This window comes from Impatiens glandulifera, chromosome 6 (genome assembly GCF_907164915.1).
Source record: "Impatiens glandulifera chromosome 6, dImpGla2.1, whole genome shotgun sequence".
NCBI lineage: Eukaryota > Viridiplantae > Streptophyta > Magnoliopsida > Ericales > Balsaminaceae > Impatiens > Impatiens glandulifera.
The window spans coordinates 50,605,280-50,677,368 of record NC_061867.1 but is presented as its reverse complement, the minus strand read 5'-3'; the positions used below and the strand labels follow the sequence as shown (position 1 = coordinate 50,677,368).

General features: G+C 30.0%; 7 protein-coding genes across 13 annotated transcripts in view; 3 read left to right on the top strand and 4 right to left on the bottom strand.

The window, feature by feature from the left end:
- Positions 1 to 3,730, bottom strand: part of LOC124943791 (putative recombination initiation defects 3) — a 5,274-nt gene extending 1,544 nt beyond the window's left edge. Inside the window, exons 1-7 of the mRNA XM_047484263.1 lie at positions 3,633 to 3,730; positions 3,383 to 3,563; positions 2,379 to 2,526; positions 2,062 to 2,196; positions 1,584 to 1,636; positions 1,187 to 1,431; positions 984 to 1,016 (exon numbers count right to left, since the gene is read on the bottom strand). Of these exons, the coding sequence (XP_047340219.1) occupies positions 984 to 1,016; positions 1,187 to 1,431; positions 1,584 to 1,636; positions 2,062 to 2,196; positions 2,379 to 2,526; positions 3,383 to 3,563; positions 3,633 to 3,730 (893 nt within the window). The remainder of the gene's footprint in view (positions 1 to 983; positions 1,017 to 1,186; positions 1,432 to 1,583; positions 1,637 to 2,061; positions 2,197 to 2,378; positions 2,527 to 3,382; positions 3,564 to 3,632) is intronic.
- A 1,339-nt stretch (positions 3,731 to 5,069) lies between these two features.
- Positions 5,070 to 12,320, top strand: LOC124941387 (signal peptide peptidase-like 2). The gene is made up of 15 exons (XM_047481697.1): positions 5,070 to 5,149; positions 5,180 to 5,374; positions 6,090 to 6,248; positions 6,362 to 6,473; positions 6,549 to 6,665; positions 7,083 to 7,234; positions 7,349 to 7,531; positions 8,639 to 8,673; positions 8,960 to 9,122; positions 10,002 to 10,055; positions 10,196 to 10,288; positions 10,388 to 10,530; positions 10,876 to 10,946; positions 11,840 to 11,923; positions 12,005 to 12,320. The coding sequence occupies exons 2-15, from the start codon at positions 5,234 to 5,236 to the stop codon at positions 12,112 to 12,114; spliced, it is 1,617 nt and encodes a 538-aa protein (XP_047337653.1). The 5' UTR covers positions 5,070 to 5,149; positions 5,180 to 5,233; the 3' UTR covers positions 12,115 to 12,320.
- An 8,985-nt stretch (positions 12,321 to 21,305) lies between these two features.
- Positions 21,306 to 25,827, top strand: LOC124941440 (probable glycerol-3-phosphate acyltransferase 8). Its single transcript, XM_047481768.1, has 2 exons — positions 21,306 to 21,994; positions 24,824 to 25,827. Exons 1-2 carry the CDS (start codon positions 21,347 to 21,349, stop codon positions 25,694 to 25,696), a joined length of 1,521 nt encoding a protein of 506 aa, XP_047337724.1. The 5' UTR covers positions 21,306 to 21,346; the 3' UTR covers positions 25,697 to 25,827.
- A 2,248-nt stretch (positions 25,828 to 28,075) lies between these two features.
- On the bottom strand, positions 28,076 to 30,559 carry LOC124941987 (cytochrome P450 86A8-like). The gene has a single exon (XM_047482389.1). It carries the CDS (start codon positions 30,278 to 30,280, stop codon positions 28,628 to 28,630), a length of 1,653 nt encoding a protein of 550 aa, XP_047338345.1. The 5' UTR covers positions 30,281 to 30,559; the 3' UTR covers positions 28,076 to 28,627.
- Positions 30,560 to 39,637: 9,078 nt separating this feature from the next.
- LOC124941206 (ATP-dependent helicase BRM-like) lies at positions 39,638 to 50,547 on the top strand. The gene is made up of 14 exons (XM_047481493.1): positions 39,638 to 40,168; positions 41,628 to 42,785; positions 43,045 to 44,370; positions 44,477 to 44,589; positions 44,966 to 45,053; positions 45,138 to 45,224; positions 45,430 to 45,522; positions 45,605 to 45,688; positions 45,799 to 46,002; positions 46,288 to 46,530; positions 46,635 to 48,110; positions 48,191 to 48,736; positions 49,266 to 49,517; positions 49,807 to 50,547. Exons 1-14 carry the CDS (start codon positions 40,001 to 40,003, stop codon positions 50,389 to 50,391), a joined length of 6,423 nt encoding a protein of 2,140 aa, XP_047337449.1. The 5' UTR covers positions 39,638 to 40,000; the 3' UTR covers positions 50,392 to 50,547.
- Positions 50,548 to 53,645: 3,098 nt separating this feature from the next.
- LOC124942880 (ubiquitin-conjugating enzyme E2 5-like) lies at positions 53,646 to 57,828 on the bottom strand. Its single transcript, XM_047483451.1, has 6 exons — positions 57,702 to 57,828; positions 57,517 to 57,596; positions 56,658 to 56,772; positions 55,662 to 55,714; positions 55,449 to 55,577; positions 53,646 to 54,010 (listed from the first exon to the last, which is right to left on the bottom strand). Exons 1-6 carry the CDS (start codon positions 57,743 to 57,745, stop codon positions 53,877 to 53,879), a joined length of 555 nt encoding a protein of 184 aa, XP_047339407.1. The 5' UTR covers positions 57,746 to 57,828; the 3' UTR covers positions 53,646 to 53,876.
- Positions 57,829 to 70,564: 12,736 nt separating this feature from the next.
- LOC124942386 (CSC1-like protein At3g54510) overlaps positions 70,565 to 72,089 on the bottom strand; it is a 9,881-nt gene continuing 8,356 nt past the window's right edge. For all 7 annotated transcript variants that reach the window (XM_047482881.1, XM_047482883.1, XM_047482884.1 and 4 more), the window contains 2 exons: positions 71,914 to 72,089; positions 70,565 to 70,856 (listed from right to left, as the gene is read on the bottom strand). The exon at positions 71,914 to 72,089 is cut by the window's right edge and continues 58 nt beyond it. In XM_047482881.1, coding sequence (XP_047338837.1) covers positions 70,692 to 70,856; positions 71,914 to 72,089 — 341 coding nt within the window. In that variant the 3' untranslated portion in view covers positions 70,565 to 70,691. The remainder of the gene's footprint in view (positions 70,857 to 71,913) is intronic.

Sequence of the window (72,089 nt, the reverse complement as noted above, 5' to 3'; positions counted from 1 at the left end):
GTGTACAATTCAATTATAATTATAATAATAATCCCAATTTTATAAGAATTGTAATTCAATTACATCAATTCTTATATATATGAAGAAATTATAGAATTGCAATTCCTAAGTGAAAAGGATGGAATTGGAACTTAAAAAAAACATAGTATATTCAATTAATTGAAATCATAGATTCAATTTAAATTCCTTATTTTAAGCCATTAAAAAAACAAAGGATCCATACATTAACTATTCCACTCAAACCAACCATACTATGGCTATGTTTCGATGAGTATAATTAGAATTAAAATGAAACTAGAATTATAATTCCACTGTATTACAATTCAATTCTTATATTTGAAATAATCATATAATTGCAATTTCGAAGTAAAAAATTGGCGAAGTTGAAATTTACAAAATCATATAAATTTCAATTTCATTGGCATTATCATCATAAAAACAATAGATTTGGAACTGAACCCCTAATTCGATCCTAACCAAACATGGCCTAATAGAAACCATAACACATTGAAACAATGAGAAACATTATCTAAGTTATCTTAAAAAAAGAGACTTATCCATGTTTTCAGCCTAATGATAGTACTTTGAGAACCACCGAAACAGTTAGCATAATGGTGAATCTTTTCAACATTGATGTTTTGACAAAGACAATGATCACTCCATAAACCATTTTAGCAGCTGCTGTGCAGAATACTAATAGTTTTTTAGAATAATATTTCAATAGTGGACGAAGTCATAAACTCATAACTGAATGATATTGCTAGAAACAAAAACGTAAAAGAGGATGCCATGCAATACCCGTGCATTTCTACGTGTGAACAGATTTTTTACAAATATATGGAAAGGAAATTAAATGAGGTTTCTTATTATGGATCAGTAAATGCTAGTCTACAACTTAGTTTGTAACGAAAAACTGTAAGGCAAATTGTCACCAAGAAGTATATAAAGAAACCAGAGGTATAATGGAATCAACAGATCATTACTTGTTTATAAGTTGCTTTGATTGCAGAGCTGCACTGTAATGGCCATCCTACAAATTTGAAAAACTTGTTTAATTGGAGGAGTCCCTGAAGAAGTGAAAGAAAAAAGTTTACCTTAGGCAAAGGGAGACCTGGTGTTCGACATTTCTGGGCATGCTTGGCCATATTGCCAGCTGTTTCCTGGATGCAATGTAATATGAAAAGACTAGTGAATGAAACTTGACATTTGACAACTCATTATATATACACTACTTACTCGTATTTCTTTAGTTAAGGTCATAGAGATTTCAGATTTGAGTTTCTGTAAGCATGAATAGATCTTGTCTGGCAAAGATGATAACTGTGAAGAAACCTCTTGTAACTTCTCTTTGCTTGTGTCCTGGCCAAGTTGAATAGTTATAGATTTCAGACCAGCATCAAGGTTACTCTTGATATCCTCTAGTCCCTTGTTCTATCCAAAACAAATAAAGTTATGTCAGGATGTAAATTTCCATCTTCAAACAAGAATCAATCTGCCCTAAGGTTAATAACAAGGAAAAAAAGGTATTTTCTCAACAAACAAACAAAAAATAAATAAAGAAAAAAGAAGGCATGTTCCATTACCATTAGCTGCAGTGAGGTATCATGAGTGATTAACTTCTGCCTGATGCTTTCCACTGAACAGGATTAAGAAGGTGGATTTAGCAAACCAACCTTTATTCACTGATCAAGTTATATAATTTATAACACATGTTTTCTATGAAAAGGTCTCTCTCTTTTACTATTGATATCATGTGTACAGTTAATAGTAAGATACATTATAAATGGTATAAGGGTAGTATGGTAATTAGTAGTAGTAAGGGTTGTATGGTAATTAGTTGTTGAATGGTAAATACTATAGTACAAGGGTAGTATGGTATAATTAGTAGCTTATTAATTTACTCTAACCTACTAAGCTAACTACCGTTATACCCCTATGCTACAACTAATTACCATACTACCCTTATACTACTACTAATATGTCCTACTACTACCATTACATTATGATACATTTTAACTCTTCTTTCATCTCCTACTTTATCTGAATAATGTTTTTGCATACCTTCCATCAACACTTCCTTTGTTCCCCTGTTTACTTGCATAACATCACTTTGAACTGAATCCAATATTTTTCCAAACCTGTTTAGTGTAGCTTCCATCATACCTATCCTGTGTTCATGTTCTTCGTTTACCTGACCTACTCATTATAAATAATAATAAAATATATCAGCAGGCTCCAGTAAACAGGGGAACAAATAATTCTGAAACAAAATTGATTGCCTTCAATCGAAACAATACATAAATATTTCCATAATGTTGAAAATGTATAAATGCAATAGCTGAATATGAGTAATTTAATCTAAAACTATGTACACTCACATCTATGATCTGAAAGAGAAGCATTATTCCATTTGCCCATGGTGGAGGATCTCAATATTGGTAACTGACTCTCTTCTCTAGAGTAGCTGACTGGTGGCAAACAAGAAATCTTCTTCACAGGATTCTCCTTTTCTTGAGAACCTAATTGCTGTGAGAATCACATAACCTCTTATCTATTTCCACAGAAAAACTCCCAACATATAAAAAGAGAACAACAATTTCCATATCTATGTCTAGTTATTCTTCATAAAGAGGCAATATGATCTGACTCTTTTTGTTTTCTGATAAAGGGCACATTTTCAGACAACTATGAAGAAGAACAAGAACTGTCGAATGAAAAAAGTGCTAGTGCTGTTATACAATCACTTGCAGAAAACTTGGAAAATCATGGAATGCAATCAAAACCTACTGCTATACGTTCTAGGCTTCTAGCACATCATGCAAAGAACACCAGTAACTATCTACAACACAAAATGATGATAAAGAGGCAATATGATCCGGCTCTTTTTATCTTCTTCTGTTAAAGGGCACATTTTCAGGCAACTATGAAGAAGAACAAGAACTGTTGAATGAAAAAGTGCCAGTGCTGGTATACATCACTTGCAGAAAACTTGGAAAATCATGGAATGCGATCAAACTCCTACTGCTATACGTTCTAGGCTTCTAGCACATCATGCAAAGAACACCAGTAACTATCTACAACACACAAAATGATATGATAGCATGGATTCTTTGTTTTCTAAGCAAACTATTTGAATTTTGAAAGTTCCAGTAATTATATTGATAGCTTTCAAATGTATACAACAGTCATTATTTTATTATTCATGGTCATTCGTATCTACAGTACAGACTATACAGTAGGCGGATTCAGCGGAATCTGGTTGAATTTATTAAGAAGTGGCATTATTTGTTCAATAGTTGTCAATATAAGGTCAAAACAACTAACAAACACAGTGATTCACATCTGGATCTGATTTTCTGTAGCTAATAGACAATAAGAGAACCTGATCGTTTGTAACAATCTCATCCAATGAGTTCTGAGAGAGCTGAGAAAATATGCCATGCTGAGACGAAGAAATGCCATACTGTGACGAAGAAATTCCATGAGAAAATGACTGTTGCGAGGACTGCGAACGAAATTGAGATGCATGATTCTTGCCAAAAGCCAATGAATCACTTTCAATGCTCGATCTCCTTCATTAATTGTGATAACAAAAGTTAACTGACAGAAGTTAGATCATAATATATATATACAAACATGCATTCGCTCTCTCTGATGTAAGATACCTTGCACGTGGAGGTAGAACGGAAATTGAACTTAGATCGCAGGCCTTATTCATCTTCATCTTCATCCTTGATCGGAATTCTAAAATAAGAACGGAATTCAACTGGTTGAAACTCTAATGTCGATCGATTGATGAAGAAGAAGCAAGAACTGGATCACTGATTATGGAGGATTGCTTATTGCATAAGTTTCGTCTTTGGTTCGGCAGCGGAAACCGTATATACTGTTTTCATTCGTCAGATGGCATGAGTTGTTGAAAAAGGCGGGAATTAGTTTACTTATATGTATATATATATATATATATATATATATATATACATATATATATACAAAAATTTCAAAATGTGTTATTTTGGACATAAATAGGATGAGTATATTTTTTTTGGCTAAAAATCTAACTAAGAAATGTCAAAATACTATCAATATATATATATTTTTTATACTACTTTATTTGTTATTTTAACTATTAAAAAAACAATTGAGACTAAACCCAACAATGGTTTAAAAAAAATGTACGTCATCTATTAGATTTTTTTTCTTTTTAATATTTGGAGGTTACATATCATAAATTAATTAATAAATAATATAAAATAAAACTTATAAAAATAATATAGACAATTGATGATTTAAGAATAATTTACAAATTAAAATTTTCAACAGAGAACAAGTATGCAATTTGTGAATGTAATCCCATGAAGAAACTTATTTGAGTTCCTAAATATTGATGGTAGTAGAGTGAACGAAAAATCTCTACTAAATATTTCAAATGCAAATTGAAATTATAAGTATATAACAAATAATAATTGACCTTTATGTAAATGATCATTAAGAAATAATATTTTTTAACTTATCTACAAGATAATCTATGTTATCTATCTATTTGAAAATAGCTAGTTCCATATATGGAGATGAAATTGAGTTTAAATCGTATTTATTTTAATTTACTCAAAATTGAAAAATTTAAATGAAATAATGTTCTACAATTTTTTTTAATTAATAACATTAGTTTAGTTATACTCATCTTATGTATTATAAAACATGGTAAATATTGTATTTACTCATTTATAATAATTTATGTTATTGTTTATTAGTTAAACAAAGTTTTATCTTAATAGTTTAAAAATTTTAATTTATAAATTTTATCTAGGTAATATTTATAAATAGTTTTTTTTATATATAAGTTATTAAGATATTTGATTACTTATCTTGTAAAATTCGGTAAGGAGTAAATTAGACTTTGCACGACTAATTTGAATTTATTTAGTTCTAATAAAACAGTATGATGTTTTTATTATATTCTATCTATACTTCAAGGGTTTCTTTTCTTATTTCCCGCTTAATCGCAACCGTTGAATCTCGTTCAACATCATCCCTTTCTTAATTGGTATAATCACCTGCATCCATCATTGATACATTTTTCTTCTTGCCATCTTCGCTCTTTCTGCACGTTCTTCTTCAGAGATACAGAGAGAGAAAGAGAGACGAAGAAGACGAAGAAGACGAAGACGAAGAAGACGAAGACGAAGACGAAGAAAGACGAAACTTGAAAGAGAAATTGGTAGCTCAGTTGATGGAGTCAACTTCCTTCGTTCTTTTTCTTCTCCTTCTTCTAACTACTGTATTCTACTCTTCACCTGTCTTTGCCGGAGATATAGTCCATCAAGACGATGTTGCTCCTAAGAAGCCAGGCTGCGATAACGACTTTGTTCTGGTAACGATTCCTATCTATCTCACCTTTCCTCTTCTCATTTTTCAGCTCAGTTTTGCAATATTCACATCTACTTAGCATCTATATGTTCATGGATTCTCGAACGTATGATCTCTATTCATTCGTTTTTAAGGAGAATATGTAATTTGACTTGGTCAAAGAAGAAATTAGTCGTTGATGTTTATATGATCTTGAGTTCGACTTTGTTTGACTTCGATTTAGGATTTGATTTCGAGCTTATGGAATAATAGATTAATTTCAGCTTAATTTCTTTGTTCTTATGATATGCATAAAATTGCACATGATTTAATTATTGAAAAACGGTTTTTTCCTAAATCAGTTTGCAATAAATGAATGATTTCTGAAGGCAAAGATAAGGATCTGAAAGTTTGTTCAGGGGATTGATTGACCTTATGTTGATTGAGGTGGCTTTGATTCGGTAGTAGTAGTTAGCTTGATCTGGATGTGAGATTAATTGGAATGGCGATAATAATGTTAACGAATTCTTCGCAAACTATGTGAGGTTACGTTTTTTGTAGTACAAGCATTAAGTTTAAAGGAAATAAGACTATCGGAGTTACCTTGGCATTCCCATCTAACTATTTTTTTTCAGTACTTCATTATGCTTTTATGTTTCGGATTGTGTTATATAGTGTATTTTTAGTTCCAAATTAAGAAATGCACAAGGTGGGATTTCTGACATTCTTATATTTGATAGGTGAAAGTTCAAACATATATTAATGGCATAGAGGATCTTGAGTTTGTGGGTGTTGGTGCTCGATTTGGCCCAATACTAGAGTCGAAAGAGAAGAATGCTAACCACACTAAACTTACCATGGCAGATCCTCCAGATTGTTGTAGTGAATTCAAACATCGGGTTTGTTTCTATTAAAATACTATATCTTTCTTTGTTTTCCAATAGATTGAAAGACATTTGATATATCGGTGCTTTGGTGAGTTTATAAAGTGGAATCTCTTTCTTTCTGTTAGCTCATGGGAGAGGTGATTTTGGTTCATCGGGGTAACTGTAGTTTCACAACTAAGGCAAATTTTGCAGATGCTGCTGGTGCTTCGGCTATCATCATCATAAACAATCAAACAGGTATTTTAATTTACCTCGGTTCAGCCACTGCTTATGTGTTTCCCAGTCTTATCCTTGTTCTTTTTCTCGCTGCAGAACTTTTCAAGATGGTATGTGAAGCCAATGAGACTGATGTGAGTATTAGCATACCTACTATCATGCTTCCACAAGATGCTGGTGCTGTTCTGGAAAAGAATGTAAACAACTCCATTGGTATGGCCTACATTGAATTGTATTGTAATGAGAGAAGAAAATGAAGGGAAGGGAAGGGAAGGGATGGGGATTGAAAATGTATATCACAATCTGTTTTTTAAAATGAAAAGAGTTTGGCAAGTACAATAAAAAACAAAAAATAAAGGTTACTCAACATGGCAAGTATTGCAAACAGAAAAAAAACTTAAGCCTAATAGATCAAGAAAACATAAAAGATAAGAAATACACGAACAATCAAGTCTAGTATTTGCAAAATCAGCTCAAGGGATTAAATGGAGGCGTTTAGTCTCGAGTCAGTATTTATCCACCAATTAACTTGATTGTTGGTGTAAATCATAATCTGTTGGATTATTTTTTTATTGAGAACGTTCTCTTTCAATCTCAAACTATGTTTGCTTACTAACTTCATATCCTTAGTTTCTGTCCAGCTGTACTCTCCAGGACGGCCTCCAGTTGACATTGCTGAAGTATTTCTTTGGCTTATGGCTGTTGGTATAATATTATGTGCATCTTATTGGTCTGCATGGAGTGCCAGAGAAGCAGCTACTGAGCAAGATAAGCTCCTAAAGGTTTTTTTTCTTAGCATTATCCTACAAAGTCCTCGGAACTGCTAGCAAGTTTCCAAATTCTCAATCTTTTTCCTTCTCTTGACGAATGTCATCTTTTTGGTCTGAATTTTCTAGGATGCATCTGAAGACTATTTAGACACTGAGAACACTGGTTTTGGTGGATCAGTCGACATCAGCACCACATCAGCTGTTTTGTTTGTTGTGATTGCTTCATGTTTCTTGATTCTGCTGTATGAGTTTATGTCAATTTGGTTCATTGATATTCTGGTGGGTTTGTTTTGCATTGGTGGGATAGAGGTGAGTCCTACATTGTGATTACAGATTTTGCCATGATCGGCTTATAGTTATAGATAGATGTGTGTGTACTCTTTATCAGTAGAAGTGAAATATCACATGCTTAATTACTTAATTGTTCCATTCAATTACCTTTTTCCAAGTGTGCTTGTTCCCCATTGCTCCTTACTATGGAAATTGTAAAGAGATGAGTCTAATGTGTAGAAAGTATTAGAAAGTATGCTCCTCGCCTACCTGTCACAATAATAGATGAGATAATATCTATTTTGCTCCCTGAACTTTCAAGTAAGTCTTATTTTCCCCCTTAAAGTAAGACTGTTCGATATTGCTCCCTTAATTTGCAAAAAAAAGTGTAAGTTTGCTCCCTGAGTAAAAACATAACACTGTCAAGTTAGTGCGACATGGCTACTGACTTGGACTAGTTTTTTTCTTCTTCTAAAATTCCACAGGCTTAAAAGAACTAAAAAATAAACATTTAAAAAAGGAAAAATGTATTCTTATTTTTGTAAGCCACTGTGGAAATAAAATAATAAAAAACGCTCCAAGTCAGCAGCCACATGGCACTGATTCGACAGGGAGCAATATATAGACTTTTTTTTGCAAGTTAAGGAGCAATCGTGTAGGGAGCGAAGTTAGACTTAAAAGTACAGGTAGAAAATAGTCATTATCTCATAATAGATCCTTTTCCATACATGCTATTTTTTAGGTCAAGAGACAGATAAATACACACATTTCTTGCTCTACTTGGGTCAGTTTTAGCTACTCTGATGGTTGAGGACCAATAAATGAGTTATTTATATCAATCTTATGGCTAGATCCAATCTTATGTTAAAATTGTCAACTGAAAACAGGTCAAGAACCCAACAATAAACTGAAACTTTAATTGCTTTTAAATGTGTTACATACTAATATTGATTCCATTTGATTAGGATGCAAGGACATGGACATCTTACACTTAAGGGTTCTATGTACTTACTTTGGTCTCCTAGGATTAGTTCAATGAACCTTGATTAAGCTTCTTTACCATCAAAATATATACTTGTACCAAACAAACTTATGATGTGTTTTATATCAACCTTTAAAATTAACAGATTTGTATTGTGTTTGCAGGGCCTTCAAACTTGTTTAGTAGCTTTGCTGTCAAGGTATTTGTTTTTATCAAGTCATATGATTGCAATTCCATGATTCAGAACATAATAGTTAGTGTGTTCTCATCATAAGTTAAAAATGGGTTAATATTTCTGATGATCACAACCTTCATCGATGTGTGATTATGGATTATACTTACTGCCTGTGTGTTTTCAATGGGAAAATTTCTAAAGAGAACCCAATCCTCTTACTTCTGAAACTGTAACATTGGTTCACTTGAGAATTGATGTGTGATTATAGATTTCACTTATTTTATTGACACATTAAACCAATTGAATGCAGTTTCGGACAGTTCGAACATGCTTCTGGATCTTTTGTGAAAGTACCTTTCTTTGGAGCAGTCTCACATTTGACGCTTGGTATATCTCCATTTTGCATAGCTTTTGCTGTGGTCTGGGCTGTTTTTCGCCATCACTCATTTGCGTGGATTGGACAAGATATCCTTGTAAGAAAAAAAATTCATCTACAACTCTCAACAATATTTTGTTTCTCATTAGGTTGAATGAAATTTTTGACTAACCCTACTTATTAGGAATTGAATGAAATATTTTGACTAACACTACTTATTAGGAATTGAATGAAATTTTGCACATTCTCTAAACCTTCTTATATTATGATGTGCATAATAATGAAGACGCGTAGGTTGAATGAATTATTTTTTTCTTTAAGAAGGGAAGAAAGAATGTAGTACATGTGTGACAAATTGAAAGTTTAAGATGATTCAATTTTTACCATCTTTGTATACTATTGGCTCATTAATACATGATGTAATGACATATTATTGTCTTCATATGGAAACCCTTTTGTATCTGAATCTGGATAAAAACCGCTAATAAACTTTTAGATAAAATTCTAGACCATTTGGTATGAAAGTTGTAACTACTCGATACACCAGAAATCGCACAAGCTACAAACCACAATGCTATCGACAACTCCTTTTTTAGGCGTATCTGAATCTGGACCGGGCTAAATTTAGATACACCAGTTACCAAACAAATTCTCATCCAATCTACGCTCAAATGAGAAAACCGGATGAAATGGTGTTTCCAAATGAAGCATTAAGTTGAATAAGAGCATTTAAAGTATATTAACATGAGGGGGTTATCTCTTTCTCCTTAGGGTTGTCTAACTGTAAGATCTATCCCTTCTCTAGCTATCATATGGGAAATGTGGACTATCTGCTGTATGATATTCATATATTAAGCACACTTTCTGAGATTGATTCTACCTTGGCTTTCTTGGAACCTTATTTGGACAATTAGTTATCAAATACATTTGTGTCATGTCAATGACGAAATTTCTTTTCCAAACCTTTTTAACTCAGGGGATTGCTCTGATAATCACAGTTCTCCAGATCGTACGAGTCCCTAATCTAAAGGTAATGTCTCAAATTAGCATTTCTTTTGGTTGTTCCAATATTGCAAAGTTAGAGAAGTAATGCTCCGAGATATTGTTTTTTCTAATTAATGTTTATGTTCCTGATTATTGTTGAGATGGTATTTGTCTCCATGTAATTAGGTCGGAACAGTTCTTCTCAGTTGTGCTTTCATATATGACATATTTTGGGTCTTTGCCTCCAAATGGTGGTTCGATGAGAGCGTGATGATAGTGGTTAGTACTTAGTAGTACCATGATCTTTTTAATATTGAGCTTTGTTGAGTTTGAAAACCATGTACCTGCGTGATGTTAATCTAGTTGTTTCCTATACAGGTTGCTCGTGGAGATAAGAGTGGAGAAGATGGTATTCCGATGTTGCTCAAAATCCCAAGGATGTTTGATCCTTGGGGTGGCTATAGCATCATTGGATTTGGGGACATTATTTTGCCTGGACTACTAATAACATTCTCACTAAGGTTCTCAATCCTGTCAGACTGAGTTTTATTTTCTGGGAAAATGGCGCACTATTTTATTAAAATTCAAAAATAGAGTTTACAACTTGAACTTGAAATGGAGAGCAAAACAGACTTTGCCTCCAACACAAACAAAAACAAAATTAAAAAATCAAACGAAAGCTTGAACACAACATAAAACAAACATGGTCTGAGTTAACTGTTACTTTCCTGATCTGCTCATGCATCATATACTAATATTTTTTTATTCATTTGTCCCGTCCTGCTTGAATTGCTGTTAGCTAATTCATATGCTTTAAGGGACAAATGAGATTTGAAATAATAGTTTAGTTGATTTTTTTGCTGCAGGTATGATTGGTTATCAAAGAAGAATCTCAGAACCGGATACTTTATCTGGGCAATTGTTGCATATGGATTAGGTAAGATATATATATATATATATACATGTGGCCAATCTATCTGATGGATATTACTAAGAAGATTTTGGATACTTCTTTCATAAGTGCTTTATTTTTATTTTTTGGAAAGACCAATTGACCTTAGGGAATATAAATAACCGTGCACATTTTATTCCAGCTTCCACTCTAAATGTTGTAGCATGTCACAATTTCCATAGTTTCTCTTCTTTCAAACACTCTTGCATTCCTTTTGTCCATATCTTACATAATTCTTTTAGCTCCCACAATGCCATTCTTTAATAATGTGATACAGTACTAATTAGAACAAGAGCAAAACCTAGATAGATCAACAATTATACCTTGATTATACCGTGGAATGTGTCATAGAAGAACTAGAGTATGGGATGAGGAAGAATAAGAGTAGATGATCCTACAATTGCAGATGGGATAGGGTTAGAATTTTGTAGGTGATGATAAATTGAATTGTTGTATGCGATGAGATAGAGAGAACCTGCAATAGATTTCAATTCTCAAATAATTGCATAACTTCCTTTTCCCGCCTTCGTCAACCTTTTATATATCCTCCAACCACTTTATTGATGAGCCACTAACTACTAACGGAATGAACATTGCCACGTCAGCTTATGCTAGGGCAGTTAACCCTAACCCTAGTTATTCCCTTGTAACATACTGCTCTACTCTTGGCCATCATACATTTTATTATTATCTAGCATAAAGATAGATAGAATATGCAATCAATAAGGAGATTGATCATTAAATTGTACCAATAACGTTTTCAAATTTTCATCACAATTCCTTTGGTTTATATCAATTTGATGAATTCGATAAAGTTTTGTCCATTCCCTGTAGACTTTTTAATTCCATCTTATATTTGCATGCACTTCTTTCTACAGGACTCCTGGTCACATATATAGCTCTCAACATGATGGATGGACACGGTCAACCAGCCCTTCTCTACATTGTGCCCTTCACATTAGGTAATCTTGCAAAAGAAATTGCGAAAAAAGAAGAATCATTACTCAAGTTTCTTCTGTTTCTGTATTTGCTCTAATCTTCAGGCACTTTCTTAACACTGGGAAGAAAGAGAGGGGATCTCAAGGATCTATGGAGTAGAGGAGAACCAGAAAGGCCTTGCCCACACAAGATATTTGAAGAATCCTCTGAATGACAAGGAATTAATCAGCTGTAAAGAATCACACGACATTGCCCATCAGTCATATTGGTAAAATAATAGTTTGTGAGTAGAAACCATCTTTTGTTGTATATTTTTGTATTCCACAAGAAAGAAGATCGGGGTTTACCCCCTTTAGTCTCGTGATTATATTGAGTTACTATTATATGTTATTAATGTAAAACACTATAGATTGTTACCCTATCCATAGTGATTGACATATTATAGCATTTGAATTGGAAGTAGCTTCAGAAGTTGTTTTGTTGCAGCAGTTGCGCGTTATGTGCTACCGCGAAGGGCTTAATCCTCTTCCTTCCCATGGCGTGAGGTTTGAAATTCTAACACTTTGTTCAAATGCTGAGATTATATTACTCATAGTATTGCTAACAAGAAAATATTTAATAATGGAACAAATGATGTTTCATTTGTTTCTTCATCAATGTCCAATTGTCAAATAATTTTGGGATTTGGTATTAATAGCCTTCTGTTTTAGTTGAGTTATTGCTTTGCTTATTCTAGGGTTTTATGAAACATAAGGAATAAGATGATGTTTTTAGGAGTATAAATGACTTGTCATTTTTAAAGAGCAATTTTCTTAAGTGTTTACATTTCCAACAATAAGATGTTTGTTAACACCTTGGTGTGGAATATGGACTTGATTGAGAGATTTAAACAATGATTTTGTTAATATCATTTTTCTGAATCATATTCTTATAGGCACAATCCTTTTTTTTTTTAGTGAAATTGAACTTATTTGAAATAATAAGAACTTTTAAGTTCAAATTTATGTTATGCTCCTTGCTGAATATATATTAATAATATTCTATTTTTATTTGGGAGGGGCTTTTCTCACCCTATGATATTTTCATCCCTAGCTCTACTCTTCACTCACCTCCAAAATTACTTATTTATCTCTATCACTTTTATATATTTACTTTTTTATTTTATTTAATTATTAAGTTTTTTTTATCATTAAATATAATTAATTAATTAATTTTTAATATATATATTTTTATTTTTTATTTAATTAAAAATACAAAATATTATTATTTTTATATTATAATTGTTTAAAATATATTAAATATTGAAATGTGTCCTAATTTAATAAAATATAAATATTTAATATTTTATTATATTAATTATATATATATTTTTTAAAATATTTATAAAAATAATAGTTTAATAATTTAATTTTTTTATAAATAAAATTATCTATCAAATAAATAAGATAAAAATAAAGTATTTAAAATATTATATATTAATAATTAGTCAAATTAAGATTAGTATAATTTTAATTTGACTAATTATTAATATATAATATTTTAAATACTTTATCTTATTTTTTGATAGATAATTTTATTTATAAAAAAAATTAACTATTATTTTTATAAATATTTTAATATGTATATATAATTAATATAATAAAATATTTATATTTTATTAAATTAGGACACACTTCAATATTTAATATAGTAAAAAAAATATATTAATAATTAATTAATTATATTTAATGATAAAAAAACTTAATAAGTAAATAAGTAAAATAAATCAAATAAGAAATAGGAATAAATAAGTAATTTTGGAAATAAACAAGGTGGGAATATTATAGGGTGAGAAAAACAGTTTGCTTTTTATTTATAAAGATTAAATGTATATTTTTAAATAAAGTATATTTTAGTTAATTAATTGAATGATTTAATTAAATAATATTCTATGATTGGATATAAAAAAAATATTTAATATATCAATTTTATACACAAAGTCGTGTATATAAACTTAACAAATAAACCAATCATGGTCTCTGTATTTTTAATCCATATATCCCACATTTCCTAAATTTTTGAAAGAGAATTTCTTATCAAGATGTTTAATCTACAATTCCATTTAAATTATTTCCAACAATTAAGATATCGTTGATATAAACAAGAAATGCAATAAAAAATTTTGTTTTAAACATAAATAGGCAATTATAATGAACTGAGTCAACAGACTTATTATTTTTAAATGTAAAGTTTGTCACTATTGTGTTGTGAATTGGTGTTCTTTTCTGCTCTTTTTGTATATTAGGAATTTAAGTATAATAAAAATATTTTGAGACTCAATTTTGACAAATTGGTTTATAAGAGAAGTTTGATTCATTTGTAAAATTAACATGGGTATATTCTGTATTTTTGAATTAAAAAATTATTCTAAATCAAATTTAGAATCTTCCATATCAAGATCAATATTATCATTTCTAACCTGGGAATTTTTTATTTTTCCATATATATTTTTTAACTCGTGATATAAAAAGATTTATTAATAAAAAATAATGTCACTTAACACTATAATAGTTTGTTTTTCTAAATAAAAAAATCCTGTACTATGACACCTTATTTTTATATAACATTAACATTCAAAAATTAAAAAATTATTTATGCAACTTATGATAAGGATTATCCCAATTTAAAATTGAAAATGATCAAAATATTTATGATATTTTCGCTTGATAAAGAATTGATCGAACCACTTGTAAAAGATGTTGCGTTCAACCACTCTATTTTGTGTAAACGCAATATATTTTTTTATGTAAAAATTCATTTTTTTAAGAAATTTTGACTTTCATTATTTGCAAATTTATTCTCATTATCAGTTTTAATTATTTAAATATGTAAGTTAAATTGTGTTTTATCCCTAACATGAAAATCAATAAAAAAAATTGAATGAATCTAATATGATTAATTAATTTGAAAGTTTTCTTTGTAAATACCCAAAACCTTCCTATGAACTAATTGAAAATAGTGCGGAGTTTTAAAAGTGATACATATAAATGGCAATTTTTTGAGTTTTGAAATGGGACAAACATCACAAAGAAGATTTTCTTCTTTATTGAAATCATATGTATATATGTTTAAGTGCAATAGGAGAAAGATATCCTAGTGTTCTATGTAAAAACATGAAATCAATACAAACATTTAATGTATTATTTGCTAACTTAGATTTGATCTCAACATTATCTAGTAGGTAAAGATTTTGAGACATTTCTATAGTCCAAACATTGTTGATGTCCCTAAAATCCTACAATATACACCTAGTTGAAAAGAATTAACATCTCACATTACTACTCTATAGCTAATTTAGAAACTAATATGAGATTATATGTCAAATAAGAAACATGCATGATATTAAAAAATAGTTTTAATTTTTCGTTAAGTTTTTTGTTTCCAATATGATTTACATATTTAATTGTCCTATCACGTAAACACAAAGATATATTATTGATTTTTTCTAATTTTAATTATGATAATGAGCATTGAGACTAAATGTACCAATACAATTTTGATTAGATGGTTTCGAAAATTGAATACCTTTATATTAGCAATTTTTTTTTTCTTCATTAAGGATATGTTCATTTTTTAAAAAGGGTCTCGCGAGTGCTAGAGAGATTTACTGTATTTTTATTTTTTGGATCTCGATTGCCTTTACACTAATTTGGGTTGTCGATTATTTTAAAACATCTTTATTAAGATTTGAGAATGCTCCTATGGTTTACAGAAGGCGCAATATAAAGAAGATTTTTTTGTTGCTACACCTCCTAGATGATTGTCTTCCTCTGTTATTTTTCTCAATTGTTTGTCCATTTTGTTGCTCTAGATTATCCCTCGTTAACATAGTAAAATTGTTGCTTTGATTAGTTAACGTAGCATTGCATAAGCACGATTGATTATCATATCTGGATCCATTAAAATGTGTTCTCTTGCGTTATCATAATACTTCTTCAGTCATATTACGAACTAAATAAGCTTATTTGATAAATCTACTTGAACAACCAACATCGTCGTCTTGCATCCATATGAAATCGTATAGATGAAAACATTTTATGATTCAAAATAGAAAATGTTTAGAAAACACGATTTCCCCCTTTACTCCATCGGGGATATTTTATTAATCTGATAAACAGTAAAAATTACAAATTAGTCATTTTACTATTCTAAGTATTTACAATCTAGTATTTAAGTAATTATAACATCTAGCTAATGTATCAAACACTATGCAAATATCAATATGTCAATACATTATATTCTTAGAGTTGGGATTGATAATTAAATCACTCATGCTCAATCCATTCATCTTAATGATTATACAATTAAGGGAACACACTCAATCCATTCATCTCCCAATAAAAACTCAAATTAGTCCTTTTGTTTTTTTTTGAAGAAAAGTTAAATAGTAGGGACAGCTAACAAGAGTCTATATAATATAGAGATGAATGAACTAAGAAACAAGTTTATTAGGGTTCTATTGAAATAGATAAATAGAATCGAATCGCAAAAATTATTTACCTACAAAATTACATTGATGAAGCAATTGTTTCCTGAATTTTGTAAGCTTTTCAGAAGATCTATCTCTAATAGACCACCAATTTGAAGTGTTGAACTTCGTAACATTTTTCGTCGTTAAAAGCTAAAATTAGACCAACGATCGATACTGACTAAGCCGACAAATCCATAAGCGTGAATCCACCTTGCTTGGCGGCACACAGTCAAACTCTCATTATGAAATGATTTGAACTTTGGGATTAGGGATATAGATGAGATGTTTAGGTCTCTTTGAATACTTTCATGGTAATCAAACCAGAAATATTTGGTCATGTACTACATATTTAGAAGTATATATATGTCGAGATTAAGTATAAAATCTCATTGTTTAGTTGCAAAACATAAGTCTACATATTGAGAAGTCGGAGCTATGTGAATTAATAGACTATGAAGATTCAGTGAGAATTATGTCAACTATGAGAACAAAGAAGATACTAAACATTGTCAATATTAAGTATATTAACATACTTATAAATATCCAAAAATAAAATTTTGTAAATGGACTAACATTTCTTCAAGTTTATCTATAATAAGGAAAGACAACAATGATGGTAATGACGGTAGAGAGTCACAATGATACAAGAGAAAGGAGGTCGTCGTGGTTTGGGAGGCCACGATAATGGCAAAAATAGGAAGTTGGGGAGGCCGCGGTGACGATTAAGATTGAAGTTGTGGGTGAAGGGGTAAAATTAAGTCTGTAAATATTAAACGGTAAAATTTGGCTATAAAAAAATATATGTATAAATATACGTGAATATGACATGACATTGACATTTCGACCAAATTATGACCTAGTCGGATATTCATGTAATTTTGAATAAATTTGACATTTTTTATAAAGTTTGTATAAATAGATAGGATATTACTATTTAATAAAAAAATGAAAGTATTTGCCTTCAATTTTATGCATAAAAATGACATTTTTCCAAAATATTATTTTGTTTCATATTGATGTGGTTAATAATCCCTATCACAAATGGTGTTATGACTTGTAACAAAATTGTTTATGTTTATTTATAAATATATTTATTTGAGATCTTTATTAGTTGTTGATATTAGGCAGATCCGTTTATCTAACAACTTCTCTCCTCTTTATCTTCTAATAGAATGTCTCTCTTCTAGGCTCTGTTTGGTTTTCACAACAGTTTTTTTGGGTGCTATATGAGTATTTATTTTGAGTAATATTTATACCTCATTTGGAAACTAGGATTTATTCCAAAATTCTTCTCTTTTAAACACAAACTCAAACATAAATAAATTGATTTTTTTTTTATTTTTTTAAAAAATTGATATAGTTTCATAACAAATAAATCATTTATATATATATATATATATATTGATTTTCTCCTCGTGAATATTTGTCTTTGACGTCTTATTTTATATTATTTATAAATAGTGTTAGACCAATTTTTAGTAACCTTTCAATAAAAATTATTTTATAAAATTCAATAAAATTTAGACAAATTACATAAAATTTATAAATAATAATAGTTATATTGTTTTATAGTGACTATTAAAAAAGTGTCACGATGAAACAACATTTAAGATTAAGATCAAAACAGTCTAGTCTTGTTGTAAAAAAACAAACTTTCTTCTAAATAATTTTAAAAATTAAAGACAATATGAATTTAGAGAAACTAATACGACAACTCAATGTTATAATTTCCACTTTAAGGATTAACAAAATAGAAAGCATATATTATAGAAAGTCAAAAATATATAATTTAAATTCAAACCAAACTAGACTTTGTTTCCATTTGATTGGTTTAGGTTTTAATGTTTTCCAATTCCCAAAAGAGGGTGAAAGTCTTTGTTTTGATATGGGACAGTTAGATTTACATTTTAGTTGACTTTCAAAAATTCATTTGAATAATAGATTTAGCTTACCATCTTCCTATCTGCTTTTAATAAATTTCTCAACTACAAAATACACCCAATATTTAATACATAGTGGAGTGTTTCAATTTATATAACTTTTTCAGAATTTGTCATGTAATATTTATTATTTGAAATGTGTTTCAATATCATTGGATGAATTTTTTACTTTTATTTTAATCTACCAAGAATTAATATATTTTGCTCTCTTTAGATTTGAGAAATTTTAATTCTTATTTATTTGTTTAGGATATTATTACATGGATTATGTTTTATTGATGTATACTTTTTTATTTTTATAAGTAAGAAAAAAAAAAATTTAATTAGTAACTTAAGTGATAAGAGTCGTACTTAAGAAACCAAATATTCGCGTTTATTTGTGAGAAAACTAACATGAATATAGCCCATTTACATCAGGGTATCTTAATCAAAATCGAAACTAAATTTAACCATTTTTTTTGTCAACTTAAGAGATTAAAATGTCAAGAGTTCGATATAATCTGAAAGCGCTTTGAGTTGAAGGAGAGGTATGACTGTGAGGTGTCATGTTAGTTTTCTTTCGTTAAAAAAAATATAAAAATATAAAACTTTTAATTTTAAGTAAACTGTTTTCAAAAATATTAACACAATTTTTATAAATAAAAAAATCAAATTTCTCAAATAATAACATCATTCCTCTTCAATTTAGAGTACAAAGTAAAATGTCCAACTCTTTATAGTATCCTCGTAATGTAACAAAATATTAAAAAATCGTATCTTCTTCACGTTGTTAACAATGAAGATATGATTTTTAATAATCTCATTAATAAACTATTTATTTCTTTGCCAACATCAAACACCATTTTGAGAAAAGTACTTCTCAAACTGAAATATCTCACACTTCGAGAATTAATTTCATAATCTTCAATTCACATTTTAATTTTTTCATCTAATAAAATTAAACAATTTTTATATTAAACATTTCAAATTTTCAAATTTTAAAGTTGATCACAAAGTTACATAAAAATTTACAATAAGAAGAAAATTTTCAAGAAAACAACAAACAAATTAAAGCAACCCAAAATTTCAATTATATTTTTATTTCAAAATATGATATTTATGGTTTTTTATATTGTTAGGCCAAATATTTATTGGTCAAAGATTACTCAAGTGTGTTCATTAATGGTTGACCTAAATTAGTTTGGGATGGCAGTTACAATTTATTTTGAAAAAAACAACTTTTTTCAAATCAACCAAACAATATTTTTTATTTAATAGGACAGATATCCATACAACTCAAACATAAAAATACAATAACATCATTTTAACTCACATATTCTTATAATTTAATCAATATATTTATCTTTCATATTATTTTACTATTTTATATATTAAACTAACTTTGTTAATCTTATTTACACTTTTTTTTAAATGGTTGACTCAACAACTTTTTTACATTAATATGTTATTTTATTTTAATTCACTAGGATATTTAAAGTGATAAAAATCTTACCTAAAATATTAAAGTTTGGGTTCTATTCACATTCAAAACGGCTTAACTAGTTATACTTTAAAAAATATTACTTTATAAAAGATTATCACAAAAAAATTATTTAAACATTACAAAAGAAAAATAATAGATCGAGACAAACTCTTTTTCAGATTTAAGTCATGAACACATGTAATATTAAATTTGAAATGAAATCACACAAAATTTAGAAGAAAAAGAATTTATCTTTTTTTTTTTATTATTTTATTATTATTTTTTTGTTATTTGATTATTTTTTTTATTACTTTATTTCTTTAGATATCAAATAGATTATTTAAAATTATAAGTTAGTCTCTCTTAAAAACTAATACTTGAATATTATAATGTATAAAATAGTTCAATGTTTTGGTACTCTAATATTTTTATATTTTACTCAAGTAATTTTATTAAATAATTTTTTGTATAATTTTTTTTAAAATTTTTTATTTACTATGTAAATTATTATTCCACAAGTTAAATACAGATTATGTACTTATAATATTTATGCAAATTGGAGTAAAAATCAAAGGAATGACAAATAAATATATTATTTTATAAACTAACTAATTAAATATTATAGTAAATATTAAATAATTTATACATTATAATATTCAAGTATTAGTCCCTAAAAAAATCAAATAACTTTAAAATAATATATGTTGATATAGTAAGAAGTAAAATAGTAGAAAAAATAAAAATAAAATAATTAAATAATAAAAGAAGATAAACGACTTAACTAATTAATTAAATGAAATAAATAAAAAAATAAAACAAAGATAAATAGATTAATTAATTAATGAAAAAAAGAAGGATAGAAAAAAAATGAATATTAAATAAATAAATTTTTTAAAAAAAATTAACCATAATTACTATTAGAGATTAGATGGGAAAATTTTAATAGTACATACAATTTATATAAATTTTTATTAGTTCATAGTCTAACTAGTTATATAAATACTTACATTTTATATGAATTTTTTTTCCAAAATTTATTCATATATCCATTTATATATATGAGGAATAAATAAATTAATACTCATTTAATTAAAGAAAACAGTTGGATATTAAAAAAATATTTTTTAAGATTTTTTAATTCAATTTAAAGTAGAAATATGTGAATGTCATAAATATTATTATGTCATTTTGTAGATAGATATCATGTGACTTTTTCAAAGAAAAGTCATGGTATTTTTTTCATTTTCAAATATTTATTATTATTTTATTTTGTATTAAACAAAATTATTTTATTTTGTATTAAATAAAATTATTATTTTTAAATTTAAATTAAAAAAAAATCAAAATTTTAAGGTATGAGTAATTTACTAAAAGGTAACTTTTCCAACACAAAATCAAAACCGTGAAAACTACCCAGGGCTAATTTCGTCATTTTCAATTTCCATTTCTGCATTTAAAGCAACGCTTTCCCTCCCAACCCCCCAGCCAAAACGAACACACAGTTATAGAGAGAGAAACAAAGATAGAGAGAGAAATGTCGCCGGAGAAGACAACCGACGGTACCGGAAAACCGAAGTTTCCGTCGATCATAACCTGCGATCTCGCCGCCGAAAAGAATCGTCAATCAATCGCAGCTGATCTCGATGGAACGTTACTGATATCCAGATCATCATTCCCTTACTTTATGCTAGTAGCAATCGAAGCCGGAAGTCTTTTCCGTGGTCTCATTTTACTCCTTTCATTTCCAATAATCGCCATAGCTTACGTCTTCATTTCTGAAGCTCTAGCGATTCAGATGCTGATCTACATCTCCTACGCTGGACTCCGTGTCCGTGACATCGAACTCGTCTCCCGCGCAGTCCTCCCGCGATTTTACGCAGCGGACGTTCGTGCGGAGAGTTTTCAGGTGTTCAGTAAATGCAATCGGAAGGTTGTAGTTACTGCGAATCCGACGATAATGGTGGATGCTTTCGTGAAGGAATATCTAGGTGGAGATAAGGTTCTAGGAACTGAAATCGAAGTGAATCCGAAGACGAGGAGAGCAACTGGATTCGTGAAGAAGCCGGGAGTTCTAGTTGGAAAATTGAAGAAGATTGCAATTCAGAAGGAGTTTGGTGACGATTCACCTGATATAGGGATCGGCGATCGTGAATCTGATCATGATTACATGTCCATTTGCAAGGTACGTACGAAGAACTTTTCAGATCTTGTATTAGCGGTTTTACGTATTATACTCTGTTTTTGCTTCTTGACTATGTGGTTAGCTTTTAATGATATTGATTAGTATAGATCTGAATCCACTGATCTAGGTTATAGTATAGATGAAGTATCAACTGAATCCGGTCCATAATACATCAAAACATACTAATTTTAGAAGTGAATCTGTGCAGAGATTATCGTGTTCAGGAACTATTGCTCTGTTTTTGCTTCTTGATTATGTGGTGAGCTTGTTGTAGGTCTAATTAGGTTAATTTAAGCCTTTTCACTGATATTGAATTAGTATAGATCTGAATCCCCTTATCTAGGCTATAGTATTGATGAAGTATCTATACTCGAGATTAGGTTATATATTGTTGCTGTGCTTAGACGATTCTTATCTAGAGATTAAGTTATATATTGTTGTTGTGCTTAAACGATTCTTATCTAGGCTACAGTATACTCGAGATTAGGTTATATATTGTTGTTGTGCTTAAACGATTCTTATCTAGGCTACAGTATACTCGAGATTAGGTTATATATTGTTGTTGTGCTTAAACGATTCTTATCTAGGCTACAGTGAAATATCAACTGAACTCACTGATCTATACTCGAGACATGCTTTGTTCTTTGTGTGCTTAAACGATATATATATATAGATGAAGTATCAACTGAACCCACTTATCTATACTCGAGACATATTTTGTTCTTTGTGTGCTTAAACGATATATATGAAGTATCAACTAAATCAACCATAATACATAAACATACTAATTTCAGAAGTGAATCTGTGTAGAGATTATTGATCGAGTCAAGGAACTATTGCATTTGGATCTTTTTAAAGAACTAATTTCCTAATATGAAAGCATTCTCCAAAATAGGATAATGTTTGAGAATGGTTGTTATTTGTTAGACTCCATTAAACATTCTCAATTAGTAGTGAATTACTATATTTTGCTTTGTGGTCCCATGAATTATTTTTTATGAAAGTAATTTGGAAATGAAAATTTAGATATTACTAATTTGTTTGATTTAGATCTTAGGTTAGTCATTTATAAATTAAAATCATATTAAAGTGATAGAGATATCAATTATTCATCAAATTTTTTTGTTAGGATAAATTAGCCTTTGGGTTTGATTGATTTTGGATATTTTAGGAAGTTTATGTATTTTTTTCAAAAAAAAATTGTTTGATAAAAATACAGGGTAATTAAAATAATGATAAAGAAATATTTTTAAAATATTTAAAAACATTAAAGTATAAAACATATAAACGAATTTATAGAATACTTTGGAGGATAAACAATAAATTTGAAAAGGGTCATTTGAAAACATTTTGAGAAATTATTAATACTTTTTTAAAATATTGTATAGCCCAATTCTATTTTAAAATGTAAAATCATTTGAATTTATGTCTAGAGAAGACATTAATTGTTTTTTGGGTCCAATTTGTTTTTCAAATAAGCTAAAGGTTGAACTCATTTAAATGATTATACTAACATTTTTTTTAAATGTATTAACTATTTCTAAACTAAATATTTAAAAGATCTAGAATTTTGAAGTTGTTTTTAATGATGTTAAACTTGTATATTAATATAGTTATGGATAGTAGATATGACTTTTAATAATAAATATTAAAATGCATTCATCATTACTTATAACTTCAAGTCTCATTCACATAGATATAATCACTTATTTTCTTTAATAAGATAGACTTGTTACATATTAAAACATGTCAATCTCTTTAAAATGGTTAATTAAAATTGATTAATTTCTTAAAATGAATAAAAACTACTTAATTTAAAATGTCACAATATAATTTATCTGTCTCTTTCTCATAAATTTGGTATGGGTAGTTGAACGAAATATTATTACAACATAACAAACTTTTGTGGCTTTTTATTTTTGTGGGGTCTAATAGCATTAATAATTCCCAACCGTCATCATAATAGAGTTGGCTCCAGGCATGTTTAAAACCACTGGATAGGACTTTTTTTTTTTGTAGTTCTTAAAAATTACTTTTGTACTCTATAATATTCTAGGCTGTGCTATTAATTAATTAAGTCCATTTTCACATTTAATTTCTTAGTCATGGTTGGTAGTTGAAGACAGCTAAGACAACCATTTAATTTTTTCTTTTTTTCCTAATTGTTTAATAAATAAAAAATAATTTATTTGAGTTATTTAAATATAGGTTGATTTGTTTGGATTACATCAAACAAGTACTATCTCATTTTAGTAAAGTACAATTCTTTGGCCTACATAAGGACAAAGCATTCATTTTGATAAAGTAATTGTAAACAAAACATGAATTATGAAGAAATGATAAAAGGAGCTATAATTATTTCCTAAATTTTCATAATTGGATAAAAGGGGGGAAATATGAGTATACATACTAACTTCATGTACCCTATTTTTGGTAACCTTTATGTACCTACTACTTAGTCTATGATGTAGGTTTAAGCAAAATCATTATAAAGTTTTTCAATATCATTACATTATTAATATTGTTTTTTTTTTATCAAAAACCCATTAAATTAAGTAATTGAATTATAGATAATGCATTGTGTTTCTTAAATCTTTCATTAAATAAAATCATAATATGTTCAATACAAAAAAATATAGAGAGTATCACAAATCACAATCACATTTAATAAAAGCTAGTACATTAATAAATGGTATATATTAAAGTGTTTGTGATATGTGTTATTTATATCAATCAATTATTTTGTACCATATATAAGTAGGCTAGTTTATTTATTTTTTAGATAGTGTCTGTTTGATTTGGTTAATAAAATATATATATATAATACAGGAAGCATACATGGTGCACCCAGATAAATCAGCACGTCCAATCCCAGCCAGTGAACTAAAGACCCGAATCATATTTCATGACGGTCGTTTAGTCCAAAGACCAACCCCACTAAACGCACTCTTAACCTTCATCTGGCTCCCATTCGGTTTCATCCTATCCCTAATCCGCGTTTACGGCAATCTCCCCCTCCCAGAACGCATAGTGCGTTACACATATCGTCTCCTCGGCATCAATTTAATAATCAAAGGAAACCCACCACCCCCACCTTCCCCCGGGACACCAGGAAACCTCTATGTCTGCAACCATCGATCACCACTCGACCCAATTATAATAGCTATAGGTTTAAAACGCAAAGTCTCATGCGTTACCTACAGCGTAAGTAAACTCTCTCGTTTCATGTCACCAATCCCGGCCGTAGCTTTAACGCGTGACCGCGAGAAAGACGCGGCCATGATTAAATCTATTCTGGAAAAGGGAGATTTAGTTGTGTGTCCAGAAGGTACGACTTGTAGAGAGCCGTACCTTCTTCGATTCAGCGCTTTGTTTGCTGAATTGAGCGATAGGATTGTGCCGGTTGCGATGAATTACAAGGAGAATATGTTTCATGGGACTTGTGCTAGGGGAGTTAAGTTTTGGGATCCTTATTTCTATTTTATGAATCCTAGACCGACTTATGAGATAACTTTTTTGGATAAGTTGCCGGCGGAGATGACTTGTAATGGGGGTGGGAAATCGGCGTTTGATGTGGCGAATCATGTTCAGAAGGTTTTGGGTGGGGTTTTGGGATTTGAATGTACTCAATTGACTAGGAAAGATAAGTATATGTTGTTGGGTGGGAATGATGGGAAGTTGGAATCTATGTATTCTAAATAAATAAGATTATTATTAGCTATTAATTGTAAGGCTATAAAAGCCCTAGTATTGTTCTTTTTTATTGGGTGTAATGTTTATGAACTATGTTATTTGTATGGTATTACTTGCCTTGATCTATAAAACCAGGTCATTTTGGGTTGGTTTATTTTCAATTGATCTTGGTTTTATGGCTTTTTTTATGAAAAAATTGTTTAATAAATTAGTGGGTTATTTGGAGATTATTTTGGGATGAATGATTAATAATGTCTTTTTTTTACGTAAAATTAAAATTTAGATAAGTCTTGTGGTAAGTAAGTGGGATAGAACTTCATTTGTTACAACTAGGGTGTAAATAGTTTGATTAGTTGAGTTTATACACTGAAATGTTCAACTAAATTGGTTTGAGAAGTTGATTTTGATTTCTTGATCAGTTAAAAGATCGGTTATGTAGATTTATTCAATTTCATTCATTTGTCAACAATTATTATTCAAATTTGCTTTTGAAAAAAATTAAATAACAAAGAAATTTTTAGATATCAACTATAGGGTGTAACTAAATTATAATTGGTTAGTCTGATGGACATTCACTACACTGAACAAATAAACTGTTTGTCTTCGGTTTAACAGTTTCATAAATGGTTAGTTGTTCAATTTGATTGGTTTGATTTAGGTTATTCAATCTATTATTTTTGTTCTATATTAGATGGATTTTACCTATCCAAAATTATAGTGGTAATCAAAACTATAATTTAAAATATATTTATGATGATTTCATCTTTAAAATTGGGTAAAACCATAAATAAGCCCTAAACATATTTGACAAATTTGAAATGAACTCTTAGTGTATTGACTTCTTTATATTTACATATTTACATAATCATTAAACTAGAAACTATTTTAATATTTTGATCATTTTAACCCACAATTTATAACTAAAATTTAATTATGTACTTATATAACCATGTATGACTATTTTTAGACCTTTTCATTAAAATTATGTTATTATTTTTATGAATATAATTAATCATAGAGTTTTTTGTGTGTATGTTTAATGTGAATATAATAAACATTTAAATATCATGCCTACTTCATCTTCGATAAACTACAACTTGAAAAAAAATCATAATATTCTATTAGGTGTGCTCATGTTTCATTTCGGCATAATGCTATTATCATTCTTATATATGATTAAGTTTTTTTTTTAATGAGAGAACATATTTGAAACAGTTTTGGCAGAAGTATTAAAGTATCTCTATTTCATTTTACTCTATATTTATTAAAGTGTATCTTCATTGTTTACAACATTGTATTTTTTATATAAATTCATAGTAATTTTGAGACAAGATCTACCTTCAAATATCAAAGTGAACTTTGATAAGAGTTGATCTTCTATGCTCAATATAAAAAAGAATTAAGTATCAAATTGAACCTCCTTCAAAGATTGAGGGATTTCTTTAGAAAGTACCCAATATTCTGTGTTTTCTATCACCTATGACTATCCATTTTCAAAAGATGAAGTTAAATCCTTAGTATTAAAAATAAAATTAAGTTACTATTCCAAAAAAATAAATATTTGATTTTAGAGGACTAAATATTAATTAGTTATAATGTTAAAATTAACCAAAAATAGCCAAATTGTGGGGCAGTTCAAGATCTCCGTTTGGTCTCATACTAGAAAGCATATGCATTGTATTGTCAACTTCTACGGTAAAAATCAAGAGCATATGCATTGGAGTATACGGTAAATTTTACCATTTTTTTTATATAGAGAAGTAAATAATGAATTAAATTGAATATAAAATAAAATTAGAGATTTATATCACTTTTTTTTTTCTTTTTTGCCTGATCCATACCATAGATCTGGCCATGATCCTAGCCAAATTTTTTTATTTGTTATTTTAACATTTTTTTGTATGCTTATATAAAACTATAATCTTATGAGTTACATTTAAAATGCAATATTGTAAACTTTTGAGGAATAACACAAGGTCCCATCAAAGTTTGGCCTAACTTCAAAATCATTGGAAGATTATAATCAAATGAACATTTACCTAACTATGAACAATTACAATGATTTGTGAGAAATCAACATATAGGTCATTAGTGGGAATGAGACTTGAAAATTTTATAGAGTAATATGTTTTTTTTGCTTTATATAAAAAGCAACAAAAAGATGTGGACGTGGATATTTTCGGCCTTTCGGAGGTCCTGAATTTGAACATGTTAGACGGCAATTTTTGCGTCTGATTAGGTGTGTTTGCGAGCTATATACTTAACCTGTAAGGATTAGTCGCGTTTCATATGAGAAGCGGAACCAGCGTTCTAAAAAAACTAATTTTTTTTAATAAAATTACTAAAATACACTTATCTTTGATGAAAACTCCATAAGCCAAAAATGTGTACAAGATGAAAACTCTATAAGCCAAAAAGGTGTACAAGAAAATAAATACAAGTACACAAACAAAATCACCTTGATCCAAACCACCATTTTCTGCAATCTTGGAAATTTGTGCAAAATTTCCCAGATCCATCAGAAGAACCCCAAAGAGGAACAAAACAACAAACAAACAAAAGAACACAGATCTATGAAACATTCCAAGTTGATTCTATTGCCTACTTCCATTTCTCTCAATCAAAATCAATCATTTCATTTCCAAATACTCAAATAATATATATAACCCTCATTAATTATTTTATATAGGATCAATCTTAAATAATGAAATATAACAAATAAAAACAATTAAAAATCTCCAAATAAAAAATAATAACTTCTCCCCTCTTCCCACTGTGGATATTATAGCATGCATGTGGGAGAGTTTCAATGAAATGAAAGCACCCCAACAAACACTCCAATAAAGAAAGCCAACCTGTAATATGTCCCCATATTTTGAATAACAATAATAATGGTAAATCTTATAATTTAACCATTCCAACAACCTCATCAAACTCTCTTTAATTCTCCTCAACAACCTTCTCACCTTCGCCGGCGCCGGCCACGGCCAACCTCTCTTCCATTATCCGATCCAAAACCGATCCCAATTCCCTCTTATGAACATTCACTTTAAGCCCGTGTTTCATAAACAACGTTAACGACATCTTTTGTTCAATCCTATGCCCATTTGCCACCGTTAAACTATGTCTCAACAAAAGTGAAGCCGCAATTGATTTCATTTGTAAATAAGCCAAATCCTTCCCCAAACAAATCCTAGGACCCGCATTGAACGCCACAAACTTATATGAACTATGCATAGTGAATCTCTTCCCGTCTGATGATAACCACCTCTCCGGCTTAAACTCGAGACAATCCTCGCCCCACGTTGACTTCATTCTCCCCGCCGAATATATCGAATAAGTAACCGACGAACCGGCTGGAATAAATGTTCCGTCCGGTAATACATCGTCGGATACAGCATGCTTAGAATCTTCAGGAACTGATGGGTATAATCGAAGAGTTTCGGAAAGCGCAGCTTTAAGATAGATTAATCTATCGAGTTCCTCGAACGTGAGTGGCTCGTTTACCCACGTTTTTAAATCATCCCCGCCGCGAGTATCCATCAAAGTTGAGCATATTTCGCGAAGAATCTTTTCTTCGACAGTTGGGTTTTGGATTAACGACCAAAAGAACCAACAAAGCGCCACTGACGACGTGTCGCGTCCAGCTAGGATGAAATTGAGGACCACGTGTTGTAGAATTGAATCCGAATCTGAATCCGAATTGCAATCCTTGTTCTTCATGAACCTCGAGAGTAAATCGTCGTGACGATCTTCATCTTCAACTTCAGTTTTAGTATAATGACTAGTCTCCAAAAGCTCTTGCTTACGTGTATTAATGATATTCGACATGTAACGGTCTACATGTTCTAGACTCCTTGTCAAACTAACTTCCAAACCGAGCCTCAACCGTTTCTTCGCCTTCCAAATGATTTCCGGCAATATAAACCGTTGAAGTGAAGCCTCCGTCGCGCGATCGAATGCTGAAGCGAATACATTATCCGGGAGATCAATCGCCAGCGTTTCCGGATCCTTCCCAAATGCCAACCCACAAATGTTATCGAAAGTTAACCGAAGTAGCAAATCTTGAAGATCTACCGTTCTTTTCTCATACTGAGCCATTTCTAGTATAGGACAAAACCTCATCTTAATAGCTCGAGTCACCCATCTCGCCATGGCTTGACGAAGTGTCCTTGTCGTGAACTCATGAGCAGCGGTTTTCCTCTGAAACCTCCAAGTATCTCCATCTGAGTTAAAGATTCCTTGACCAAGCAAGTCATGAAAGACAGATTGCCAAGTGGGTCCTTTCGGGTAATTCTCGAACCTCGATTTGAGTATATGTTCGAGATTCTTGGGATCACATGTAACTGTCACGAGACCCTGTTTCCTAGCCAGGAAAGGTATGGCACAGATACATGTTTGGTATGTACCACCGCAGGCTCGAAGGTTGTCAGCAATCCATTCATGCATGCGGTCTCCATTCTCGATCAAACCAGGTAAACTCCCAACTATAGGCCAGACTCGTGGACCTTTCAATGGTTTTGAAATGAAGGTAAACCATAATAGATAGACTGTTACTCCTGTGAATAACAGTAATGCCACTGATAAATCCATTTCTCCAAAATGAAAAAGAAAGATTGAAAAGCTTGAAACTTTTGAAGAAGAAATTATGTGAGAAGTGGGTTATGATGCATGATGAAGATGAAGTGTATAGTGAATTGAAGGATGGACATGAGAGAGGTTTTATAGGTGAAAAGAAGATGAAGAGCAATTACTGAGGCCAGTCTGTTACACATTGAGTCTCACCATCTATCTAACCACCAGATGCATAGCCATTAATGCACTTTGATCGGACCAAAGTTTTCAAATAAATACCATAACTGAAACAAGCCAAAAACTACAAAGGATTTTCATTTACCATAATCTCCAAATAATCTACTAATAAAGATATATACTCAACTAATTCTGCTCATAAAAAGAAGAAAAGAGCATTTAAGTCAGTAGACTTAGTTTAGAGGAAAGCAGTAAATGAGATTAGTTGGTCTAGATTCTTGAAGATTGTGAAGTTTTTTGTTTCTTCTTAAACTGATGAATTATTGTTTTATAATTATGCAGTATAGAGTTAGCTTACCTTATTACTTTCATCTGGTTAGAGTTGGGTGAGCAACCTCCCAACAATTTAATGCATCTTCTTGTATTACGTGATTGTATTTTTTACCAAAAATTAATAATGGATTCCTTTTAGTACTTTTCCTACTTAAATACTCATTAGGGTCTTGCCTAAAAGTCTACTAAAAAAAACTCATTTTCTATATCAATTTTTGGTTAACCTAAAAAATTAAAAGGAGTTAACTAAGAAGTGATGGTGAGAAGTCATTTAAGCCAATTTCAGGAAGCAAGATGAAGATGAGGTTTTTCATAAAGAATAATTTACAATATTAAATTATAGATTGAAAATGTTAGTTCAAAACAAACAAAACTATCATTTTTGTATATATATATTTAGCTTTACTTGGAGCTTGTTTGATGTTGGGTTATTCAGATTTTTTGAAAAAATATACCAATGAAAAAGTAAGTTATTTGGGTTTTTAATTGTAATGTATATTTAAATTTTATAAAAATAAAGTAAGGGTATTTTAATATTTTGGTTTATATATTGAGTGAATGGATAGTTGAAAAAGAAAATATGATTGTGATATTAAGGACTTTGGTATAAAAAAAACAACAACTTTGATCAAGCTGACATCAATCATGATATTTTTTTGTTAAATAATCTAGAATAGGACACCCTAAAAGAAAATTAAAAAATCTAATCTTACAAGGTTTGAACCTGAGACTATAATAAATATTATTATAGAATTTAATCAACTAGACAATATTTCATTTGTTATATGTTTTCAATATAACAAAAAATAATAACAAATATTGTTTTTGGCCTAGGGCTAGTTTGGGGGGGTATTGTCAAGATTTTTTCTAACTAATTCAAGATCCTATTTTCTTTGACAAGGTAATCTTGTGAACTTTCAAAGTTAAGTTAATGCTAAAATGAGAGAAAAAATAACTATTAAATGTGAGATTCATAACCAGTTATTTTGACTTTTGACCCTCTTGAATGCACATATTTACTGGGACAAAAGTCAACTCTACTGAGACATAGAGAGTCTTACCTGAATCGAAATTCGGGCTAGAAATTCAACTCACCGCGTTGTTGTGTAGGGACTGAATCCTGAAAGATTTAAGGCAGCAAGAATTAAACCCAAAAATTCAATGGCATAAATTAACCCAACTAATCTTCCAGATCTATTATTAAAGCCCTAACACGTGGCATTGGACAGATCCTCTCAACCCAGTTGGCCAAAGCTAGCTGTCACCATGACTGTTATAAATGACTAGTTCCTCCATTTCCATTTCCATGTAAGCTCATTCTCAATGAACTGTAATTAATCTATATGATAATAGAAATTTGTTAGATTTTCAATTAAAACTGGCAAAAATCTAAATAGTCTTAAAATGAAATGAACTCACTGAGTTTGAACACAATGTGTCAATATTTGAAAACAGAATCGGGTATAATCGAAATATGTGGTTTCAAGGATCAAGAACTTAATGTTGGTTTAATAAATCTAAACCTGGAGGCTTCAGAAAGATGATCATAACCATCAACATGTGGAAACAGCATGTGATGCCCAGAGAAGGGATGTTTTTATTTGTCTATGTACAGAAAGCTAAAAGAACAGTCCCAGTTCTGGAAAAAGGAAAAGAAAAATCAGAAATTTAAAAATGTTCACTGCAGAAGTACTCATAAGGAAACAGAAAAGGTATGGGTTCTAACCCATTCTGTCTCTACTATAGAAAGTCTGACCTCCATATATGGAAATTCAAGCTATTTCAGATAGGACTGTAGAATGATGAATTTCACTCAGCATATTTGCATTGTCTTACTAGAGAAATATGAAGTAGTGATGCCCATGCAAATTAAAGAAGAAGATAAAACAGCCATTCACTTACCACTTACCAGATTATCAAGCTGGTGAATTGTTTTGGGCTCAATGGATTGGATTTGACCCTCTTTCAGGAAGAAATCATACAAGAAACCGCTAATAAAGTGTTTTAAAATGGGACCATAGTTCTAGCTAGGAGATTTTCTCATTTGGATCGTTTGGATCCGGATTGGAGTATTTCCAAATGGCCATTTGTTAGTATCCAAACCTCACTCTTTGTACAAGCCACCAACCAATATTCACCTTTATCAAAAGTGCAAAAGGAACAAATAATGCAAGCAGAAGCATGTAATTTCGAATACACATCTTGAAACATGGACCAAATCTTAATACATTGTAGACAAACTGGCATAACTATGCTTAGAAAGTAATACTAGTTAGGCTAGCTACATTGGACTTCAAGCAAATGCAAGAAAATCATAGACCATGAAGATAAATTCATCTTTTATCCAAATTCTGCATTTCATTCAGAACATAGTTCCATGAATTCAAAGCTACTTACAAATAGAATATTAGGATTAAGTGATAGTTCCTAAATGGCATATCTTATGTCGCTGTACACCTGTATCTAGTTGAACCTTCTAGGGCAAAAGTTCCCTCCTTTGGTAATGAATTTTGCACTGCATGGACTGAATATTTGCAAGAGAACAATCAGACATGAGCTCATGGCTATCAACTGCCATATCTTCATTTTCTCGGGTCTCCTTCATCGATACAATCGACATATACAGATGTTGTTATACATTGGAATATTGTTAAAAGGCTCTCCAATGGCAAAGTTCCAGGTCCTTTCATTAGTGTCTCCTGTCATAGATTTCCTTTTTCTCTATTGATTTCTCGGAACTCCTAATATAAAGGATATTGGTGTTATTAGTAAATACCACATCAATAGTCAACAAGAAATATAACACTACGTAGCGTTGAATTGTTCTTACTTTAGCAACATTTATGCACAAACAATCAATTCTAGCAGCCTAAAACATTTTGAGGTAAGGATCATAACATTACACAGATCTTTAATAAAATCATCATTCAACATTGAATTGGTCAGACCATCATGATTGGAGACAATTTTTTACTTCTTTTTCCAACAAAATCATACAATAATACTTCAGAAAATAGGAACTTAAACTTACTTCTCTTTCGATTTCGGTTATTGGAGCGTCCAATTGAATCAAAAAGTGACACATCATCAAGTATCCCTGGATAACTTCTTTTTTTTGGGGGGGGAACGATAAAATCCCCAAAAGGGAAAAAACTGACATGAGTAATTTGTATCAAACTAGACAAACCCTAGACTTGATTTTAAAGAGAAAACGGAATAAAACAACTACAAGTTCATGACATCAAACACAACGGATTACAAACAAATTATTGCAGAAAGATATTAAATAATTGCAGAAACAGACATAGGGAAATCTATCTTGTCTAATGATTGCTGTTGATTTTATCCTCAGGAGCATTTTCAGACTGAAAACCTAAATACATCATTAAGAGAATGAGGAAAAAGCAGTAGACATTTCATCAATCCTCCTAGTAACTCTACAAAATGACTTCAAAATCAACCTGTTTAATGAAAACAGTAAAGTATATATAGAGACTCCATCAACAGGACAATGTGAAGGAAAATATCATAAAGTGACTAATTTCTTGACTGCACATGAACATTTGACGAAGATTTCACCGTAATTAGGAAATTGAACTGAGATAGATTAAGTGTAGCCTGTATATAATGATTGAAGAAAAAAAAAACAACATACTAGAATCGATTTCATTCATGAACTTGTCTGCGCGTAGATTGAGATTACTTACGAAGAAGATTCAGAAAATCGCTTCAACAATCATTGATTGCGTCTTACATGTGAAGGAGAAATCTGGTCAAGAATTGATTAGAACATTTTGAGATAATAATTTTATTTTATGAACTATTTTTAATAAATAATAATGTATTATAAAAATAGAATTATATTTGAAAAATAAAAATATATTTTTTAATATTATGAAATTATTCTAACAAATAAATATTATATATATATATATTATAAATAGAATTATATATATAAATTAAAATGATTAATTTTATTTTTTAAAATTTAAAATATTATTACTTAAAACTAATAAGTGGTTGGTTAGTATGTTTTTTAATAGTTATTCTAAATAAAATGTAATATATATATAGTATAAATTTTAATATTTTTAAAATAAAATTTGTTTAAACATATTTTATTTTAAATTATCATTAATTTTATTAGTTATAAATAGATTATATATATAAATTAAAATTATTAATTTTATTTAAAAATATAAAAATAAAATTTCAAAATATTTTATTATTTTAAATCAAATCATTAATTAAAAAGATGAAATACATACTTTTAAACAAAATAAAATATATACTTTTTAAAATAAATTAATTTTTATTAATTCAAATAATGAGTTACATATTTAAAATTTAATATTTAAAATTAAATTATAAAATAAGGTTAATAAAATCAAAATAACTAAATAAAAATCTGTTTATTAAATAATATAAAATATTTGTAATAATTAAAATTTAATAAAAAAAATATTAAAAAAATTATAATTTATTTAGAGTAACTATGAGAGATGAAATAAAGTAAGTCAAATAAATCAATTAAAAAATGTCAGATCAATTTTTACCAAATATTTTAAGTGAAATGAAATTGTCCTTGATTGAGAGTTGGTAAGCAAAATCGAAAATAGATTCTGTCAACTAAGTATATGATAAAAAAAAATGAGAAACTCATTAAAATAATTAGATATACCGATAAAACGACCTCTAACTAAAAGATATGTTATAGTGACTCTTTATTGAAAAAATGAAAAATAAATCCAGATTCAATAATTTTATCTTCGTTGTTAAAACTAAAAAGGAGACCAAACAAAGACTTGAGAAATGATCACAACAATCAGAAAGTTTGAATAACAAACAATTCACAAACTATAGAAAATATTATTTGAATTATAAAACCTAGATACAAAATGCTAAAAAAAAAAATTAATAAAACACCAACTTAAATTTTAATGATGAAAATAAAAATAAGACATCCTCATATGTTAAAAATATCATGGAAGGGGCCAATAAAAAAAAATGAATTTCCAACTTATTGGAGAGTTTATTTTATTTTTGTAGGTAGAGAATTTTGTTTACATAACCACAAGATAAAGTGACAATTGAGATGCTTATTTTTTAAATATTATCAATAATACATCTGTTTTGAGACCATCTCTATCTAAATATGATATTCTAAAAAAATAAATGGTCTTACATATGGGCCTAATTTTTAAATATTATCTTGTACTTGTTTGTCAACTGTAATAACTTGCCATACTCTTACATTAATTAAATAAAATCCTCATAATAATATTCTTAGCCTAGGCTACGACAGCCCATTTACTTGGACGGCCCAATCTAAAAGCTAAAAGCATAAAGGTGATAATAAAGTCAATTTATACCTTCATACCTATCCAATAATTTATTGGACCAATTTCAATCTTTATTTTAATTTTTCATTGAATAATAAATATAATGCTCTTCTTACATTTAATATATTTTATACATAATTTTGTTTGAAAGGATTCATTTTATATTTTTTTTTATTTGAATTTAATCCTTAAAATTTAAAATCATTTAAAATGTTATAACAACATTTTTATGTTGAAAATAAGCAGAGATTCCTTACACTTTGATATATTCATTTTTTTTTATATATTTTTCTTAATACTACAAACAAAGCTCTCACATTCGTCTTTTGAAGATTTTTCAGCTTTATTCTCAAACAACGACGCAACTATTTTGTTCCATTTTTAGACAATAATGTTGCTTAGACAATAATGTTATGTTGCAAACTAAGACGATGACGGTGTTGTTACTCTCATTCGACGATGACGGTGTTGTTGGGACTTGATCATGTTCTTTTCAAGCGGCTGACGTATTAGTCTCTTTTCTAGTAACAGGTACTTGAACTCAAAAAAGGGAACTGAAGCTAATGGTTTAAATACTAACGGTTCTATATTGTTTGTGTTGAGTTCCCAAAATCATCTCTAAGTAATCAAAAAAATATATATAAAAAAATTGTGACCACAAGAGGGTTAAGCATACATGGTCTACAAACACAATTAATCATTTAACTAGGCACAAAACTTGGCTCCTGACAAGCTCGAACTCATGACCTCTCAAAGAGGCTGGGGATATACAACTCCTGTTATTGCTAGGCTTGTCGAACTCATGACCTCTCAAAGAGGCTGGGGATATACAACTCCTGTTATCGCTAGGCTAGGAGGCTGAGAATATACAACTCTCAGAGTCGTTTTTTTTAACAAGTAAGATTTTGTTGGTGATCTGCTAGCCTTATTTGTTGGATGAGATGAATCGAAAAAGTATTATTGTTTTCATGTTTGAAATTTTAAATCTCTTGTTGGATTTATTACATAATCACGAGCATACTAAAGGGCTCTCTAACAATAGTTGAATTGAGGTGTCTAAAGAATATAGAATATTCAAGTGTGTAGAAATGATATTTATATTTGTTGATACTAGTACCAATTTTTTTTCCCCAAGAGATTTCAATGAAATCCATCGGCGTTTATTCTTCCGCCAAAAGAAAATTTTCCGCTCCTTACCTTATACCAACAGTTTTTTAGAACGGTCGGAATTTAAGTAAATACTGCTACCAATAAATATTATTTTAATAAAAGTAAATAAATAATTTTAAATAAGAGTTTGTTTGAGTTTTATTTTATTTTTAAATTAATATTTTATTTCGTTCATATGTACCATTTTTAATTTAATTTTTCGTCTATAGATATTTGTATTATATATATATACTTAAGATTTATGACAATAATATAAACGCGTTCTCTTAAAAATAGATTGATATAAAAATTAGACACATGTTTTAGGATGTAATAACTAAATAAAGTGTAAAATAATATATTTTTTAAATGTCCAAAAGTTTAAAATAGAGACCGTCATGTAATAAACACGTGCGTGTCGAGACCATTTCTCACGTGTCATTAAACGCCGAATCAAGAACACAACCTCTAAAATGTGTTGGAACATGCATAATATTTGTTTTTCCAAATTTATATAGAAGTAATTAGGTGACGACTCTAATAATAAAATTAGTATAAATTAAACATTTTAAATGTATTCTAGTTGCACCTACCATTTTGATTCTCCATCTCATTCGATATTTTAAAAAATGTAAATTATGGGGACGAATATCGAGTTCGAAAACCCAGTTGTTTATAGGGTGAATTCAAATAAAATAGATGTATAATGAGATATTTCAAACTCTATAAATGTATATAAAATATTATACATACCCTATTAATCAATATTATCTAAAAGACTTCTTTAATTTAAAATAAAATCACTCATTTATATATATTAAAGTGAATTTTGTTTATCATTGGTGTAATATTGGTTAAATTAAGATAAAAAAATGTAACTAGGGCAGTGTCAGGACTATTCTTATCTAATAGTTTTTTAAGTTGCTATTATAATTAATATATAATTTTATTTAAAATATTTATTCTACTAATGCATTAGAGAACAATTTATCTCAATTATTTGATGCTTGATCATCTTTAAAAATGTGACACTTACAATGCACTAGACTAAAATAAAATAATATTAAGAAATCTAGTCAATATTAGACTAAGCTAAAATATGTAATTATATAATTACATATTTTAGAAATTTAACTCACCATGATACATGATAGTGACACTTAAGTTGGGTGGGCATATGTAAGCCCTCTTAAATTAAAAAAAAAAAATCACATATTTAATTTTTTTTATATATATAATTTTAAAAATAATTAGACTTATTAATTATTTTAGAGTCATTCCTGGTAAGATAATGCTAACACTCCAATAATCACAATATTTGCTTGTTAAATATTTAATTACAAAATAGAGCTATATAATACAACAATCTATAAAATGATGGTGAAGATATGTGTATTTTTTTTTCAAGGATTTTTATTTTGTAATATTCTATAGTATTATTAGTAAAATCAATATGAACATTTAAAATTTTATATTAAACCTTATCTACTTGAATTATGCTAGATTAATATAGTAAAATTATTTATTTAATAAAAACAGATATATCTTTATTAGTTTAATGAATTTAGTGCTAAAATTTTAATAAGAGGCCTAATGATAGAGTTAATGATAATTTAAAAAGCAGAAAAAATGAGGGCAGTTATACTTTCTATTTCAGTTTTAATTTAAATAATATATATAATTTAAAATATTTTTGAAAACAATAAATTTATACTTAAATATATATTTAAATTTATTATATATATGTATAACATTTTTATAAATTTTAAAAGGTTATATGTATTTTTTAATATATATAGTTTAAAAATAATAGTATATAATTTTTTAAAATATTTATTATATTACATATTTCTATTAGATATATTTAAAATTATTTATTAATTTATATATTTAATAATATTTATTATATAATGCATAAATTATAAATTAATAAATATATTTTTAAAATTATAAAAAGATTTCCGATAATTTTAATATTTTTTACCCCAAATTATTTTCAAAATATTTAAAGATATAAATAAATATATTAATATATTATTTACTTAAAATATTAATAATAAAAAACTGTAAGTTCAAATATTTACCTAATCTAAACGGATGCACTATAAGTTCAAATATTTAATAATATTTTATAAAAAGCATTGATATCTTTTTGCTTTTTACAAGTTAATATTATTTTAAAATTTTGACACCCTTTATTATTATTATTATTATCTATTTTTAGTTTAAATTATATATTTTTTTAAAATAAAATAATTGATATATATATATGGCAAAAAAATAAAATTAATTTATTTTTTAAAATAAAAGTTTAGATTTTGTGAATAAAAAAGAAAACTACTTAGGGTTTGACTCTGAAATGTGATTGCGTGAAATACAGAGAGAGGATAGATAGAGAGAGAAAGAAGAGAGAGAGTGACTGTGTGTGTGTTTGTGTGTGAGAGAGAAAGAAGACGCATCAGACGATACCGGCACCATCGGAGTCTCGCCGTCTACAAGATCGATCTCTCATTGGACCCACATGTGGCCCTAGAATAACTATCCTCTTTCAGCAGTCAATTTGGCGCCTATTCAGGACTGAAATGAACGTTGATTACGTTTTATATAGAGAGAAGATGAAAGAGGATACTTGAACACCGGGATCGGACTGACAAAGGTGGAATCCGCGTGAATTTTGGAACGATTTGCTTAGATCACCTATTTTTTTCATTTTTGTGTTAGTTTAAGTGTTTTTTGTATGCAATCGGGTGGAGGAAGTGTTGGTGGTGGCGGAGCTGCCGGCCATGGACGGAATCCGGCGGCTGTTGGACCTTCGCGGTCGTCCGCATCGCCAACCTCATCTTCTTCTGCTGTATCTACACCGCGCATGGGATTTGATTCCATTCAGCAGCAACAGCAACGGCAGGTGAGTGTTTGATTTCATGATATACTGATTGTTTCACCCTAATTGATGACATTTGAAGTTGAAGTTTGTTGCTTTAGTAAATTGAATTGATCTGTGCTTTATTTTTGTGAAAATTATGGATTATGAGTGATATATATCAATCTTTTCAGTTGGTTACTTTAGTTAGTTTACTTACATTCATCTTCTATTAATTGAGTGAACTGTTGTAAGTTTCCTTTAAAATAGACTTTACTTGAATGCTCAATGCAATAGTTGTTCTGTCAAATTTTATGGAGCTTAGGAAATATTATAACATTTCATTGTGACCTCTGGGTGGTCCAACTTGGCATAGCTTTATAAGGACATGTGGATAAAATTTGTTATTCGAATTACGGAATCTACTCCATGCAGATGCTCTTTTCGCCTATGTTTTCGTTGCCAGCTTCACGATTTGTCGTATCTGAACCCCTAGTCTGCCAATGCATTCGTTTGTTCATTAATTATAGCTTTTACTTTTTGTTTCTTGTCGCTTTCTCTTTTCTAAAATTATGCTTGTACAATTGTAACTACATCTTTTGGGAATGTGTTGATCATTGTTCAAGAGCTTAGTCATTTTGAGTTTGTAGATGAATTAGTTGGTTGGTTTTATTTTTTCCTGCTGATTATCTGCTCGTGGCTCGAAATTGTGATTTTCTCAAAGTAGGTTTGTGTGGAAAGTATGACAGAATACAGTGATATTGATGATTAATTTTGTTATCCACGCTAGTTGTTTCTGTTTCTAAACCAGATCTATCTGACTATTATTTTCTGTTGTTGAGATGTTCACCATTGTAAGGGCATCGCGGTTAGCTATAGTTTTGATTAGATCTATATCTAATCACATCTATTCAGATTTATTTTTCTCGAAAAAGGTAACAGATTTCTTTAATAAATGAATAGCCGAACGAAACTTACAAAATGAAAGAAAAATGGGAAAAAACTCAACATGCTAAGATCCCTAAAGGAAAATTAAACCTCTCTAGGGACGATTCTTGTTAGAATTCCAGAAACTAGAACAAACAAGGTTTCTTTAATAATTGTAACCTGAATAGAATGCATGGGAGGCACTGGGTCCCTGAACTGTTATTTTTTAGAATGCGGGGTTCCTCTTTTCCTACCTTTGAACTGGTCTATGGGACAATTGTTTTGAAGCTTTGCTCAAACATTTTGTATCATATTCGAGCCCTGGCCTCTTTCCAACATTACGTAATCTACTATATTATTGTTGGGGAAAATGCCATTCACCAATTAAATATTTAGATTGTATTTAGGCATTTTTGCGCTTGACGTGAAATGAGATATAAGAAGTATATGGTAACTGCTTTTGCATTGTTGATTTCCATCTTTGTATTGAAGCAATTCTTGCATTGTCTTTATGCTCTTTGTTGTGGATGAAATAGTCTTGCAACAGTCTTTAGTCATTACTTGTTTATCTTTTCAGGCAATGCAACAACAGTTATTGCGAAAACCTGAAGGTAATGAAGCCATTCTAGCATTCCAAGCTGGTGGTGTTCAAGGACCCTTGGGAGGGAGCAATTTCGCTTCACCTTCTGGAGCTGCTGCTCAAATGTCTCATATATCCAGGAAATACATTGATTTGGCTCCACAAAACTGTGGTCCCTTTTCTCAGGAGGAGGGTCAAAGTAGGGGGTCCCATCAAATGTTGAATCCGCTACAGCAAGCTTACTTTCACTATGCTCTTCAGGCATCCCAACAAAAATCTGCCTTGGGGCCACAGTCCCAGCAGCAAGCAAAAATGGGCGTGTTAGGGTCCGCACCTATGAAGGACCAGGATCCGAAGATAGGAAATTTAAAGATGCAAGAGTTTATGTCTATTCAGGCTACAAACCATGCACAATCCACGTCATCAAAGAAGCCCTTAGATCATTTTACTCAGTCTGAAAAGCAGTTAGACCAAGTCCAGCATGCAGTCTCGGAGCAGAGGAACGATATGAAGCCTCCCATGCATTCTATGTCTCAACTAGTTCAGGGAAATGTTTCAAGGCCCTTGCAAACACATCTGGCTCAACCATCCATTCAAAAGATGGCAAACGATCAGGCTGCTGTGGCGGCTCAAATGCAAGCTTTGGCCTTTGAGCGTAACATAGATTTGTCAGTTCCTGCAAATGTTAATATGATGGCACAACTTATGCCCCTAGTTCAGTCTAGAATGCTTGCTCAGCAGAAGCAAAGTGAAAGCAATGTGAGCTCACAGACTTTGCCTGCAGTTGTACCAAAACAACAGGTAAGTTCATTAGGTATGACACACAATGTTGCATCAGTTGACTGTCATAGTGGCTCTACACAACAATTTCAAGCAATGAGTAGAGAGAATCAGGCATCTCCTGGCCAGAAGCTAATGAGCTTGAATCATGCTGTAGATCACCCTCCATATACAAAAAATCTGGTTGCTGGTTCCGAAACATTTCAAATGCAACACTCCAGACAATTGAACCAATCTTCTCCTAGGTCTGGAGAAGGGGGCTTGCTTAATCCCTTTTTACCCGAGGGAGCAGCACAGGTGCCTAAGCGTTTAGGATTCACTAAACAACAACTGCATGTTCTCAAGGCTCAAATATTAGCATTCAGGCGTTTGAAGGTCTGGATTTTTCTGCACACAAATATTTATATATATATATATATACATAGTGTAATGTCTTGGTATCTTGTTTTTCTCATTCAATAAGAAATACCTGTTGTTTTCATTGAACTATTACAAGGAACGTGTGTGGCGTTCAAATTATAGAATAGCATAATGAGGAATTGAAAAGCAGAAAAAAAACGCCATACAAATGACTAGACATGTTTAGTGCTTGTTGATACTGATGAAATGTTTTCTCTTTTGTGTTTGTTGGCAGAAAGGAGATGGGACACTTCCACAGGAACTTCTGCAAGCTATTTCACCCCAACCTCTTGAAATGCAACATGAACCGAGCATTCCCCCTGTTGTGGCAGCTAATCATGACAGATCTGATGGAAAAACTATAGAAGAACGCACTACTCCTTTGGAATCAAATGAGAATAATTCCCAGGCCATGGCATCATCAAGTGAACCTAAGAACTCAAAGGAGGAAGCTTTAACTGCGGAAGAAAAACCTACTGATTTGACCATGTTTGTTCAAGGTAAGGCATCTGTGATGAAGGACCATATACCAGTAGCTCCTGTTGGAAAGGAAGATCAACAGACTACTGTAGCTTCCCTAAAGCCTGAACAAGAAGGTGGAAGGGGTAGCCAGAGAACTGCCAGTAGACCTGATATACCGTTAGACAAGGGAAAGGCAGCTCTACCACAACTTCCTGACAATACTCCAGCCAAGAAACCTGTTCAAAGCAGCAATATGTCTCTGTCCAAAGATGTCAGCTCTGCCAGAAAATATCATGGGCCTCTATTTGATTTTCCCTTTTTTACTCGGAAACATGATTCCTTTGGGGCCGCGATGACGATGAACAATGACAGTAACTTGACACTGGCATATGATGTCAAGGACATCCTTCTGGAGGAAGGGAGTGCTCTCCCCAACAAGAGAAGAGCAGAAAGCTTAAAGAAGATTGGTGGGTTACTTGCTGTGAACTTAGAGAGGAAAAGGATTAGGCCGGATCTTGTTTTGCGGCTACAAATAGAAGAGAAAAAACTCAAGTTGGTAGATCTTCAGGCGCGCTTGAGGGATGAGGTTGATCAACAGCAGCAGGAGATAATGGCAATGCCTGATAGGCCATATAGGAAATTTGTTAGACTTTGTGAACGCCAACGGATGGAACTTATTAGACAAGTACAAACCTCGCAAAAAGCTATGAGAGAGAAGCAACTGAAGTCCATATTTCAATGGCGTAAGAAGCTTCTCGAGTCTCATTGGACAATTCGTGATGCAAGAACTGCACGAAATAGAGGAGTTGCTAAATATCATGAGAGGATGTTGAGGGAATTCTCAAAGAGAAAAGATGACGGTCGAAACAAAAGGATGGAAGCATTGAAAAATAATGATGTTGAAAGGTATAGGGAAATGTTGCTGGAGCAGCAGACCAACATTTCAGGTGCTGCTGCGGAGAGATATGCTGTTCTGTCATCATTTTTGACACAGACAGAAGAATACCTCCATAAACTGGGAAGCAAGATAACGGCTACAAAGAATCAGCAGGATGTTGAAGAGTCAGCCAATGCAGCAGCAGTAGCTGCTCGAGCTCAGGTACACAGTCTTCCTTAGTAGAGTTTGAAGCCTGTTCAGTTTTGTTCTTCTTGTAAATACATTTGGTTCTTTGTTTATTTCATAATATAACTGTCTGTTCATAAAGGGATTGTCTGAAGAAGAGGTGAGAGCTGCCGCAGCTTGCGCAAGAGAGCAAGTGATGATCAGAAATCGTTTTTCTGAAATGAATGCACCCAAAGATGGTTCAGCTGTAAACAAGTAAGTTTGTCATCTTGCACAGGCTTAATTTTAATCCTTATAGAGTGTGTAGTAGTCATCGGTGTCTATGTATGTGCTGTGGCTTTTGAGAATAATGAATACTGATTGATATTAGTATGTGGGATATCACCATGTCATGTCAATGCTAGCTACTATGAGATTTTTCATTATGGTGCTTTGAAAAGTTTATTTTTCTTTAATTTACTGAATGATTAGTTCCCAGAAACTATCCGGGTACTGATCAGTTTGTAAAACCCTCAAGATGTACGCCTTTTATTGTCTTTATAATATATAACTGAAAAGCATCCTTGAGATCACATGCCCCTAAAATGGCATAAAAATGCCTGAAAATTCCACTTCTTGTTTCTGATGTCAGGTATTACAGCCTTGCTCATGCCGTGAATGAAAGGGTAGTAAGGCAACCATCATTGTTGCGTGCTGGAATATTACGAGACTATCAACTTGTAGGTGGAAAAACCCTGTTTTCCTATCCTTAGCAGGGTGTCCAAAATTCTTGTTTAATTTGTATGATCCTGTGCTCCTTTCAGGTTGGCTTGCAATGGATGCTTTCTCTGTACAACAACAAGTTAAATGGAATTTTGGCAGATGAGATGGGTCTTGGAAAGACTGTACAGGTGAGTATCTGTTGGGTTAAGGTTTTTGTGACAGACTATAAGTCTTTTCTCAAAAAAAAAAAGAAAGAAGGTTTTTGTGACTGTTCTTGTACTATATTACTTTGCATAAAGTCTTGGGATTTTAGGTATGATATATATGTATCATTTTCTGTGTCTCGTGTTAGATGAGGCTTCTTATAGTCTATGTCAATCCTTACATGTGCAGGTGATGGCTTTGATTGGATATCTGATGGAATTCAAAGGAAATAATGGGCCACATCTTATAATTGTTCCTAATGCTGTCTTGGTGAACTGGAAGGTATGTAGCCTTTTCTGTTTCAATTGCGTTAGGATTTGCAACTCATTTCATAATGAGAGACTAACGTGTCCTGATCTTCTAGAGTGAGTTGCACACTTGGTTACCATCTGCTTCCTGCATCTTCTATGTTGGTGGGAAGGATCAAAGAGCAAGACTATTTTCTCAAGTAAGATGGCTATCTGTACTGGTTTTTGATTTATTAGATGGCCAATATTCTTTCCTTTAATTTTGTTACTTGACTTTGTATAATCTCATATACATGTTATTTTAATGTAGGAGGTTGCTGCAATGAAGTTCAATGTCCTTGTGACTACTTATGAGTTTATCATGTTTGACCGTGCGAAACTCTCCAAAGTTGATTGGAGATATATCATTATTGATGAAGCACAACGTATGAAAGATAGGGAATCAGTTCTTGCAAGAGATCTTGATAGATATCGTTGCCAAAGACGCCTACTTCTCACAGGGACGCCTTTACAGGTTTGTTAACTCTTCCTGTTTCATTGAAGGATACTTTTTTTGGTCCTTTTACCAAGTATGAAGGAGCAACTAGCCGATTGAATGTATTCATTAGATACAAATTTCCTCCCTACCTTTTTTTAACTTCTAACATTCTAAAATAAAAATATGTAAACTGATGACTAATCCAAGATAAAAATATTTGGAGTACGCTACATAAGTGTGTTTCTCCCTTGACATCTTCTTAAATGGTGAATTCACTTGAGAGTAATTATTATTAATTTTTTACTTTCAAATCTTCCACAGAATGATCTCAAAGAACTTTGGTCTCTTCTAAATCTTCTCCTTCCTGAGGTATTTGATAATCGGAAAGCATTTCATGATTGGTTTTCTCAACCATTTCAAAAGGAAGCCCCCACTCATAATGTGGAGGATGACTGGCTTGAGACTGAGAAGAAAGTTATCGTAATTCATCGACTTCATCAAATATTGGAACCTTTCATGCTTCGTCGTCGTGTTGAGGATGTGGAAGGTTCCTTACCCCCCAAGGTATGCTAATGTTGATCTCCTGCAATTTTTTCCATTTATTATTTATTGGTTTTCTCAACCAAGGATTATGCAGGCCCTAATTGGCACAATGAACGTTTTTACAGATTTCCATTGTTCTGAAATGTCGGATGTCAGCTATGCAGAGTTCTATCTATGATTGGATTAAAACCACAGGTACACTTCATGTAGATCCTGATGAGGAGAAGCTCAGGGTTGAAAGAAATCCTAATTATCAGGTTAAAAAATTCAAAACCCTAAGTAACAGATGCATGGAACTCAGAAAAACTTGCAATCATCCGTTGCTCAACTACCCTTATTTCAACGATTTCTCCAAGGATTTCCTTGTGAGATCCTGTGGCAAGCTGTGGATTCTTGACAGGATCCTCGTAAAGCTTCAAAGAACAGGACACCGTGTTCTTCTCTTTAGTACAATGACAAAACTTCTCGACATTTTGGAGGAATATCTACAGTGGAAGCAACTTATATACAGAAGAATCGATGGGACAACTAGTTTAGAAAACCGCGAATCAGCTATTGTAGACTTTAACAGCCCCGAAACTGACAGTTTCATCTTCTTGCTTAGTATTCGTGCTGCTGGTCGAGGTCTCAATCTTCAGTCTGCCGACACTGTAATCATATATGATCCTGATCCAAACCCCAAAAACGAGGAGCAGGCTGTTGCTAGGGCCCACCGCATTGGACAGACGAGAGAAGTGAAAGTTATTTATATGGAAGCTGTGGTTGATAAAATCTCCAGCCATCAGAAAGAGGATGAATTCAGAAACGGAGGTACAGTTGATTCGGACGATGACCTAGCTGGTAAGGATCGATATATGGGTTCCATTGAGAGCCTTATAAGAAACAACATCCAACAGTACAAGATTGACATGGCAGATGAGGTCATCAATGCTGGGCGATTCGACCAGAGGACGACTCATGAAGAGAGACGTTTAACTTTGGAAACGTTGTTGCATGATGATGAAAGATATCAAGAAAACGTGCACGATGTTCCATCTCTGCAGGAAGTAAATCGAATGATTGCGAGAAGTGAAAGAGAAGTTGAGTTGTTTGACCAAATGGACGAAGAACTGGATTGGACAGGGGAGATGATAAGGTATGAACAGGTACCTAAATGGCTTCGAGCTAATACCAAAGAAGTAAATGCTTCGCTTGCTGCATCATCAAAGAAGCCATCTAAGAGTATGGGGATGGAGTTAAATCAAAATCCTTCTGATCTACCTGAGAAAAGAAGGGGGAGACCTAAGGGTAAAAAATTCCCTATATACAAGGAGTTGGATGATGAGAATGAAGATTTTTATGAAGTTAGCTCTGAGGAGCGAAATGAAGATTCTGTGCAGGAAGAAGAGGGAGAAGTTGGGGAGTTTGAAGAAGAAGAATATAATGATGCTGATGAAAACCTTTGTATTAATAAAGACCAATCAGATGTAGAAGCTACTTGTTCAGGATCATCACCTGAAAGTGGGAGGCTAATGCAGGCAGTATCACCTACGATATCATCTCAGAAGTTTGGGTCGCTTTCTGCTTTAGATGCTCGACCAAGTTCTCTTTCGAAAAAGCTGGTTTGTGATCTTTGTATCTGCCAACTTTTATTTTGTTATTTTTATTTTGTGCTTGCTCACCTTTTTTATAAATGATGCAGTCTGATGATTTAGAAGAAGGTGAAATTGGTGTATCGGGTGATTCTCATATCCAGCAGCAGTTGTCAGGAAGTTGGATTCAAGATCGCGATGAAGGTGAAGATGAACAGGTGTTGCAACCGAAAATAAAAAGGAAACGAAGTATACGTCTTCGTCCTAGTTCTATGCCTAAGAGAGTAGAAGAAAAGTATACAAATGAAAAACTTTCCTTCATTGGGGGAGATTCTTCTCAATCGCCATTTCAATTGGAGAACAAATACAAGGCTAAGTTTAAGACTGGCTCAGAACTTAAAACATATACGGAGGCAAGTGCTACTAAGCATGACCAATGTGATTTGTCTGTGAAAGGAAAGAGAAATGTACCTTCAAGGAGAGTATCAAATGCAGCAAAATCACAAACTTCAACCAAAATTGGTAGATCAACTGCATTGTCTAATACCTCAGAGGATGTTGCTGAACACTCCAGGGAAAGTCCAGAAGGTAAATTAACAAAAACTAGCGGGACAGGAGGGAGCAGTAGTAAGATGCCTGATATCATTCAAAGAAGGGTATGTGATTTTACCTACATCCATTTTACAGTTCTATAATTTTCTGAAATTTCAGGTTATTGACTTAACTCGGTAATATAGTAAGAGTGTACAAAAGACAACTTAAGCCTTGTAAATAATCAAATTGCGTAACTATATGGGTAAATCGTTCCACATTTTATCAAATCAACCTACGAATGAAGTACTTAAAATTTTGATATTTTCATTTGGTTTATCCAACTTTTACTCTTCAGGCAGTTAACTAGTTTGATACTTAAAATTCAGTGCCGAGCATTCAACATTAAATTTTTAGTTTTATCAAACACACCCTATAGAGATAAAGAAGATGGATGTACTATATCTATTAGCCTAACTGGCTTGGTTAGGTGTGTTTATCTTTTGCATTGTGTTTAACTTTGATTTAATTTCAGAGATACAATGCTTAAACTATCCATTCAAAGTTTCAGATATAGTCTTACTTTTTCATTATTTTATTTTGCTTGACTCCTGAAATTCTTAAGAAATAATTGGATCATATTTGTATTTGCAGTGCAAGAATGTCATTAGCAAGTTGCAGAGGAGAATAGATAAGGAAGGCCCTCAAATTGTTCCCCTGTTAACTGATTTATGGAACAGGATTGAGAATTCTGGCCATGTAAGCTCGATTGATAATTCCTTTTTGGATTTGAGAAAGATTGATCAACGGATTGAGAGGTTCGAGTATAACAATGTGATGGAGCTCGTAGCTGATGTCCAGTTCATGTTAAAGAGTGGAATGCAGTATTTTGGGTTTTCACATGAGGTATCATATCTTATTTTTGTTTATTGTTTGTGGAAATTATTGTTTCGATATTGTTTCGATGTGTTTACAACATAGATGTTTTGTTTTAAAATTTTTAGAAAGAATTAATACTGGAATTGAATAATGGAATTAAGAATTACAAAATCACATTGATTTGAATTTGATTGGAAACAAATGAATTGCAACTAAATTCACCAATTCTAATTCCAATCTTACCCAATGCTCCACTAAGTGCTTATAAACTAGAATCACTTGATTCCTTAATTTTTGCAAATTTCAAATTTAACAGGTGAAATCAGAAGGGAAAAAGGTGCACCAACTGTTCTTTGAAATCTTAAAGATAGCATTCCCAGACGACGACTTCCAAGAAGCAAGAAACACTTTTCTTTGCTCGGGGCCATTTGTCGCCACCTCAGCACAAGGATCATCCTCTTCAAAGCAGACAGTTGGCATCCAAATCAAACAACAAATACCAATAACTGATAACAACCCTGAATCCGACCCCGACCTGCCTGCTCCAACACCCTTCCAGAAACCGTTGACTCGTCATTCGAGGCTGAATAGCAGCAGCAGCTCGTCGAAAAGAGATCAGAATCAACAGCAACAAGATGATCCTAGGTTATTCGCTCATCCAGGAGAGTTAGTTATATGCAAAAAGAAGAGGAAATCTGCAGTTAAGGTTGGAAATCCAGGCTCTTTAGGTCAAACTACTCCGATTCCAATTCAAAGAGAGACGAGATCGAATCAGCTGCAGCAGCAGGGATGGCTTGGACAACAACAGGCGAGTGATAGTGGCGGTGGAAGCGTCGGTTGGGCAAATCCGGTGAAGAGAATGAGGACTGATTCAGGGAGGAGGAGGCCAAGTCACTTGTAGAAGATGATGTGGTAATAATAATAATATTTATCTTCATATATACTTTTTTTTTACATGTAGATATATTGTTACCAAATTTCCATCTACATTATTGTTACCTAATATACTTGATTTTACTGTATGTCAAATGTTAAAAACTTGCATACTCTTCTTCTTCTTCTTCTAGTAATTTGGATTTCTTCTTCTTCTTCTAGTAATTTGGATTTCTTCTTCTTCTTATTCTAGTAGTATAATTTGGATTCTCAGTAAGTTAATTCTAAATAACCTTGTTAGTTATAAATTATTGAAAAATTTGTGTTATTTGGAATAAATTGTAAGTAAACTGTGATTAGATTATTGCAGATGATTGACTTTTAAAATTTTATGATTTGAAAAGGGTTAAGGAATTTGATTTATGTAAATTAGTTAAGGTTTTATGATTTTACACATTTATAAATTATTTTGATTTTATGATTTTATAAAGTTATAAATTAATTATTATAAATGATTTGTTACTTTTTGTGTAATGCATTGGTTTATTATTGTTTTTAAAATTATTTTTATATTTAATTATGGCTCAATTATATTTGAGATTCGAAATTTGGTTCTTTTTATAAAGAGAAATGATTATGTGAGGGAATTTGGTGAGGGAATGACTTGGCATAATTTTATTCGCTAAAAAAAATCAAATAATTTCTCTCTTTTCTCTTTTTCCTTTCACTTTTACATTTCCAACCAATGAAGGTAATGTCAAGTCATTCCCTCACCAAATTCCCTCTCTCTATCACTCCTCTTTTATAAAATAGGTTTTGAATTTTAAATTGTGTCAAAGCTAAAATTATCAAAATTTTCAAAATTAACAAAAATGTTTGTTTTCTTACTTTAGCATAATATTTTTTTAATTAATTAACATTTAAAAGAATAATAATTTTCTACCATTTCCATATTTTTCAACTATTCCCAACTATACAAAATTTTCAAGATATTCAAAGTACATTTGATATATTGAAAATGCAAGTGTTCAAATTGGTAAAGCATACACTAAATTTATCTTTTTGATTTTTTACAAATTTTTTTTTTATATTATACATTTTTTAGTCACATAAATAAACTTTACTTAATTTTAAAAAATAAATAAATTTGTAAATATTATTTAAATACGACTAACTTAATTAGAACAATGAGAAGTGATACGTTATAATAAGAATACAAACTTTTTTTCAATTTCGTGAAAGCCTTAAATGACTAAAATTGTAATAATTCTTTATATGACATAATTCAAATTTCGAGTCTCATCTAATAAAAACGACAAAAAAACCTTAAATAACAATTGGCTCATTGAATTATATATTTATATATAAATAACTTATAAATGGTTAAAGATTTGAATTTCAATTTTGACTGCCCACATTTAAAATTAAATTCAAATAATCAAACTGAACATGGTCTCATTGATGGATTTTCATTAAAATTATAGTAAACCACAACATTGCATTGTTTATACTAAAAATTAATCAAAATTGAACTAGTAATGATTTTGTGTAGTTATAGTTATATAAATAAAAAAAATCCAATGTAAGTTAGTTTTGAGTTATTTTACAATCATGTTTATAAATTTAATGACATTTCTCAACTCCAAAACATCCTGAAGAACATAACCACGTGTATATGAACTTACATTTTACAAAATAACAAAGTAAAAGTATTTCGCGAAAACGACAGGCAAAATAAAGTCGACAAAAATGTCGAGGAAGAACAAATGATTAAGTGCATACTGCAGCTGTGGGGACTTGATCCTCTAGACAAGTGGTCCTCTTGTTTGATGGAATTATTGAGGCCACCCCATAAATTGTTGTTGGTCCACTATATTTATGTTGATTTATGACAATTCTTCACGACACTTTATTTATTTATTTATTTATTGCTGTAAAAAAAAAACATTTATTTTATATCAAAATGAAAAAAAATGAGTTGTGTTTTTGCACATTATAAATAAAGAAGATTTTTATTGTTTGGTTCAATTTTTACTATTTAAACCTTTGACCAATAAAATAATTCTGTTATATAAAAATTGTACCTATAACTCAACCATTGATTAATCTGAGTTAAACATTTATTCATAAGTTAGTTGATTATATATATTTTTTACTTATAAAAAAGAAAGTTCTTAAAATAAGTAAATAAAAATGAGTAGAATTGATGTTAGATAAGTTGGTTAATGTAATTTAAATTTAAATATTGAATATTCTAAAAATAATTATATAAGCAAAATATTGTTATGAGTTTTAAGGTATAAAAATAAAAAAGAATATTTTTTAACTTATATTACCCTAAAGATACATAATTTGTGTATTAAAACTACATTTTAACTTATATTTCATCTATCTATTAAGGAATTCGTTCATAAAATAAAATAATAAAATGTTATTCTCAAACCTTTTTATTTAGTGATTAAATTTTATTTAAAAATAGTACTTAAATATTTTTCAATTAAATAAATGTTAGGTATAAAAAATTATGTATACTTGTAAGGATGTTATCTTCAATAATGTGATATAAGAAAATGTGCCCAATTCAATACACATTATTCTCAATTAAACTCATCTATGTTCATTAATTACTATTATTCACCCATCTTTATATTTATGTTATTGTACTTGTGGTAGAAATACATCACTTTCACATCTTTCTTTCTCGCAAATGGTCAATTTAATTTTTGGTTATAGGGTTATAATAATATTCAATTCAGTTATAAAATTTAATTTAATAAACTATTTAGAGTTGTCACTTTAACCATGAATATTAATGTGTACGACATTCTTATAACTATTTCCATAACCTTATGCTCGTTCAAGAAAGTTGATTGGAGAGAACTAAGTCGGGGTCAGACACTCGTTGAATAGCCGCAGCTAGATTGTCAGCGATCGACTTTATTTGTTGAAGATACTCTGTTATTGTGGATGAATCTTTTTTGGTGGTTTAAAGTTGTGGACGCAATGACATAATTCGAGGCCGAAATTGGGAGACAAACATGCGCTACAAAGAATGCCCAAGATCCAACAACTTGAACTAAAACTGATTCTGAAAGTGTAGACAACATCCAACTAAGGAGCCATTGATCCTCGTATTTAAATAACTCAAACCGAATAAGCCCTTAATATCACATTTGTTCAAAATTAACTATTTAAAATCAAAATATTTAATTTCATTTATTTTCCAAATATCAATACTTAAGATCTATATAGAGTTCCAACATCCAATGGAGAAGAGAAATTAAATTGAACAAACAGATGATGATTTAAAACATAACCATTGATTGATCCATTTATTTACAATGAGAAAGAGGTTAATTTTGACAAAAGGGTCTGAGATGATTTTCACCCCTCTCCTCCAATTAATACTTCTTTCTCTTTTTAACACATCATAAACTAGAAGATGATGAAGAACATGATATACATTGTACAATAACACAAAGCACATTTCTACGAGAAATTTGCAGAAAGAGGCTATGGATCCACGGGTCCAACAACAGCATCATCAGCAGAGTCGTATTCATCTTCACTCAGCTCCTCATCGCTCGAATTTTCTTCTATCCCTGCAGCTCCTGCATCTTCTGGCTTTGCGTATTTCTCACAATACTCTGAATTATCAGTGATACAAAAGGGATGGTTTCTTAGTGAAACTCAATCACATATACAAATTTACTAACAAAAGTTGAGGCTCGTAGCTCAGTGTTAGAGTGCAGTAACTCACTCACGTTCTCATGGTCATGAGTTCGAGTATTCACATTCCGACCATTCAAATTAAAAATGGTCTTTTATACCAACATGTCAGTATAAACTACTTAGGAGGCAAAGATGTTGTGGCTAGCAAAACGAGAACAAATATATTTTTTGAAGACCGACTTCAATAATGAGCTTTAAAATAGATCAAGTGGTAAAAGTCCTTTCAGGTTGATCACATTACAAAGTTATTAAGAAACATCTTAGTTTGAAGGATAAATACTAAAATAAATTCTTTCTATTTACATGTTTTTGCTAAAATCTTGTTTTATTTTAAGAATGTTTCTGATATAAGGGGACAAGATTTTAGGGTTAATGCCCCCTATGGGAGAATTGAACGGTTTGGAAACCAGCCGGTTATGATAAGTGACGGGAATAAAATGGTGGTTATAAATAGATTAGTAACAATTATATTGTTGTTATGAAATAATTAGTTCAATACTATTGTTAGATTTTTTTTCTCTTCTTCCTTATTGTATTCTCCCTAGCAGTTAGGGTTCTATCTTTCTACATTAATTCAATTGTTCTTTAGCTGGCTAAGAGAACTTATCTTCTCCTCGTTCTCAAATTCTAGTTCTCTTATTCATGTAATTTCAAAATATATACCTAATTCTAGTTCAAGATATATCAGTTTCCTTGCATAATCGGGTTCTTTTAGATAGCTTTGGAGGGTTTTTTATCCATTAATAAAATTGCCCTAACGAGATTTGTTCTCAAAAATCAAATTTACAAAATAAAAGGTTGTTTACAGATGGTATTTTTAAGCCAACATGTGTGTATAACAATTAGTTTGTAGGACAAATTACATTAGATCTTAGGAGGGAAACAAGTTGAATAGAAAACGAGAACATTTTTTTCAAGATCAAGTTTTTCTTTCATAAAGGAGGGCTTGAGGCTAGCATAACATCTCATATCCATTACCCCGACTTCAATCAACGTGCTTTCAGGAAGATTAAGTAGTCTTGAATTAAGTATCACAGGTATCAGGTTTAAGCACATTCATTATTCTAGTATAGGGTGATGGCACAAACAATTCTTGTTCTTCATTGTTAAAATTGATTTACTGGCATAAGTAGTTTTGTTAGGCCGATTTTCTTCGCAAAATCAAAATCCAAACCGACTTAGTCTATTTTCTAGCATCTCCAACCACAATTTGTTGGCGGTGTTTGTACGGATAAAGGATAAGAGGATAACAGTTATTATCATTGGAAATGAACAAATTTAAAATATATAAACTAAAAAGATATCTATATTATTAAACAAAAGTCGTTATATATTCTTATGCTCAAAATGTACCTTTAACTCGACGGTCATAGGCAGCCCGGTCACGCATCATAAGTGCAGCAGCCTCCCCGTTCAAAGGATCAGACGGGTTAGGGTACAGAAGAAGTTGAGGAAGGAACACTTCAAACACATTTACCAAATCTGGAGAATAAGAAGTTGAATTTTATCTTTTGAAATCAAATCTTGTCAATTCACATAGAATCAAGTAATGTTAACTCTTATTACCAAACATTGGGCTCCATGTCTGGTTGATCACATCTAAACAAACTGAGCCTGACCTGCAAATCAATAAAGAGACGGATTGTAAGCTACTATCGCTAAACGAGAACTCAATTGACATCGGTTTGAAAAAGAATGGTATTGGCATTGCTTGTATTTAATTGTTTTTGTTTTATGTAACCAGGGTGTTCGAGACATCTTTTAGCGTATCTCATTTAGTCCCTGCAGGAGGCTAACACAACAATTCACAAACGTAATCACTAACCTCCCACTTCAAACTGGTACTTTCGCTCATAATCAAATACGAGACTTAGCCACTGAGTTACTAGTGTGGGTGACACTAATGAGAGCGTTTGAAAACACTTTCCATTTGGAAACACTTTCTGACTGAGTTTGGACGAGAAAACCTCAAGAAATTTATGAATATATCTAGTTAAGTTATGTTCCAAACATTAGTTCATCTAAATCAACATTCAGATGAGATACTTTGACAAAAAAAGTGTTCCAAAGAAACTTATTAATGTATTCTCGTACAAACTCTCCAGAAAATGTATTCAAACGGGCTCATTGCTTGTATTACTACATCCTACTAATAACCTTTAACATTTAAAAAAGAAAGAAAAGAGAAGCTCATTTTTCTTCCTAAACTTGCATCAAAAACTCGTTTTGATTCCCTCAACTTGCAGCATGCTCATTTTGCTTCCCCAACTTTTAAAAATGTTTCAAACTATTTCCCGTCGTCATTTGTTTTGTTTAACTTCATTAATGTATTGATATGAGATTAAGAAGTTGTAGAAATTGTGGAGATGATTTAAGAACTTAATGGAGTTAACCAATAAACGATGGTGGAAAAGAATTTTATCCATTTCTAAAAGTACATGAAGAAAAACGAGTCTTGCACAAGTTGAGAAACAGAACCAGACTTTGAACCAAGTTCAGGAAATCCAAAACAAAATAAGATGATTTGAATAAGGTTAATAATTCTTGAACTTGTCCACTTACATCTCATCAACATTTGGGTGGTAGATCTTGTTGATAAAGCCTATAGAAGGAGATTTATATGGGTAAGAATCAGGAAGTTCCACTTTTATCCTCCATACTCCACCATGGTAAGGACCTGTTCATATTACTAAAAGGGTCAGCTACTATCACAGGAAACCAACAAAGACTGATTTAACAAAATAAAAGTTTAAAAGTCAATTTTATTAAAAAGGCACCAAAGAGAGGAAAAAAACGAAAACACAGAACAATCAAACTACAAAAACTCATTTGAAAAAAAAAATCAATGCTAAGGCTCTCAATCAAGTCCATAACAGTCTTGTTCCTTACTTCCTTTCGTTCCATAAGATCTCAAAAATGAAAAACCGTCAATGTAATAAATAATCCACAACTCAACTAAGCTTCAATCAATCCAAAACTCGCAAAACCAGTTAATGAAATAAGGTATATCCCATCTAAGCTACTCCAATTAATCCAAATTTCCCAAAACATGTCAATCTAATAAGCCTCCATAACAAATTCTAAAATTCTTTCACTAAACAAATGAAACCAATATCATTCACTCAAAAGAAACTCATCCTCCATATTACCTTGTTTGATGTAGGATATTCAAATAACAATATAAATATATAATGATTTGATACGATTGAAATTAATCTCAAAACATACTAAGAAAACTTCCATCATAACTATCTAAACAAGCAGTTGAACAAAGAAAAACGTCCATCGAATTTGAAAAATGCGTGAATTGAATCTAATAACTCAATGTTTTGAAGATGAAAATGAAAAACCTAGAAAAATAATGGAAAATCGACAAAATAAGGTGTTGAATGAAATATAAGTTTGAGATTAAAGGATTTACTCTCATTAGGTCCATTGAAGTATACGTAAAATGCTTGTATTCCATCGTTGATCATCTCTACTTTGTAATCACTCATCATCCTATCAATATATACCAAAATCAAAGTCAGACAACAGTCAGCAACAAAATGAAAACTGTATAGAGATAATCTTCGAGAAGATGATGTTAGAATCGGAGAATTTTACAGTTTCATCAAGTCCATTTCTCTACGCTTGCTCGGAGAAGACATGATTTCTCGGTGAGAGAGAGAGAGAGAATGAGAGAGAGGAGAGAGATTGGCTAAATTGGTTTAGGCTTTCAATAAGTGAAGCTTGAAGATAACACAAATTATTTTATCTTATTTTATATATTATTGTTGTTTATTTATATTTGTCATTTCATAATAATTTATTTGATTTTGAAAACTTAAACTTTTCAATTAAGTAATATATATATATATATATAATAGTTAGAATTCATATGAAAAATAAATTATAACTTATTAATAAGACATCAAAACATTATTTAGTATGACAAGAAAAAACAAACAAAAAAATTATTTAACATAATAAAATATTAATAAAACGTGTACCACAAAATATTTGATAGGATCGATATGTTACTTGTATTATACCGAGATTTTATATATTTTTTTACATAACTTTGGAAGACATAACTTTATTTACTATATTAGATCGAGTATTATTTTTTAAAAATATATTTTTTCTAAATTAATTAATATAGTTTGAAATTTTGAATGTTTTAGTTAAAATATTTAATGTGAGTGATTTATTGAAAAAATAATTTTAAAAAATTATTAAACAAAATTTATAGTAGGATAAATTAATTAAGAAAAAAAATATTACAAAAAGGACGTTACATTTCCGAGAAAGTATTCTATTACTAAAATATTGTTTAAGTCAGGTATGACACAATTTAAATCTAACCATTATTTTATAAAAATGATATAAGTTCGAATAAATATTTATTTTTATTATTGAAATTAAACTTAATATATGGTGAAGGAGGAGTCTTACGTTAAAAAAAAATACTAATGAATAATACAAATTAAAGTAATTAAAGTTTTTATTTTTTATTCTCATTAAAATAAAAAAATACTAATGAATAATACAAATTAAAATATATCATAATGGTTTGATAACTCTAATTTTATAAAATAAAATTAACAAGTTTAATACATTTTCACATTTTTGACACATTTAAAACGTTTTTCACATTTTTGATATGTTTAATACGTTTTTCACACATTAAACACGTTTATGTCACGTTTAACATATTTTCACGTTTTTGGCACGTTTAACATGTTTTTTACATGTTGAACATGTTTTTGACACGTTTAACATGTTTTTGACAAGTTTAACACGTTTTTTCACGTTTTAACACGTTTAACACGTTTTTTTCACGTTTTTTTCACGTTTTAACACGTTTAACATGGTTTTCACACATTAACCACGTTTATTAAGTTTATGTCATGTTTAACACGTTTTTAACACGTTTAACTTGTTTTTCACACGTTTAACATGTTTTCATGTTTTTGGCACGTTTAACATGTTGAACACGTTTTTGGCACGTTTAACATGTTTTCACATGTTTTCACATTTTTGGCACGTTTAACATGTTTTTTACATGTTGAACACATTTTTGACACATTTACACATTTTTGATAAGTTTAACACGCTTGACACGTTTAACACGTTTTTTTTTACATTTTTACATGTTTAACACGTTTTTCACACATTAACCACGTTTATCACATTTATGTCACGTTTAACACGTTAACACGTTTTTAACACATTTAACACGTTTTTCACATGTTTAACATGTTTTCACGTTTTTGGCACGTTAAACATGATTTTTACAAGTTGAACACGTTTTTGGCATGTTTAATACGTTTTTCACATGTTTAACATGTTTTTTACATGTTGAACATGTTTTTGTCACGTTTAACACGTTTTTGACACATTTAATACATTTTAAACACGTTTAACACATTTATGATATGTTTTCACGTTTTGGCACGTTTAATACGTTTTTAGCCAAACCGTGTTAAATGTGTTAAAAGTTCCAAAAACGTGTTAAATATTCCAAAAACGTGAAAAACATGTTAAAATGTGAAAAACATGTTAAACGTGTGAAAAACATATCAAAAATGTGTTAAACGTGCCCAAAATATGAAAAACGTGCCCAAAATATGATAAACGTGTTAAACTTATCAAAATGTGTTAAACGTGCCAAAAACGTGTTAAACATGTTAAACGTACCAAAAATGTGCAAAACGTGCCAAAAATGTGTAAAACGTGTTAAACATGCAAAAAATGTGTTAAACATGTCAAAAACGTGAAAACATGTTTAATGTGTGAAACATGTTAAACGTGTGAAAACATGTTAAACATGTTAAATATGTCAAAAATGTGTTAGACGTACAAAAAACGTGAAAATGTGTTAAACTTGTCAAAAACGCGTCAAAACATGTTTAAAACGTGTTAAACGTGCCAAAAATGTGTAAAATGTGTGAAAAACATGTTAAACGTGCCAAAAACGTGAAAACATATTTAACGTGTGAAAACACGTTAAACATGTCAAAAATGTGTTAAATGTGCCAAAAACGTGAAAAAGTGTTAAACTTGTCAAAAACGTGTTAAACGTGAAAAAAATGTTAAGCTTGTCAAAAATGTGTTAAACGTGCCAAAAACGTGTTAAACATGTTAAAAATGTGTTAAACGTATCAAAAATGTGTAAAACGTGTGAAAATGTGTTAAACTTGTCAAAAACATGTTAAACATGTCAAAAATGTGTTAAACATGTTAAAAATATGTTAAACGCACCAAAAATGTTTAAAATATGTGAAAACCGTGTTAATCATGTCAAAAACGTGTTAATCATGCCAAAAACATGTTAAACATGCAAAACATGTAAAAAAACGTGTTGAATGTGTGAAAAACATGTTAAACGTGTCAAAAACGTGTTAAACGTGCCAACAACGTGAAAAACATGTTAAACTTGTTATATAGTGTGAAAAACATGTTAAACGTATTTAAAATGTCAAAAACATGTTAAACGTGCCAAAAACGTGAAAAACATGATAAACATGTGTTTTAAGTATAAAAACATGTTAAACATGTCAAAAACGTGTTTAAACATGCTAAAAACGTAAAAAAAAACTTGCAAACATGTAAAAACGTGTTGAAAGTGTTAAACATGTCAAAAACGTGTTAAACATGTCAAAAACGTGTTAAAATGTCAAAAACGTGTTAAACATGTTAAAAACATGTTAAAAACATGTTAAACGTGTCAAAAACGTGTTCGACAGTAATAGAAATCAATGTAGTAAAATCAAGAGAATATATTGAAATGGAAGATTGTTAGTTTATATTGGATTAATAAAAAAAATTAAATTAAATTTATATAATTTGAGTAATTATTTTTATTATATTCTATTTTACTACCATAAGTATTGGGATTGAATTACAATTTTATAATTTTTTTAAATATAAGAATTGTTGTAATTAAATTATAATTCTATAATTTCTCCAAACATAAGAATTAAATTATAATTTAATATCAATTCTCATAAAATTGGAATTGGAATTCCATTACCAATTCCAATTCTACTTATCTAAATGTACTCTAAAAGAAGTTAAAAGAAAAATACAACAAGATACACAAAAAAAAAATAATAATAAAAAAAATAAAAATGTAATTTGTATAACTTAATAAAGAACCGTCTGATGCAAATTAATAAACTTAATGAATATTTAATCAAAAAAAAAAAAAGTAAAGTAATTCAAAGAAGCATTTTCATAAATACTTTTAAAATAAATTATAAATAATCTATTAGTTAAAAATAAATAGTCATTTTTCTAAGAATAACATATATTTTTATTTGATATGAGAGTAGATAAGATTATGAAATTGAGTGATTATAATATGAAACAAATACATTTTTATTATTTGTTATAAAAATAAGATTTCTTCTTTTCGGGGATGTTTGGGATTATATTAAACTACTCAAATATCAAACATTTCACAATCAAATTATTATAATTTTAATACTTTTATTTATTATTTAGTTAATTAAAATAATATATATATATATATATAATTTAATTTATTGTTTTTAAGTCTACTACTCTCTCAGTTTTTTTTATTATTATTTTTGTATGTTTTAATTAATTAATAATATATTATGTAATAAATTTATTTATTTAAAATAAAATATAAATATAAATTTAGATATATAATTGAAAAAATATTTATTAATTTACCATTGAGACATTAGGTAATATATATATTATATATATATATATATATATATATATAATACAAAATTATTTTATCTTACTATATATTATTATTTATTTATATTTGTCATCTCATAATAAATTATTTGATTTTGAAAACTTAAAACTTTTCATTTAAGAAAAAAAAATATAATAGTTAGAATTCATATGAAAACTATATTATAAATTATTAATAAAAATAATAAAAAAAACAAAAATATTATTTAATATGGCAAGAAAAAAAAATATTGTTCATATATTTTATTTTTAAAATTTCGATATATCAATTTATACCACCAAAATAATATTATAAATTAAATATATATATATATATATATATATATAATACTTATAGATAAATAATTACTAATGAAATTATATAATTAAATTTTAATTTCCATTCGAAGAATTAGATTATTGTAGCATTATAAACTTTTTAAAATAATTTTAATGTTTATTTTCTTCAAATAAAAATAGAATCAATCCTCAATGTATTTACTTTGTCTTTTTAACCTTAAAGAGATTTTTTCCTTTTTTCTTTTATCTAAATAGGTTTAATATTAATTCAATTATAAAATTAAATATTTGAAAAGTAAATTAAAATATAATTAAACTGTAATATTATTTAATATATACATACCTATTTTATTTGATAAGGAATAAAACTAATTTGATTTTAATATAGAGTGTTTTATTTTTTCTTTGAGAATAGAATAAATATAATCTACATATATTTTTTTTTAGTATAAATGATATAATATCGATACCGTATCAATATCAGTATGATTGATATGTTATTTGTATCATACCAAGATTTCAATATATCAAAATTTTGGTATATCAAAATATTGGTATAATATATGGTATGGATACAAGATTACAATTTTTTAGAATTAATTATTTTATGGGTAGAAAGGTCTTTAATTATTGATCTATGGTAATGTCGAGTGCATCATAGTCTGGTTGATTTGTTGGAAAGGGAGATCGATCGATCAGTTTTAACTTGTAATGTCGAGTGCATGGTTGATTCGTTGGAAAGGGTAGATCAATCGATCAGTTGTAATGTTGATTGCATGGTTGATTCGTTGTAAAAGAATATAGACAAGAATTAATTATTTTATGGGTAGAAAGATCTTTAATTATGATCCGTTGTAACATCGAGTGCATTGTAGGCTGGTTGATTCGTTGGAAAGGGAGATCGATCGATCAGTTGTAATGTCGAGTGCATAATAATAATTGTTTTTACTGTTTTGTCTCTCCTTGTGAGAGGGAACAAGGAACCATTCAAAGTAGGCAACCCCACTGGGAAGTTTGTGCCTATGAAAGTCTTATTAGTTTCTTTTAAATATTAAACTTGTAACGTCAAAAATCGACAATTCTTGAGAAGGAGTTTTCGTTACTTGATAATTGCACCTCATAACTCACTTTGCTCTCGAGTGAGACGAGGAACCAAAATGATAGGCTTTATTAGAATTATTTATTATATGGGTAGAAAGATATTTAATTATTGATCGGTTGTAATGTCGAGTGCATCATAGGCTGGTTGATTCATTGGAAATAGAGATCGATTGATTAGTTGTAATGTTGAGTGCATAGTTGATTCGTTGGAAAGGGAGATCGATCGATCGGTTGTAATGTCGAGTGCATAATAATAATTGTTTTTACAGTTTTGTCCCTCCTTGTGAGAGGGAACAAGGAACCATTCGGAGAGGCAACCCCACTGGGAAGTTTGGGCCTATGAAAGTCTTATTAGTTTCTTTTAAATATTAAACTTGTAATGTCAAAAATTGACCATTCTTGAGAAGGGGTTTTCGTTACTCGATAATTGCACCTCATAACTCACTTTTGCTCTCGAGTGAGACGAGGAACCAAAATGGTAAGCTTTACTAGAATTAGTTATTATATGGATTATTGATCTGTTGTAATGTCGAGTGCGTGCATCATAGACTGGTTGATTCATTGGAAATAGAGATCGATCGATCAGTTGTAATGTTGAGTGCATGGCTGATTCGTTGGAAAGGGAGATCGATCGATCGGTTTTAATGTCGAGTGCATCACCTATCGTCAATCATCGAGTAGGTTTGAATCGGAAGAAATGTACATTTACTAATTTGGAAAAGAAAGAAGCTAGCAATTGATTTCATCTTCCCTATGCCCGCAGATCGCTTTCATCTACAACAGATAAGCTAGATCGATCTTTTCCAAGTAAATCCTCTACTACTAATTTGGTTCCATCCAAAGAAAGTCGTCGCCTTTCCAACAAGGGCGAAGCTATAATTTAAAATCTATCAGGGCTAAATTTTTTTCATAAAATTTATCTAGGCTAAAATGTTAATAATATACCGCAAACAAAATATACGTATAGAAAAATTTGTAGGCAAGATTTCATACCAAAATAAATATCGATATTGTATCAAAATATCATTACAATTGATATTTTATTTGTATCATACCAAGATTTTAGTATACCAAGATTTTGGTATATTGAATTTCGGTATAATTTTCGTTGGAAAGGGAGATCGATCGATCGATAAGTTGTAATGTCGAGTGCATCAATCGTCGTCAATCATCGAGTAGGTTTGAATCGATCTTTTCTAGGCAAATCCTTTACTACAAATTTGGCTCCATCCAAAGAAAATCGCTGCCTCTCTAGTAAGAGAGGAGCTAAAATTTAAAATCTACCCGAGCTATTTTATAAAATTAATCTAGGCTAAAATGTAAATAATATACCGTAAATAAACAAAATATACCTATCAATTATAGAAAAATTTAGTTATACCAAAATAAATATCGACACCGTATGAAAATATCGATATGATTTATATGTTATTTGTATCATACCAAGATTTGAGTATACCAAAATTTTGGTATATCAAAATATCATAAATGAGATAAGATTATGATATACCGTATCCACCGTCCCCTATTTTTATTAATAACAACTTAAAAATTGAGGCTGAAGTATGGGGATAGAATCATTTGCTTCAGATGTTTCCTGTTCATTTAAATAATAATAATAAATAATTTTTTACTATTTCCCCTCCCTATGAGAGGGAACAAGAAACCATCCGGAACAAACAACCCCCACTGATAATTTTGTGTTCATGAAAGTCTTATTATTTTAAATATTAAACTTGTAACGCCAAAATCGACTTTTCTCGAAAAGGGTTTTCGTTACTCGATAGTCGTACCCCATAATTCACCTTCCTCTTGAGTGAGACGAGGAATCAAAATGTTAGGCTTGACCATAATTAATTATTATATGGGTAGAAAGATCTTTAATTATTGATCGGTTGTAATGTCGAGTGTATCATATGCTGGTTGATTTGTTGGAAAAGAGATCGATCGATCAGTTGTAATGTCAAGTGCATGGTTAATTTGTTGGAAAGGGAGATCGATTGAATAGTTGTAATGTCGAGTGCATCAGCCGTTGTCGATCATCGAGTAGGTTTGAATCGGAAAAAAGGTTCATTTACTAATTTGGAAAAGGAAGAAGCGAAGTAATTGATTTTATATACCTTATGTCCGACGATCGATTTCATCTACAACTAGGGCTGCAAATGAGCCGAGTTGAGCTCGACTCGATTTAGTATTTATTAGCTCGACTCGAACTCGAGCTCGAACGAGTTTATAAATTTGAGCTCGAACTCGAGCTCGACTATTAACCTACAAGTTCGACTCGACTCGAAAAGTTTGAACTAAAATTAAATTTTCAAACTCAAGCTCGAACTCAAACCCAAACCAAAATTTATTTTCAAAATGAAAATATCAAACTTATATACATATTCAACATTTAAAACATTATATTTCAAAATAAAATATTAAACAATCATAAATATTTAAAATTTCAAAAATGATAGTCCAAAGTCCAAACTTTAAAAACATCAAACCACCATTACTAATCAAAATTCTAAAAAAATTTCAAAATTAAAATACATAATAATATAAATTGTTTGAATAATCAATATATTAATTTTTTTTAAGTCTTGTTCTTCCAGCATAACACACGTACTTACTTGCAGTCAATAATATGAAATATTTAAACTTAAAAACAATTAATATAAAATTACATGTTAAAAAATATCTAAAATTTAACTTATATATTAAGAAATATATTAAGGAGTAGATACTGCCAAAAAAAATATTTATAAACTTATTTATAGCTAAAATCTACTAATTATATATATATATATATATATATATATATATATATATATATATATATATATATATTATAATATACTATTAATCTTATAAATTCATTTTTTCTGTGAACATATTATATATAATATATATACTATAATTTTTTTATCATTATATAACATTTTTTCATCTCTTGTGTATATAATATATTAACAATTTTTATCTCCTTCGATATTATATAATATTATATACTAATTATTATATCTTTATTTATGCATTTTTTCTATTATTAATCCAACTCTAATATAAATTGAAAATCATTTTATATAAATCCTGATATAAATGGAAAATCAATCATTATGTTTCTATATTTATCCAACCTCTAATACAATTTCATATTTATATTTATATTTATATTTATATTTATATTTATATATATATATATATATATATATATATATAATATTAGTGTTTTTCTATATTCATATTATAAACATTAGTTTCTCATCATACATAAAGAAATCAAAATTGTCTATAATAGATTTAAAAATAGATAGATTTTAATTACCTGTAAGTCTTATGAATGAATGAGAGAAATATTGTAGATGAAAGATAATATGAAAAATGGAATCAACCTATTATCAATGAGTGAAAGAAATAGTAAGGACAAAAAAAGAAAAAGAAGATGAAATGGTGAAAAAGAATAAGAAGAAGATGAAACACTTGAAGAAGAAGATGAAACACTTGAAGAAGAAGAAGAAATTATGAAGACGGAAGAGAGAGAAGAAAAAAAAAATGAAGAGTTATGTAGATTTAAATTAGGGTTTTCCTTTAGATAATATAATATAATAATATGGATTGGGTCTATTATATGGGCTTTGAAAAGAGAGGAGGAAAAAGAAAAAATATTATTTTAAATTTAAATATTAAAAATAAATAAAAAACTATATTATATTATCAGGCTCGAAAAAGCTCGACAAGCCATCGAGCAAGCATTATATGAGCTCGAGTTCGGCTCGAATATTAAACGAGCCGGCTCGAGCTCGACTCGAACTCGATTAAAGTCAAGCTCAAGTCGAGCTTTGACCGAGCGGCTCGCGAGTAGCTCACGAGTGGCTTGACTCATTTGCAGCCCTATCTACAACAAATAAGCTAGATGAATCTTTTCTAGGCAAATCATCTATTACTAATTTGCTTCAATCCAAAGAAAGTCGTCGCCACTCCGACAAGGGCGGAGCTAAAATTAAAAATCTATTCGGGCTAATAAAATTTACGGGCTAATATGTTAAAATATACATCAAACAGACAATATATACATATCATTTATAGAAAACATTTTAGCCAAGATTTAATATCAAATAAATATTGACACCGTGTCAAAATATTGGTATGATTTATATGTTGATTTTGACACCGTGTCAAAATATTGGTATGATTTATATGTTGATTTTGGTATATCAAAATATCAGTATAATATACGATATGGATAAAAGATTACTTTAAGCACTAAAAATCTATCTATCCAATTTATAAAATTAAAATATTTATTTTGATTTATTTTTAAATGAATAAAATCAAAATAATTAACCCCAATGCCAAACCTAAATAAACCATTAATTAGATTAATTATTGTAATAATTAAAATCTAATTAATTAAGAATAATGACCAAATAATATAAATAAAATTACAGTAGAAACTCAATAAATTAATACTCGATTATTTAATAAACTCTCTAAGATAATATTTTTGACCGGTCCCGACTCAGGGATAGGGTGCTAAATTAATAATTCGCTAAAATTATAAGATAATACATTTTTGATAATGTTTTTAGACCCCATATAAAATATAAATTAATAATTTCTTATATATAGCATATTACATGAATGATTTATGAAGGTTTCTTGAAAAATGACTCAATTGTCTTTTGTTTTTTGTTGAAATCAATTTCTCCTTGAATGTCCATAAAGTGATACATTGAACACAAGAAGCATAATAAGGTGGGAGATTGAAGGTTTCTTTCAAATTGGGTCATTCATTTGATATACAGTAATACATTGTATACAATAACTAAGTGAAAGCTTAAAGGTGTTTGTAAACTAAGTATTTTACTATAAATTAATAAAATATTAATTAATATATAAATTAATAATTATTAATTTATCGATTAATTAATAACTCTTTTAATTAATAAATTTTGGTCGTCCCAAGTGTATTATTTTATAGAGTTTCTACTGTATTGAGATAAATGTTGTACTCATTTTATCTTAAAATAATTTTAAAAAAATTAAGGGATTAAAATAAATAATTTATGATGAAATGTGATACCCATTTCCTCCGCAAAATTATTTATTTAACTCAAAAATATAAATAAAATAAAAAATTGGCAAAATATTTTTCATATTTATTTTAACATTTTGTGTATTTTAAAAGATTAAAATTAAAGTCAAAAGAGTGAAAGAAAAATCAATTTTAAATAAATCTTTAAGATTTTAAAAATAAAAAATAATCTTCAATCGGGTGTCGCCGAAATTCTGTGAAATGGCTATAAGCGAAACTGTGACCATTAGATGAGCATTGTATTTTCGTCCAACGCCCATCAGCAGCCCGCGTAGCCCACTACAATGAAGGAAAAGCGCGTCCACGCCGCACATGACCATTTAACGACCCGTTAGCTGAAACGCAAACGGAACGCCGAAACGTGATAGAATGCCAACGAACCGCTCATCCGCATTCTCACCCGAAACGACGTCATTTCAATCCCGATTGTCTTCTTCCTCGCGATCACTGAAAGGATAAGAACAACCACCATCTTTGAATTTTCAAAGATGCAACTCACCGTTTCTTAATATTTTCGGCTGATTTAAAAGGTAAAATGATCCCCTACTCCGGTGATCTTTCCCCTACACATCTAAACATAATCAATGCCTATTTCAACAAGATGATCAAAGAACAACCAAATGTTACTTATGGTTTTTGGCTGATTCAATTCACTTGGATGGATCAACTGACTTCGGGAGGCTATAAGTAGCCTCCTCATCAATTCTGAAGCCAACAGATCCAATCTCCATCTTCAAATCAAAAGAAATCAAAAATCCGCCATTAAAGCTCAAACTTGTTGGATTTTTAAAAATTTTGTATAAGGCCTTAAAATTTGGATCATCCCCAAAGCTTCCTTAAATCCTAAGGAGTGTTTTCCAATCCTTGATATGCTTCCAATCACCCTCTAATTCATACTTCTAGTTTAAATTTGAAATTTGTATATTTTAATTTTCACAAGTTTGTATACTGTTTGGTTGTTGGATTTTAAAATTGGAAATCGATCCTAAGATCATTTCCAAGTTTTATGTTTAGATTAAAATCAATCAATCAATCAACCCTAAACAAAAAAAAACTAAAATTTGAATTTTGAAAATCCAAAAATTGAGTTTGTTATTATTGAATTAATCCTTAAAATTAGTTGCCCAGAAAGTTTCCTAAACATGTTTCTAATGATGTTGGACAACTATTTGGATCATGTTTGATATATCTCGATAATGTTTGATCAAAATAAAAAATTTCAAAATAATTAAAAATTTTGAGTTATTGAATTGGTCCAAATGAACAATCAGTGTTCATGTTTTGGTACCAATCAAGTATATAAAGTATAAAGAAATTATTTGTAAGCTTTTTACACTTCAAAACAACTTTAAAATCAAAAACCTGATTTTTGGCCATAAACTATTTTGAATGAATTGATCATCACCTAGGTCGATTAATATCATGAGATGATATTCTAAATGTTCCTATGAGCTTTGTGAAGTTACCCAGACCATTGGATCAAAGAATACATTGGTTGGTAAGAAACACCGAAATTCTTTTTGGCATGTGATAATTGATTATGTACATATATAGTCAAGATAATGAAAAACCCTTACAAAAGGGATGATAGATGTAAAAGGGCATCCAAATGAAAGATTATCTTAAAAATATTTTATTGGACAAAAGAGAAACAACTTTAGATCTGACAATTTCATCTCATTTACGGGTAAGAAAGAGATGTACACATACTCAAGAAAACATCATCAAGTCAATTAGCGAGTATAAGTAACAAATGATTCCACCAAAAATCATGATATTATTATGATTATAAAAATTCGGGACGAAAATCCAACTAAATAAGATGTCGGGATGAGACATTTTTGGAAAAAAAAAATCATTAAAGAACAAAAACAAAATGACTTTTTAAGTCTTGTATGAAAACAAAATGACTTTTTAACTCTTGTATGGTCAAATATAATTCCCCATTTTAATAAAGTTAGATATACATATATTCTAAATTTTTAATAAAAAAAAAATTTATATTGATTTTTTTTATCAATTGCCTACCAAACTAAAACTTGAATTAAATTCTTTACAACTGTATGCCATTCACATCAAACTTATCCGTAACAAGATATTTAATCAATTTATTGTTTGAGTTTATATATTTGAAAAACTAATCTATAATAAGTTTTATTATATAATTTATGAATTATTATCTATATTATAATGTCATGTTTTAGCTCAATTTGACAAACATAACAAAAATATTTTTTTTTCTTCCAAAATAGATCCACATGAAACATGTACATACCAAACCATTCATAAAGAATAAAGAAATCCATATATATTTTTCTAGTTGATATTAAAAAAACAAGAGTAAACTCATAAATAATCAGAATCAAGTTATCTTGGAGTGTAGGATCAAAAGGCACTAAATGAAACAAAGAAAATCAAATTCTTTCTTGCGAAGAAGATATTAGTGGCTCTGTCGAACTTGACTCTTCGTCGGACAAATTCACGGGCTTCCAGCAAGAAGGGGAATATACATCGATCGCATTCACATAAGCATCCTTTACGCCGTTCTTCTCATCAAGTTCATCGTTATTCATTGCATTCTGATCCAAACACAAATCATGTTCCACTCATTACAATGTCCAATGATCAAGTGAAGTAATAATTATACTATTCTGGATCATCATCTAAAAATAACCAAACGAAAAAGAAAAAGAAAAATTACGATTTTCTAATAAGATACAACACTAACACAATGTTTTATATATTTTAGTCCTAATCAAGTTATAGCTTTGAGGAGAATTCTCAAATAGTTAATTAATTATTGCAATAAAACATAGGATGTCACTTGGAGGATCAAGACAATTATCCATAATATTATACTTTCTTTCATAGCAAACCTTCTTCTAAAGTAAGGCAATTTAAACTAGGGAAAAACTGTTTTGCACATCTTATTGGGAGTACAATCCTTCAGATATTCTTAATGTTATATTTGAAACATAATGGGTTGGTTAATAACAGGGGTATCAGGTTCTGTTCGTGTTCGGGTTGAGCAATACTAACTTTAACCTGACCGGTTTAGTAATAACTTTAATCTGACCGGTTTAGTAATTCGTGTTCAAATCTCTAACCTGAACTTGATATATTTATTTGCAATTGACACGAACCCGCTCTGATTGACCCGACTGAACTCGAACCAACCTGATGTAATTATTATCAGGTCTCTCTATTTCAAATTTAAATGACATCAACACAAAAGAAATCATGTTAAACGGGTTGACAGGTCTATTTTGGGTCATTTCAGGTCGATCGAATTTTGAAATGTTTATTAATAAGATTAAACAGGTCGACCTGAATTTTTTGTGTTCGGTTCAGGTCATATTTTTTGTGTCGGGTCAGAAATTGCCCACCCTAGTTAATAACAGACGATCTATTATAACATCTAAAATATAACAACATAGTTGTGTTATATTTCAAATGATTTGTACGACTATTTTGTTATTGTCTTTTCCGTTTATTTTTCCTTTTCCTACAAACTGACCACACCTAGCATTCTTTTATCCTTCTATTGCAAAGTTGATCCTTTTTCATTTTTTCTCTTATTGAAGTATGATTAGCAAAAAGATATAAACAAGTAAATAATCAACAAATGGAGCTTACCTGTATAGGGTAATGGTGAAATGAAGGAAGGAAACGGATCTTGCAGTACTCGTTAAAAACTACAGTTAGCAAGAGAAGTGGTATTGCAGCAAAGGAAGCAGATGGCTTTGACTTCAGACCAAAGAGACCAATCATATTGATTTGCATGAAAACAATTGCAAGAACAATATAGTGAT

Coding starts and splice junctions, on each gene's coding strand:
- LOC124941387 (XM_047481697.1), top strand. CDS start 5,234: ATGGAGTCAACTTCCTTCGTTCTTTTTCTTCTCCTTCTTCTAACTACT. Junction 6,666..7,082: donor GAATGTAAACAACTCCATTG/GTATGGCCTACA, acceptor TCATATCCTTAG/TTTCTGTCCAGCTGTACTCT. Junction 7,235..7,348: donor AGCAAGATAAGCTCCTAAAG/GTTTTTTTTCTT, acceptor TGAATTTTCTAG/GATGCATCTGAAGACTATTT.
- LOC124941440 (XM_047481768.1), top strand. CDS start 21,347: ATGTCGCCGGAGAAGACAACCGACGGTACCGGAAAACCGAAGTTTCCG. Junction 21,995..24,823: donor ATTACATGTCCATTTGCAAG/GTACGTACGAAG, acceptor TATATAATACAG/GAAGCATACATGGTGCACCC.
- LOC124941987 (XM_047482389.1), bottom strand. CDS start 30,280: ATGGATTTATCAGTGGCATTACTGTTATTCACAGGAGTAACAGTCTAT.
- LOC124941206 (XM_047481493.1), top strand. CDS start 40,001: ATGCAATCGGGTGGAGGAAGTGTTGGTGGTGGCGGAGCTGCCGGCCAT. Junction 44,371..44,476: donor CAGTAGCTGCTCGAGCTCAG/GTACACAGTCTT, acceptor CTGTTCATAAAG/GGATTGTCTGAAGAAGAGGT. Junction 45,523..45,604: donor CTGTCTTGGTGAACTGGAAG/GTATGTAGCCTT, acceptor CTGATCTTCTAG/AGTGAGTTGCACACTTGGTT.
- LOC124942880 (XM_047483451.1), bottom strand. CDS start 57,745: ATGTCTTCTCCGAGCAAGCGTAGAGAAATGGACTTGATGAAACT. Junction 55,578..55,661: donor GACATGGAGCCCAATGTTTG/GTAATAAGAGTT, acceptor CTTATTCTCCAG/ATTTGGTAAATGTGTTTGAA. Junction 54,011..55,448: donor CTATGACCGTCGAGTTAAAG/GTACATTTTGAG, acceptor CTGATAATTCAG/AGTATTGTGAGAAATACGCA.